The sequence below is a fragment of the Leiobunum rupestre genome, chromosome 5 (genome assembly GCF_980474605.1).
Source record: "Leiobunum rupestre chromosome 5, qqLeiRupe1.1.hap1, whole genome shotgun sequence".
NCBI lineage: Eukaryota > Metazoa > Arthropoda > Arachnida > Opiliones > Sclerosomatidae > Leiobunum > Leiobunum rupestre.
The window spans coordinates 50,715,685-50,777,880 of record NC_143388.1 but is presented as its reverse complement, the minus strand read 5'-3'; the positions used below and the strand labels follow the sequence as shown (position 1 = coordinate 50,777,880).

The 62,196-nt window shown below is 34.9% G+C and overlaps 2 protein-coding genes across 2 annotated transcripts in view; one reads left to right on the top strand and one right to left on the bottom strand.

The window, feature by feature from the left end:
• The first annotated feature begins 13,479 nt into the window (after positions 1 to 13,479).
• LOC149945233 (uncharacterized) lies at positions 13,480 to 48,017 on the top strand. The gene is made up of 10 exons (XM_090174682.1): positions 13,480 to 13,729; positions 28,951 to 29,036; positions 36,063 to 37,835; positions 40,177 to 40,360; positions 41,144 to 41,404; positions 42,964 to 43,131; positions 43,201 to 43,347; positions 44,664 to 44,788; positions 45,762 to 46,106; positions 46,659 to 48,017. Exons 3-10 carry the CDS (start codon positions 36,063 to 36,065, stop codon positions 47,889 to 47,891), a joined length of 4,236 nt encoding a protein of 1,411 aa, XP_090030808.1. The 5' UTR covers positions 13,480 to 13,729; positions 28,951 to 29,036; the 3' UTR covers positions 47,892 to 48,017.
• A 5,938-nt stretch (positions 48,018 to 53,955) lies between these two features.
• The window catches only part of Mccc2 (methylcrotonyl-CoA carboxylase subunit 2), a 24,501-nt gene continuing 16,260 nt past the window's right edge, over positions 53,956 to 62,196 (bottom strand). The window contains exons 11-16 of the mRNA XM_090175351.1: positions 61,635 to 61,707; positions 61,424 to 61,567; positions 59,434 to 59,590; positions 58,849 to 58,963; positions 58,091 to 58,176; positions 53,956 to 54,229 (exon numbers count right to left, since the gene is read on the bottom strand). Coding sequence (XP_090031477.1) covers positions 54,112 to 54,229; positions 58,091 to 58,176; positions 58,849 to 58,963; positions 59,434 to 59,590; positions 61,424 to 61,567; positions 61,635 to 61,707 — 693 coding nt within the window. The 3' untranslated portion in view covers positions 53,956 to 54,111. The remainder of the gene's footprint in view (positions 54,230 to 58,090; positions 58,177 to 58,848; positions 58,964 to 59,433; positions 59,591 to 61,423; positions 61,568 to 61,634; positions 61,708 to 62,196) is intronic.

Sequence of the window (62,196 nt, the reverse complement as noted above, 5' to 3'; positions counted from 1 at the left end):
GATTTCATTTCCATAGTAACCTTTTCAATAGCGCAAGGATTATAAGCATTTTTGCATTTTTGGGTCCGCTCAATGTATGTTCCGCGTGAAACGAGGTCTCATTGAATTTTTTTCAATGGAAATATTATACAAAGGCATACTTATGAGTAATTATGTTACATATGCTTTTATTAATAATGCGGTGTAAAAATTTAGTGTCATTTTTCACTAAACAAGATAGAATGGTGTCCAAATTTAAGGCCTTCAAAGCTTCTTCGTAACTAAAATTTTTAAAACAAGTGTTTAGACTTTTAAAAAGGTAGATAAATTTTTTTGTGTAGACTCTAACGTTGACAAATTAGACAAACTGTCACCATATAAAAATGTCGGAATAATTAAAGCTTTATACAAAGTTGGGAAACACAGTGGGGAATTCTATTGCCGAGAAATACGATAGGCGGCTCCAAGTAATTTTTTGGCTTTCGTTTTAGAGTGCTGTATGGTTTGTACAAAGTAGTTTTCTATCCATGTTCATACCTAGATCTTTCACATTTTGAGATCTAGTTAATATGATGCCGTTTATGTTGTAAGGGTAATATACAGGATTTGACTTACAAGTATAAGAAACTATTACGGTTTTGTCTTCGTTTATGGGTATTCTCGCTACACCAATTATTTAAAGGGAATATAACCCCAGGTATTTGGTGTGGAACACCAACGTTTGCAGCTCTGGCCGCTCTTGCCTTTGGCTTTAGAAATGTGTGGCGCCACTGTACGGAAATTTGAAAAATTTAAGGGGGTCTTCCATAAAGGTTGCTTTGCAGGTTATATTCCCTTTAAGTTTTAATTATATGGATTTTTGGATAAAAAATTAATTGCTCGTGCCCCCACATAAATGTTTTCCGATCGCCGCCGCTGGCCTAAGATCTACTCTCGTAAGAGATATATTAGTCTTAGTTTAGTAGTAAATAATTAATCAGAAAACATTTATGTGGGGGCACGAGCAATTAATTTTTTATCCAAAAATCCATATAATTAAAACTTAAAGGGAATATAACCTGCAAAGCAACCTTTATGGAAGACCCCCTTCAATTTTTCAAATTTCCCGTAGAAGTGGCGCCACACATTTCTAAAGCCAAAGGCAAGAGCGGCCAGAGCTGCAAACGTTGCTGTTCCACACCAAATACCTGAGGTTATTTTCCCTTTAATAAGGTCATTTTGTAAATACATGCAGTCGAAGAGATTATTTGCTTAAACATTAAATTGAGAGTTGCCATTACACGAAATTCAAAATTAATAATTAACATTTAATTAAAGAATTAGGTAAAAAACAAGAAAACAATTACGATAACTATACACATACTGAGCGCTACAGGTTACCATGGTAACCAAACTAAATAATACACTTTTATCAATATGACACTTCTGGAAGAATTCAATTTACATAACAACTGATGGCCGCAGCCATCCTCCTTAATTTAAAATACTTATTTTTACGGTCCATGTTGGCAGGGCCGGCTTATCGTGTTAATCTCGGGTGGGTAGTCAGAAGAAGGGGGGGGGGCGGATTTATTGGGTTATCCTACATAAAAAGATAGGCCTATATAATACTAATTAAGAGAAATGGATAGAGGTAAAAACTACAAAATTTTTGTATTATTCAAATTTATTATTACATAGTATTAATTGCGCAATGCAAAAACTGTACTGCGCTTTGCATTTTCGGAAATGCACTGATTCAACAATTTTTCCAAATATTTTGACGCGTGATTTCATCTAGCTATTAAAATTCATATGGCTACGTGTAACGATGTTTGAAGGATCTGAGTACTAATATTTAAACTCAATTATATAGAAAGGTAGAGACAACGTTATAAAACGTAGTACTGACAACTGTGGGTACTTTTACTACCCCAATTTGTGGTCGAAGACTTCGTTCCTTAAAATTAGGCACCGATTATTAAAATTACAATTATTTAAAAAATAAATGGAGACTTTATGGCTTTGGTGTCAAATAAGCAGTTTAGGGAGAATCAGTTATTTATTTTTTGAACACTTACATTAAAGCCCACTACTAACCAAATAATCAACTCAATATCATATATGTAATATACATTTAGTATCGTTTACCTTCTAAAATTTATAGTGTATGCATATGCACTTATAATTCCTACTTGACAACGGGAGGTAGCTAATAACTATTTTATATAAATGTTTGATACAAAGAGACTAATGACGACAAACATTAACGTTTAAATACACTTATGAAAATTATGCTTTTGTCATTTTATGTATTTTTAAATTTTGATTTTGATGATTTACTTTAATCTATTTCAATCGGGGCAGTGCCGCGTGCATAGTTTTCAACAGCACCGATATTTAAAGCATGAGATAAAGATAGTGTTGTATTTAACTTCCGCATCACTTCCCGATAGAAGTCAGTCTTTACCGTATTTTCAGAAATAGAAAGGGGATGGACGCGAAGGAAATGAAAAGACTTGTCAAAGGTCTATGCTTAAGTTGTGATTTGCCCTTTTGGGAAGACTGCATTTTACTATTCACGCTTGTCTCATTAGAATTAAAAACTAATATCAAAAGTGGATATAAAACAGAAAGTCTGGGAGGACCCGGTAGCCCTGTTCCATCAAAAATGAGGATCCCCCAAGCATGCCCCTAGTTAGTACCTACCCCCTTTGGCGGAGCATAACAAATGGCGCTTTACTCGCATGTACCTGCGTAAATCGGCTGATATATTATAGTTCTTCTTCAGTTCCTTATCCACCTGATTATATAGTCTTTGGGCTGGATTTGGTGCGGCTGCTCTTTGTGAAAATTCAAGTTTGGCAAGGCTTAGGTAGATAATTGATAAAAACGTTTTTGTTTTATTTAAATATGGTGTGCGGCTTAAAGTGTTTAACGAATTTAAAAACAATCGAACTTTAAAAGAACTACTAGAAGATGTGCTCTCAACGCGAGTTGTTACATTCGCATTACTCTGAAGAAAGAGGAAGATAGTGGCTTTCTGTACGCATGGAACAATTGGGTATACAATTTAGTACTTAATGTTGAAGGAATTGACCCAGTTATAATTTGTGACCCAATATATGCAAATGAACTCTCCAATGTAGTACATTGGATAGCTTGGCAAAAAAACCTCAATAAAATCCCTGTAGTTTTGAAGGCAATTAACAACGGGGGTTTATTTATGGCACATGAGACCCTATCTACTGGAATTTTAGTTAAGCGTTGGTTTAAATCTTCACTGGTTTGTATAGTTCCAATTGAATACAAATCTTTTATAAATAAATTACACTGACTAAGGCTACGTTCAGTGAAGCTTAACGGTCTTATACCGTTTTAAGTTTGCGTTGATTCCGTTGAGACTTTTTATCCTGCCCTGTTGAACGCTATTTTACGATTGTTGTAATTTTTATAAAATATCGTCTGCTGTGGCGTCCGCAACTAGCTTTCCCGCGTGCTGTGACGTCACGATTCCGTTTAACAACGAAGAAACCGGCTGGAAGAGCAGGTTCAAATGTTTCAGCAACGGTTCAGCAACCCTACGTCACACCGGAAATGGAAAAAAGCGTACAGTAGAAAACCGGTTCCGAAATCCTGCAACGTTTAATTTGTTGCAAGCTACTGAACGTAGCCTAAATTTACTTTTCGGCTTTAAAGCTAACTCTTCTGGTGTATGTTTCTTACGAGCTTGAGCCACAGTGAGTCAGTGACTCTTGAACTTAACAGAGGCAAATTTTTGAAAAAGGAATAAATTAACCAACGAGACAACGTTTTCGGGAGATTTACCAAGGATGATATGCTTCTTGGTTTTACCGCTAGGTTAGCTAGCATCGCCCATCTGAACTATTTCCTCTGACCGTGACGTCATGAGACATAGGCCAAACGTAACAGAGTCGTTCCTGATTGGCTCAATCATTGTATAGGGGAAACAGCTCCTCATTTTTGAAGGAAACCACTGGGAAGGCTAACGAACCCTTTTCCTCCCAGACTTTCTGTTTTATATCCACTTTTGCTAATATTTAATAACCTATTTTACAAATTTACTTCTGCAGTTTTTATACTGAATGAATTAACTTAATCAAGGAGGGGATAGGAAAAATACGTAGTCCCTGGAAAATTGTGGAAACCTAGCTATTCTGTGACAATGGCCGTGGCTCTATCTCCATAGTACCGACTTTGATGACATCAATTCCGGGTGGGTAAAATACCCACCCGGAATTTCCCGGGTAGGTACTTCTACCCACCATACCCACATTATCCACATGATGTTGGTCGGAGTCCTTAACCGCACCATTGCTGTTGATGATCACGCGCACATACGCGGTAGCTTCCCCGTAATTGGGAACCACTAATCGAAGCTTTATTTTGTCATTGCTGACCGGGAACTTCTCTAGTTACGCGAGACCGTAACGGTACCCGCACCTCACAGATTCCCGCCACCGCAACTTCGCATGTTTAAAGGCTGATCCCGGGACAACTTAGAGTGTGTCTTCGACCTTATGGAATAAAGGTTAGACCCAAGCCAGTTCTGACCAAAAGGGCGCGAACACCCTGGTTTTGTTGGTGGCTTTAAAGTCACTCCAATCAGAGGAGCCGGACCTTAAGTCCTGGCCGGGCCCAACCAATCGCCAGAAAAGCGTTATCACGCTACTTTTAATTTTTCTGTTCCCACGAGCGGGACACCTCAAAGGGTCAGCCGTAGCGTCCCCAATAAATCAAGGTTTGCAATTATGTCAAGCCTGGCGCCGTCGAGACGCCAGGCATGTATCACACTTCACTTAAAACTCTTTTTAAAAATATAACACAAAAAGGAGAAATATTCCGAATAAGATAATTGGCAACCCTCAATTCGGACTTGTTGGAAAAGAAACTGCAGGGAAAAAGAGAAAGGGTTTTAGGGGGTTCGCGGTGAATTGTTCGTATAATAGGGGCACTCGCTAATCCCGAAGATGGATGTACGGAGAGAGATAAAATAACGAAGGGGGAATTTAGGCTACCTCTGGCCACAAGGTCACCTTTTACAACCCCCACAAATAGTGACCGTCTGAAGCGCGGCGCGGTCGCTTCAATGAGAACAGTCAAGGCTAAGAATAACTTCTCACGGGTCCCTCTGGTGGTGACGACCAGCATCCCCATCAGGTGGCCCAAAATTACCCCAGCCCGTAAACTTTCCAGGAAACGGCAAGGTCAAATTCTGACTAACGTGGGAAAGAAAACATTATTACAGAATAAAATTAAATCGGGTTTCTAAATTAACTAACATTAATACCTTACTAGAATTGGTCGCTACAATATGTATATATAAATATTTTTTTTATCTCGATTGTTGGATATCAGGCTCTGATTTCAGTTTTAAGTATCGCTTAATAGTACCTATTTTAACCCAATCAACTAAATTTTATAATATTAAAGGGGCACACCGGCGTTTGAATTTAGCCAGTTTCAAGCGCTTGTTTCCAGAATATGATTGGTCGTATCTGCTACCACGTGGTAAATCCGGGCCGAAATTTTTCAAACGCCAGTGTGACCCTTTAAATGTTACTGTGTTTTATCTGTGATGGCAATTTTTTGCCGCGTAACTTCCATACTCACAAGCAGGGTTGTTGATTTTTTTGATTTTTTTAAAAAAAATCAAAAACTTCGATTTTTTTGATTTTAATCGATTTTTTTATTTTTTATTAATTTTTAGGTTTTTGTCACTTATTAAAAGCAATATATAAGCTTATTGATATAATTATTATTTTGTATAAATAATATTCAATAGTTTTAGACAGTTTTATCATGTCAAAAAATATTTATTCCAAGAAATAAGTATATTTGTATCACAGGAGTAACCTTGAAGTAAAACTAAACAGTGTGAGAAATAAGGCACTATCACAGGCCAATCGCCAGTTTAAAAATTAAATGCCTGGGGTGTTAGTGGCCCTGGTGAAAACTTAATTCATTCAAAGTTTTTCCCTTCAACCTTTATAGTTCTTTATTTAACACTCCAAAATTTTTAAATACCCATAATAACTAACCTATTAAGCCTATACCCTAGCACATATTGTCAAGAGTAGATAATTTGACCATAAATTATGAGAGCCTGATTTTGAAGGTTAAAAATGGTAAGTGGCCAGTGGCCAGTTTTTTAATTAAACTACCTAGGCTCTACTGGCCACAGGTCCAGTTCAAAACAATTCCTTATTTCTCAGCCTCCGAGAGTCCATTATTTTCAAAACACCAAAAATGAGGTGGGGAAGGGATCGTGGTAGTGATAGGTTATAGTGTAATATAATGACAAAACAGGTCTAAAATATAATAATTCAATAGTAAATCTCTCATTTATGGAAAGTTAATACCTTTTAAACAATGTTTTATAGGAACAGATTTAAATCAACGATTTTTAAAAAAAAATCATTTGATTAAAATCGCGATTTAAATCGCTGATTTAAATCAACTTGATTTTAATCAAACAACCCTGCTCACAAGTCGCACCATGGACTAATTAACACCGGGACACCCCGTTCCCGAATATTTGCTTCGGGCGATTGTTAAATGTGCGCTCTGGCGGTATAGTTAAGGCCTAACGGAAAACTAGGGTCAAACCGGGATGAGTAAATGGGGCAGTGGATGAACATAATTAGTTAATTAGTTAATTAGTCATAATAGTCCATGCTGCAGCCATTCAAGCCATGATTTTGATCGCTGTGCGAGTAGTGGTTTTAGGCAATCGAGTCGGTTATCGAGTACCAAATATTTTTTCATCAAGTATTCGAGTCGAGTGATATTGAAGTCGAGTCGAGTAATAAAGTACTTGATTAAAGGGAAACTTTCTCTTATTCGAGTCGAGTAACTAAAAAAACCTCGAGTATTGATTTTAACGAGTCGGGTTATCGAGTACTTGATTAGGAGCTGGTTTTTTCAAGTTATTATGAAATTAAATTTAAAAGGAGTATAAAGTAGATTACAATGCTAAAAAATAATGAACTACAGTTTCCACAACTTTGTAGGTACCGTTTATTGTCCCCCAAAAAGTTATGATAACCCATCTTTGAACTTTGAAGCAACGAGGATATAGAAACAAGATGTACGACGGTCAGAATACACACAATCCTTCTAATGTGTTAAGTTTGTTTGAGCTATTCACAGCAACCTGCAACGCCGGTATCACAACCAAAATATATCCACGGTCACACACACTTATTTGTTACTTCTAGTCATACTTTGAAAGCATCGAAGATTCCTTCGATCAGTGTCACTCTTATTTTTTACTTCTGATAAATTTTATTTGTTACTACTAGTCAGCCGTTGAGTGTCACACTTATATCTTCTGGTTATACGACAAAGACTAGTTCGATCAGTTTCATACTTATTTGTTACTTCTGATCTCACTTATTTGTTACTTCTGATCTCACTTATTTGTTACTTCTGATCACACTTATTTGTTACTTCTGGTCACACTTATTTGTTACTTCTGATCACACTTATTTGTTACTTCTGGTCACACTTATTTGTTACTTCTGGTCACACTTTTTTTGTTACGTTGGTCATACGCCGAAGACTAGGTAGATCAGTGTCATACTTAATTGTTACTTCTGGTCATACGTTGAAAGCGCGGACCACTCTGAACGGCCTTGAAATTGCGGGGGTCCGTATACGCTGCCCAAAAAACCTTACTTAGAATTAATTTAAGGAACGTTTTTACAATTCTAGGTTATATGTAAACCACAGCTATTCAAAAATAAAACTTTCATGAAAATCTGACTTAAATTAAGGAACTGTATGCAGATTTTTAGGCGAAAATATAAAAACACGAAAATTGGGGTCCCGTAAATTACAATGAAAACTATACTTAAATTTAATATTTACTGATAAAACCGAAGTTGTAGGTCCACTGAATCCTAACCTATCTAATAATTTTTTTAACGTTATCGGACTTAATATTAATGAAAATATCTACCACATAAAGCGAAATCACCGAAAATAGTAAATAGGGCAAATGCCCAACTTCTTGGACTCCGATTTGAAAACTTTATGAAAGGCTATCAGTGGCAATGTATGTACATTCGAACGAGATATCATTGACTCTTCTAGTTATAACCATTGAAGAGGTATGCGCGACACGGCGCCATCGGCATCGGCGGCAATGGCTACACTGTTCGTGAGACTAATACACACAAATCCTTAGGATTGTGTGTAAAAACTAATACTCGACGAGTTTAGAGAGCAGCTATTTCGAGTAATCGGGTACCCGAATATGCAATTTTTTGGTACTCGGTAATCGACGAGTATTCTCCAATTACTTATTACTTACACCGCCCCCCCCCCCTAGCTACGCCACTGCATTTATCAACCCGAGCGTGGCTGCTCTACGAAGTAAGAGATTATTTTAGATGTAGAAATTTTTAAAACGAAGATGTCGCTACTGCCCCACAGAAATAAAATTGAGGAAAATAGCAATCAGGGAAAATTTATAATCTCACTGCCTTTATCTGGGTCCGAATTCAGTCTTTTTACAAAAGTTATTTTGAGATTGCAGATGCGAGTATAGCATTAAGATGATATAACCATAAAATTGATTTCGATAGATTCGCCCACGCAAAAAATCGCCCGTAGTGTACCCTCTTTTACCTAAAATACCTTCGCAATGTATTTGGCCAAGAAAGGCTCAATTATCTATCCATGTAGCATGTACACAAATATTTTTCTAAAGATATCGATTATCAATGTATTCATTCACGGATGAGATATTAGAAAGAACACTTTTAAAAAAATATATATAGCAACCTCATCTTGTTTTATAATTATATCAAGCGGAGACGATAGAGTTTGTCACGTAGATAGCGTGGGTATTTTTTTTTGGCGCAAATGATAATTTAATTTTTAATTTTAATTTAAAATTTTTAACTTTTTATGTAATTTTTAGGTTTTTATTGTTATTATTTGGTCGTGTGATAGACCTTGTCACGTAGATAGCGTGGGTATTTTTTATTTTGCCCGCAAATGATTATTTAATTTTTTATTTTAATTTGTTTTGTAAGGTTTTTTGGTATTATTTTCGTCGTGTGTTCGCCGACACCACGTGTTTTTGCCCTAATAATTTACACGTGGTATTCTGGTAGTTTGTAAAAAAATACTTTCCACGTGGTATTCCGGTTACATAAATTACAAGTTTTCTAAATTTTGGGAATTATCTAGCTGTGCTGCCTTTTTTTGGCCGCAACCGCTTTTTTATTTAATTTTCTTATTTTCCCTTATTAGGGCCCTTTCATGATTTTTGTTATTATTTTCGTCGTGTGTTCGCCGACACTTGCAGTTTCGGTAGCCGTGTTGTTCACTACAAATAATTTCCACGTGGTATTGCGCTACGTTCTGTTTGTTATTTGCGTTGTTGATTCGCATCATCTCAACGTGACATTCCGCGAGTTGCTAAGAACCTATTATGTCTTCAGGCGACAGTGAATCGAGCGATGAACCAACAGACTGTACTGAAGAAACGTCGGACGGAATTGACGAAGGATAATTATACCCAGCTGACTCGGCGCCGACGCTACACTCTACCGAAAAAGAAAGTGCAGTGCAACACGCAATTGTCCGTTCGGAAAGATTCGTGGTTTGAGGATTCTCCATTGCTGCTCAGAGATCTTTTGCTGACAATTTACTTTTTCATTTTTAATATTCCACAAACCTTTGCTGCTCAAGAGCTACACGTTTCCAAATTGTCCATTTCTCGGTGGTATCAAGCCTGCAGGGCGGTGGCATTTGATGCCGCCGTTCTCACCAGCGAGAGGATTGGGGGGCCAGGGGTTGTCGTCGAGATCGACGAATCAAAATTTGGGAGACGGAAGTTCAATCGTGGCCGTCGAGTTGAAGGACAGTGGGTGTTTGGAGGTGTGGATCGAGCTAGCAAAGCGTTTTTTATGGTGCCTGTCGCTAAGAGAGATGCCGCTACGCTTATCCCTCTCATCGACGCGTGGATTGTGCCAGGTTCAAGCATAAATTCAGATTGCTGGAAAAGTTATGACGCGTCAGATTGTAATCCCAATTTCAGGCACTTTAAAGTTAACCATTCGTTACACTTTAAAGATCCTGAAACTGGGACACATACTAACCGTATAGAGGGCCTTTGGGCACATGCCAAACGGGCTTTGCCACCTTCCGGTAGGAGGAAACGATTTATCCCCGGGTATCTAGCCACCGTCATGTTTAGGAGCAGGGCTAAACAGCAAGGGAAACACGCCTTTTTGGAGTTTTTGAAAGCTGCGGCTTCGCTCCATTCCCCCAACCTTTGAAAATTTTGTTCATTTTTTGGCACATTAAAGTCTTTTTTAAATATTTGAGTTCAGTTTAATCCAACAATTGCTATAATTATTCCAACAATTGCTATAATTATTCCATTCGCGTACCCCACTTTGCCCTTAGCCGTGCGATATACGGGCAAATTTTGCACATGCCCGACAATACTTGGAAGGGTATGCCTAGGTACTGTCCTCTAGGTTGCGTTATAGAAGGCCCATCGCTTATTTTAGTTAGGCGCCAATACTTCAACTATCACGAAAAACGGTTCTTTAGACATTTTTTAAAACAACCTGGGGCTGAAAAACACGTGGTGTCGGCGAACACACGACGAAAATATTTCCAAAAACCTTAAAATTTCGAAATTTTTAAATTAAAATAAACAACTTAATAATCATTTGCGGACAAAAGAAAAATACGTGACAAGGTCTATCGCACGACAAACTACAACAAAAAACCTAAAAACTACATAAAAAGTTAAAAATTTTAAATTAAAATTAAATTATCATTTGCGCAAAAAAATACCCACGCTATCTACGTGCCAAACTCTATCGTATCCGCCTAAAAAATTATAAAACAAGATGAGGTTGCTGTAGTTAACTTTTGCCCAAATTTTGAGCTGTACATTTTGTTGCTTAAAGGGAATATAACCCCAGGTATTTGGTGTGGAACACCAACGTTTGCAGCTCTGGCCGCTCTTGCCTTTGGCTTTAGAAATGTGTGGCGCCACTGTACGGGAAATTTGAAAAATTGAAGGGGGTCTTCCATAAAGGTTGCTTTGCAGGTTATATTCCCTTTAAGTTTTAATTATATGGATTTTTGGATAAAAAATTAATTGCTCGTGCCCCCACATAAATGTTTTATGATCGCCGCCGCTGACCTTAGATCTACTCTCGTAAGAGATATATTAGTCTTAGTTTAGTAGTAAATAATTAATAATGCAAAGACTATCTACTCCAACTTGTCATATTTTCTTCTTTGTTCTATTTGGTGTTTCTTCGTTTTCGCCCGTTTTTTTAGCCAGAGTTCGTCGTTGCATGATTGTTTGAGGGAGTTCTACCATTTCAAAAACGCGCCTAACGAAAAACTAGCTAGAAATATAAGTATAAAATTTATATTTTAAAACTTTTTTTTAGCTCCCTCCCGGCAGCGTTTCGTAACCCACCGACCCCGCCCAGGCCCGGACTAGCCCGGGTGGCTAAACTGACAATCGCCGGCCAGATATGGGCCAACTAAAATTGGGGGCCAAAGAGGAAGAATTTGCCATTTAATGGGAAATGCTGCCAACACGATTGCATAGCCGGTGGGGCCAACTACTAGCCAGTCCGGCCCTGACCCCGCCCCATTTTTGATACGGCCTCTACTCGGGAGCAGCGTTGCAAGACGCGCAATAACTATCGTACACGTCGATAATTCTTAGCCAATTTTTGGGCCGTACGATACTTTCGATGGTTTTCAGTATAGTGTCCAACTTTCGATAATTCATGGATAGTAGATTTTAGAGGATCGGTAAAAAGCCTGGTTTTTAGCCCCCGTAAACCAATCACACTAAGGGAGTCGGCCAAGGTTATTTGAAAAAAAAAAACAAGTATCGCTAAAAGTGGATGATACTGTTGGAAAAAAGAAAAAAGATAAACACTGAGTACATTTTTATGCCAAAAGGTATTTTTTCACGTTTTTATAGATTAATTATTATATACTAAATATCAGTTATTAAAAATTACTAAAATATAAAGCGCAAAAAATTACCTAACAATATCAACCGCATTAGATTGCCATTTTGAAATTTTAAGATCACGTGGTACAAACGACTTTGCAATACTCCCTCGGAGTCTCTCGAGCTGATTGATACGCGGGGAGAAATAAAATGCACTGTGGAAGGGTATCGAAAACCTGCCCTCTTAATTTAGTGTCCATGGATAATTCAAAGTAGCGTAATTTTAGAAGTTGTATTACGACACTATAACTTTCAGGGGGGTTTAGGGGAGTCGTATCAGTAAGGAGGGAAGATTCAAAAAGTTCCAATTGAAACCTTGAGAATCTGACCCACACACTAAACTCGAGGGAAATTTAAATACTTATTTCCCCGTGCCGTATGTATCGAATTTATTTGTTCGGGATCCGTAGAGTCGTTATTGTTACGGAGTAGGTAAATGAAACCAATAGTAGTTATGCCAAAAATAGTAACTCTTTAATTTGTACTTGGTAGCAGCGTATGTGATATTGTAAAGGCACTTAAAGGATATGGCTGTCGCTATAAGGCCTGATGGGTCGGTAACAGATTGAAATTAAACAGTTCTGGATAGTTGAGTTTCCGGATATTTACAAGATAATTTAATTTTGGGCTGGACGACTTGGTTTATTTTATACGGATGAATCAGTTAACGTTCAAAATAATAATTTAAAAGTACTTATCAATTTTCTATATACAAAGTCTTCTTCACAAAACACAACACCATTATGATGGTCACCGGGCATTCGCCAACACACACACCGTCCGACACACGGTACCAAGATTACCTTAGTAACCCGAATCAAACACCATAATTTAAACATCAAACTATAACTCAATAAATAGCAACACTAAACGTTAATGAAAATTATAACAAGGTATTATAAGTAAATTAAACTGTAATCAGACAAACGGTATAACTATCATAATCTCAAAAATAAATCTCTATAATAAATTCTTGAATAATCTGTTTAATACTAATCTTTATAAATATCTTTCTAATCCCCCACAGTTAAGCTGACTTGGCTTTATATACTTCAATAAAAAACAAAAACCTTTATCTTCTCAGGGTTCGAAAAACCAAAATACGGGGCTGCCAGTATAGATGAGATTCAGTATACAAAATAGTATTATTAGCCGGCCCCTAGAAAGTTAACGGGTCATGATAGTTGGCAGAAAACGGTTTAACAATGTTAAACTTTTCATATTATTATTTTGGTTTAGTCAAGATTTTTCAATAGACTGAACTTGACTTATTTGTTTTTTTTTTAAATTGTGATTTATTATTTTAAATATAACTTCGACAATATTCCGACAATATCCGTGAGAAGTAAGATAACTATTTTGGAAACTTTAATTTATTTTTGAAATCGATAATTTTCCGCCCTTCGTATGATAATTGGATGATTAGGGCCTGGCAGCGCTACTCGGGAGTCGGTCATTGTGCCAGTAGGTGGGGCGACGGGGTGGGGACTCCGGGAAGAGAAAACGCGTCTTCCTGATTTCCCTCAATTTCTCGTTCGAGACTCACGAGAGAGGCTGTCTGTTGACGGGACGCGCAGCTCACGCCGTAGTTTTAAATGTATTTTTCGGTTTTAAATAAAAGGCGGTTTTAAACACGATACGTAATAACTTGGTGCTAAACAGGCAACATAACGAAACGGTTAATTTAAGGCCATAACGGGAAACGAATGGATGATGAACACTGAGTTTAAGCAAGTAAGCGATGTCTATTAATCTTATGATTGAAGTAGGATCTGTAGGAAGTAGCCGTAAATCAATTTCATTTATTATTGGAATTTTGCTTCTGGTTACGCATTGTAGTTATTATTAATTTTCTAGTGTCTATTTTGACCCAAGCAATTTTGTAATTACCGGAATCTCTTAAGGTAGCTGCCGTTACGTACTCGGAAGTTGTGGTTGTGGTTTCATTTTCACTTAGCGCTTGAATATAAAAGTGGGCGTTTGCTCTCCACAAATCGTTACCCTGGTTTTAAATCCAAGTAAGTTCACTTGGCGTTTTTCTGAGAACCATATACAAAAAATATTCATTGCGTAAATCTATTTTTAAATAGGCTTATATTATCGAATTAAATTTTTAGCATTGCTTTTTGAACTAATGTATGGTTTTCATTAGGTCAAAAACGTCGCTACGGCTCAAATAAGTGTTAGGCCTAACAGGAATTTTCCCGATGAATGTTTTTGGCCTAGTAAAGTGTAACGCGGAACGTTTTTTATTGTGGGAACACTGTCGTAATGTAATCTAAATAGAACTTCCTTGTTAAATGGTTTTCCGCGTCACTAGCGAAAGTTAAGTAGTTTTGGCCGTAGCTATTAAAGATTGAAAAAAGGTAATTCCGGATTTATCCATATCGTGACCGACGCTCATGATTTATCCATATCGTAATATCATAAGTAACGTAATAACAATAAGTATGACAATAGTGCTAGCAGTTGATGCGTTTTTATAAGTTAGTGACGTCACAGCCGTAGCTTCCGTAGTGGTTGTCATGGAAACTCGCGTTTTTTCTCAATAGACGTTTAACATTGGTGACGTGGCCGGGTTTCAAGCTGCTGGCACTATACTAACGAGATTAACAACCAATCTGATTTTCATAGTTATTGCGTAATCAAGATGTTTTCTCAGCAGAGAGCCCTCTAGTGTGTAAAATATGCGATACTTCCGCTAAGCCGAAATATCTGGTTTCCGATAGATATACGTTTCGGGCGCCAAACTGGAAGGAAAGGAATATGAGAAATAAAATAGAATATACACAAATATATAGGTTATTATAACCCTTACTTTTGGTTCGAGTCAGAAGATGATTAATTATTAATTAATCTATCGTTGTTATATGGGCTGTTCCACTCCGACCAAAGCAAGATTACATAAAGGGAAAGGGAAGGTTCGGGTATTCAGACGGAAAAACCCATGATCTCAGTTAATATTCCTTTAATTACGCCATAAACACAAAAGTACATAATACAATAAACCGTTACAAATAACCTAAAACAACTCTGGGGAAAATACCGAACACTTACTCTTAGCTTTCTAATTTCGCTCTGCCTTGGCGCTTGGGGGACTCAGGTACGAAATGAAATTAATATTTCTCTATCGGGGGCTTCATCGCGGAGCGTACCTTCCGCCTGCTATCCCTTTTTTCGGTTCTCCCCTTCCTCCGGGTCCTGAGCCTTTTTATCCCCTTGGTATTGTCTATCATTTCTTAATGATCGCGTTTGACTTGGTCATTGGGTCCCTGGGTCATATGGGGGTGGCTTCTGCCTTCTACAGGGGTTTCTGGGTTATCGGAATGACTTGACAAATTTGAAGTCGGTGGAGAGCTGGTGGTCCTTTTCGCCTATCTCGTCTTTGGTGACCTTGGCCTTATTGCCGAGGACCCAATGCACTATTTATGCTACGGCTATTTTTAGAAACTTTATGACACTTTCAAGGTTTTTTCGTTGGGAATTGACAAACTCTTGGGTTTGAATTTACTGGTGAGGTAATAAATGGGGCCTAGGCTTAACTTTTACGATTTACATTATTTGGCATTTTAACTTCAAACATATTACTTACACTAAATATTAACTGATCTAAACTATTAGGGGGCTTCCTCTAAATGACTCTACGTGAACTTTTCATAACGATACTTGTTTAATTGTGTATTCTGACCAACCTTCGTTGGTTTAAAGTGGTATTTATTATATTTACCATTTCTTAAGTGAAGTTAGGGGAACATTAAATCATGTTACCATGGGACTTGCGTTATTATACATTGCATTTGATAGTTTTTTAATGACGGGACTAGTTTATAATGTGAGATTATGTAGACATAGTCAGCTTAACCTGCGACACACTTTTTGGAGCAATCAAGGGGACGTTACCTTCAGACTTACTTCTTCCACCAGAGGCGCAATAGATAAAGATATATAGAGAGAGCGGGATACTTCAAGTAGGGGTTTGACATAAAGGTTGGAAACAAATGAGCCAGCAAAAAAAAACAACAGTCTATGGCGGTTACATTATGAACTTTTAAAATATAGGTAATGAACTATACTAAAATATACTAAAATAAAGTATGGAATTTACAAATTGTCGTTGAGGAGTCCGTAAAAATACCAATGTCTTTTGAGGGGGGAGAACCCCCTTTGAATAATACCAGCGGCGCGCCACTGCACTGACGTGGTTGTATACAGGACACTCATACCTATCGAATGGCACCCTAGCCAAATTCCTATCAGGTGTAGTTGAAGAGCATTTGAGATTTCGAAGAAGCCGTTACGCGTTTGTGATTTTCCTACTTACGCGAAAAAATTTCTTATTCTATCTTATCTTATACAGGGTGTCCACTAAAAAACGATCCAGGGCCAATATCTCAGAAACCGTTTTCTCTAGGAATTTAATTTTTTTTATGTTACGTAGCACGTGCAGGGGGCAAAGAAGAATGATAACCTCGATGACCTTGAACCATGTCTTCAAGGTCATCCAAAAACTATCTCGAGAACCGTAAGTGCTAGAAAGTTGGTTCCAATTAGAAACGTGTTCCCCGTCACGGTTTATGCCTACTTGATGAACATGATCGGATTCGACCAATAGTAAGTCGATAAAATTGTTACCAAAATCACAAATGTCGTAAAAGGGAAAATTGCAAGACAGCGCTAATAACTCCAAAACAAGTCGTGCTACATTATCGAAATTTGCTAGGCAATCGCATCATGGTAGGATATTTTAATATTTGGAAAATTGTATGACCTTGAACCGTTGTCTTCAAGGTCATACTAAAATTATCTCGAGAACCATTACGTTTAGAGCAAAAATTCCAATTAGAAAGTTGTTCTTCGTCACATTTTATGTATTAATAACTTTAATTATAATTTCTAATTGGAATTTTTGATCTAAACCTAATGGTTCTCGAGATAATTTTAGTATGACCTTGAAGACATGGTTCAAGGTCGTACAATTTTCCAAATATTAAAATATCCTACCATGATGCGATTGTCTAGAGAAAACGGTTTCTGAGATATTGGCCCTGGATCGTTTTTTGGTGGACACCCTGTATATATACTAGCCTTGGTACCCGGCTTCGCCCGTTAGTTCTTTAAAATATGTGATGTAAAACATATGTTATAACTTGAACTTAATTGAGTAATGATCATGGATCTTGAGCGTATTCGTGCTTATTTCGTGGACCTCCATTAAATGACGAAGGCGGGATTACTAATTTACCGTGATTTTCGGCGATTTTATCGTCGGCAATTGCATCTTTCAGATGAATGTATTCTTCAACTCGAAGCTTCGTCTGGTTCAGGCGAATAAACGGTAATCGCTCTGATTCTATCTTTGCATACATATCCACCAAATACTGATGTTGTCGGTAATTTAGTACGCGATTCTCCCATGGTTGCACCATTCGACGATAGGAGTAAAACGACATCGCTGATACCATTTTATTAGTTGAATATGTAGTTCCTGGTTGTACTTGATTTATATGGATAGAATATCCGTGTCCTCCGCGTGGGAAAATCAGCGGATACGCGTTTTAACTCGTTACTCCGCATAGTTAAAACAATATATCTTTTTTCAAATTCATTACCCGCTATGACAATGGTCCTCTGAAGCAAGAATGACGACACAACGACGCTGAGTTTCGACGTCTTCATCCCCAAGAAAGTAAAAGGCTACGTTCAGCAGCAGTCAACGGAAAAAAAACCCGATGGATTTGATATTTTCCACCGATGAGCTTTTTCGTCATAATGACGTCGTAAGTTGCTGAACGCTTTTATTCAGTCATCGGTGTTTTTTAAAATGCCGTAGCTTTTATAGTAGTTTTACGTCAGAAATGACGTCAGTCATCGGAAAAACCGACTCTTCCAGCCGATGACTTCGGTGAGTAACCGGTGAGTAACCGATGACTATCGTGTCGTCAAATAGCCCCGACGCGTTCATACCAAAAGAGCCCTGAAAATAATACTGCCAAAAGAGCCCTGAAAATAATACTACCAAAAGAGCCCTGAAAATAATACTACCAAAAGAGCCCTGAAAATAATACTACCAAAAGAGCCCTGAAAATAATACTACCAAAAGAGCCCTGAAAATAATACTACCAAAAGAGCCCTGAAAATAATACTACCAAAAGAGCCCGGAAAATAATACTACCAAAAGAGCCCGGAAAATAATACTACCAAAAGAGCCCGGAAAATAATACTACCAAAAGAGCCCGGAAAATAATACTACCAAAAGAGCCCGGAAAATAATACTACCAAAAGAGCCCGGAAAATAATACTACCAAAAGAGCCCGGAAAATAATACTACCAAAAGAGCCCGGAAAATAATACTACCAAAAGAGCCCGGAAAATAATACTACCAAAAGAGCCCGGAAAATAATACTACCAAAAGAGCCCGGAAAATAATACTACCAAAAGAGCCCGGAAAATAATACTACCAAAAGAGCCCGGAAAATAATACTACCAAAAGAGCCCGGAAAATAATACTACCAAAAGAGCCCGGAAAATAATACTACCAAAAGAGCCCGGAAAATAATACTACCAAAAGAGCCCGGAAAATAATACTACCAAAAGGGCCCGGAAAATAATACTACCAAAAGAGCCCGGAAAATAATACTACCAAAAGAGCCCGGAAAATAATACTACCAAAAGAGCCCGGAAAATAATACTACCAAAAGAGCCCGGAAAATAATACTACCAAAAGAGCCCGGAAAATAATACTACCAAAAGAGCCCGGAAAATAATACTACCAAAAGAGCCCGGAAAATAATACTACCAAAAGAGCCCGGAAAATAATACTACCAAAAGAGCCCGGAAAATAATACTACCAAAAGAGCCCGGAAAATAATACTACCAAAAGAGCCCGGAAAATAATACTACCAAAAGAGCCCGGAAAATAATACTACCAAAAGAGCCCGGAAAATAATACTACCAAAAGAGCCCGGAAAATAATACTACCAAAAGAGCCCGGAAAATAATACTACCAAAAGAGCCCGGAAAATAATACTACCAAAAGAGCCCGGAAAATAATACTACCAAAAGAGCCCGGAAAATAATACTACCAAAAGAGCCCGGAAAATAATACTACCAAAAGAGCCCGGAAAATAATACTACCAAAAGAGCCCGGAAAATAATACTACCAAAAGAGCCCGGAAAATAATACTACCAAAAGAGCCCGGAAAATAATACTACCAAAAGAGCCCGGAAAATAATACTACCAAAAGAGCCCGGAAAATAATACTACCAAAAGAGCCCGGAAAATAATACTACCAAAAGAGCCCGGAAAATAATACTACCAAAAGAGCCCGGAAAATAATACTTCCAAAAGAGCCCGGAAAATAATACTACCAAAAGAGCCCGGAAAATAATACTACCAAAAGAGCCCGGAAAATAATACTACCAAAAGAGCCCGGAAAATAATACTACCAAAAGAGCCCGGAAAATAATACTACCAAAAGAGCCCGGAAAATAATACTACCAAAAGAGCCCGGAAAATAATACTACCAAAAGAGCCCGGAAAATAATACTACCAAAAGAGCCCGGAAAATAATACTACCAAAAGAGCCCGGAAAATAATACTACCAAAAGAGCCCGGAAAATAATACTACCAAAAGAGCCCGGAAAATAATACTACCAAAAGAGCCCGGAAAATAATACTACCAAAAGAGCCCGGAAAATAATACTACCAAAAGAGCCCGGAAAATAATACTACCAAAAGAGCCCGGAAAATAATACTACCAAAAGAGCCCGGAAAATAATACTACCAAAAGAGCCCGGAAAATAATACTACCAAAAGAGCCCGGAAAATAATACTTCCAAAAGAGCCCGGAAAATAATACTTCCAAAAGAGCCCGGAAAATAATACTTCCAAAAGAGCCCGGAAAATAATACTTCCAAAAGAGCCCGGAAAATAATACTACCAAAAGAGCCCGGAAAATAATACTACCAAAAGAGCCCGGAAAATAATACTACCAAAAGAGCCCGGAAAATAATACTACCAAAAGAGCCCGGAAAATAATACTACCAAAAGAGCCCGGAAAATAATACTACCAAAAGAGCCCGGAAAATAATACTACCAAAAGAGCCCGGAAAATAATACTACCAAAAGAGCCCGGAAAATAATACTACCAAAAGAGCCCGGAAAATAATACTACCAAAAGAGCCCGGAAAATAATACTACCAAAAGAGCCCGGAAAATAATACTACCAAAAGAGCCCGGAAAATAATACTACCAAAAGAGCCCGGAAAATAATACTACCAAAAGAGCCCGGAAAATAATACTACCAAAAGAGCCCGGAAAATAATACTTCCAAAAGAGCCCGGAAAATAATACTTCCAAAAGAGCCCGGAAAATAATACTTCCAAAAGAGCCCGGAAAATAATACTTCCAAAAGAGCCCGGAAAATAATACTTCCAAAAGAGCCCGGAAAATAATACTTCCAAAAGAGCCCGGAAAATAATACTACCAAAAGAGCCCGGAAAATAATACTACCAAAAGAGCCCGGAAAATAATACTACCAAAAGAGCCCGGAAAATAATACTACCAAAAGAGCCCGGAAAATAATACTACCAAAAGACCTCGGAAAATAATACTACCAAAAGACCTCGGAAAATAATACTACCAAAAGACCTCGGAAAATAATACTACCAAAAGAGCCCTTAACTTATAATACTACCAAAAGAGCCCTTAACTTATAATACTACCAAAAGAGCCCTTAACTTATAATACTACCAAAAGAGCCCTTAACTTATAATACTACCAAAAGAGCCCTTAACTTATAATACTACCAAAAGAGCCCTTAACTTATAATACTACCAAAAGAGCCCTTAACTTATAATACTACCAAAAGAGCCCTTAACTTATAATACTACCAAAAGAGCCCTTAACTTATAATACTACCAAAAGAGCCCTTAACTTATAATACTACCAAAAGAGCCCTTAACTTATAATACTATAATAATACTTTCGGAAAACTTACCAAAGGAAAGGGAGTTTGTAGCGGGACGTGACCTGTAGCCGGCAATTTCGGAAAAGGAGACTTTTGGAAGCCGGGGGAGGAAGAAATTTTGGACCGGCGACGTAACCTTCAGCCGGCGGACTGGGGACAGGGGGGGGGGGGGGGTAAGCGGACCTTCAGCCGGCGGGCGGGGAGAGAGGCGAGAAAATAAAGCTCGACAAACAGACAAACAAACTTCTGGAAATCTATAGTATAGATATAAATAAAATCTGATGTTTGTGTGTGTATAGATATATTAGGGTGGTTCAAAAAAATGCAAATATCGAAATGTTTTGGTGCACATGGATTTTCTTGTTCATTTTGATGAGAACATGACCCACGAAAAATTTTAGGTTATTTCATTAATATTTAGGACTGCCTCAACGAGGTTACGTTTTACCACTATGAACTAACCCATTTATAAGCAAAAATCAGTTATGTCACTTAAATACTTTACTTGAACCAAAAATTTAATATTTATTACTTATATAGTTTTTATAAGGTTTATTATAGAAATAAGTACCGGTACACAATAAAATATTTAGCAGAAAGCCCCACTAAACCAGGTTATAACTGCTGAAAATCTCAAGTTAGGACCTGGTTTTGTGGCGATTTCTGCCAATTATTTTATTGTGTACCGGTACTTATTACTATAATAAACCCTGTGTAAATTTAAGTAAGTAATAAATATTAAATATTTCGTTCAGTTAAAGTATTTGAGTGACATAATTATTTTTTGCTTATAAATGGGTTTGTTTATAATGGTAAAACTTTAGCTCGTTGAGGCAGTCCTAAAAATTAATGAATTTACGTAAAATTTCTCCTGTGTCATTTTCCGACCAAAATGAACGAGAAAATCAATGTGCACCAAAACATTTCGATATTTGCATTTTTTTTAAACACCCTAATATATATATATATATATATATATATATATATATATATATATATATATATATATATATATATATATATATATATATATATATATATATATATATATATATATATATATATATATATATATATATATATATATATATATATATATATATATATATATATATATATATATATATATATATATATATATATATATATATATATATATATATATATATATATATATATATATATATATATATATATATATATATATATATATATATATATATATATATATATATATATATATATATATATATACAAACATCAGATTTTATTTATATCTATACTATAGATTTCCAGAAGTTTATCTATAACTATAAGTCTTAAAGTTTGTCCTTTTATTTGTTTATTTGTTTGTATGTTATCTTCCTAAAACTCGAGAACGGTCAGCTCTAGAGCTTTGAAATTTTAACTCAATGTTCAGGGCCTGATTTCCAACTAAACGCGCCTAATTCCAAATACCTGACATGGGTAATCTAATTCAATTTTCAGTTGTATTTTACTGGACTTTGGACTTTCACCTCCCAGCTGGAGGTTTTGACAGGAAGGGCTTATCTTAGTCGCCCATAGGGGAACGTCCATAAATTACATGAGTCGTTTAGGGCAGGGAGGGGTCGAGCTGAATCTCACCCAATCTCACGTGGAGGAGATGGGGGGGTTTCGGCAAATATCACGTTTTTTTTTTTCCGCAAACGTATTTACACTAAAAATACGAATTTTGAAAAATCTCACGTGATATTAGGGGGGATGTTGAAAAATGTCGCGCATTTAGTGGAAATTTTACTACTTTATTGTTTAGTCTTTATTTAGTACAATTAAAAATCTCACGTGATATTAGGGGGGATGTTGAAAAATGTCGCGCATTTAGTGGAAATTTTACTACTTTATTGTTTAGTCTTTATTTAGTACAATTGATTCGCAAATATAACGCTGTCAAAATTATATTGTTAAAAAGTAAAAGATTTGTAAAAATATGTATAATTTAAAATTAGTAAAAGCAATTAAAATGATTTTTCAGTAGGTCATTTGAATTTAAAGTCGGAATAGCTCTCCCAATTAACGTAGTGTCTAATGCAATTCCGACATCTACTATCCCAGTTGAAGACGCTACAGGGGAGGGAGGGGGACGAGCCAAATCTCACGACATCTCACTAAGCGGGGAGGGGGATCGAAAAATCGCCACAATCGCCTCACGTAATTAATGGGCGCTCCCTAGGCTGTACATTGACGGACCGGTAGAAGGGGTGGAATTTGGGGGCTCTTCAACGGCCTCAACACAAGTCATTTGGAAATTAAAACTCGAGAATTGTTAGCTCTCCCAAAAGTTATTAGGAAGAATCATCAGAAGGAAATAAAAATACGAATTTTTCTGAAGACGGTTTTGTTATGGTACCGTACTTTTATTACGTACAAATCAAAAAGACCCCGAGCGAAGCCGGGTATTAAAGCTAGTATATATATATATATATATATATATATATATATATATATTGGTTTGTTACCTTCTATGCACGCCCAAGATAATTGTCCGATTCGCACGAAATTTGGCCTGTGGCATTGTGGCCCCTGCCGTCAGGTTCTAGGGGCGTCTTGAGATTGCTAACCTTCGTAGTTTTTGACCACGGGACCAATAAACGGTGACCGCAAGACCGAAACCCCTGACCTCACGCCGTCAAGAGACGCGGGTATTAAGAGACCCGGGAGTTTCTCTCTGGCTCTTAGCTGCTGCATGGCACGACCTTCGACCCTTTTCGCTCGCGTTCGTTCTCTTTTCTCAGCCCCCCCTCCCTCTCCACTCTATCTGTGTCACGCAGACACCTTTGCCCGGGCCGTATTCATTCCACGCATACCCATAATACCAACCGATATGCCATTTGATTTTAAACGCCTGCAATTTCCAAACAATCTTAGCTTCGCAATGACAATTAATAAAGCGCAAGGACAGTCACTTTAAACTGCGGGAAACCGATGCTTTATGTGGCGTGCTTAAGAGTTGGAGCTGCAAATAACCTGTACATACTGACTCCCAACGGAGAAACTAAAATATTGTGTACAAAAACGCTTTATCATAATTACATCTTAAACTAATCAAAGAAATACAATATATGTTAATATTACAAGATATAATATTCTGCACTATTAAACGTTTGCAATTTAAAAATGCCTATTTACTATTTAAAAATAATTTAATTTGCATATTTAAAGTAAAGAGCATTTTGTTCCCGTTTTCTAAACCCGGGCTTCTCAGCTAGTACTTTATACTAGTAAATACTATACTTAATACTTGTAAATTCTATACTTAATACTTGTAAATTCTATACTTAATACTTGTAAATTCTATACTTTACATTTGTAAATTCTATACTTTACATTTGTAAATTCTATACTTTACATTTGTAAATTCTATACTTTACATTTGTAAATTCTATACTTTACATTTGTAAATTCTATACTTTACATTTGTAAATTCTATACTTTACATTTGTAAATTCTTTACTTTACATTTGTAAATTCTTTACTTTACATTTGTAAATTCTATACTTTACATTTGTAAATTCTATACTTTACATTTGTAAATTCTATACTTTACATTTGTAAATTCTATACTTTACATTTGTAAATTCTATACTTTACATTTGTAAATTCTTTACTTTACATTTGTAAATTCTTTACTTTACATTTGTAAATTCTATACTTTACATTTGTAAATTCTATACTTTACATTTGTAAATTCTATACTTTACATTTGTAAATTCTATACTTTACATTTGTAAATTCTATACTTTACATTTGTAAATTCTATACTTTACATTTGTAAATTCTATACTTTACATTTGTAAATTCTATACTTTACATTTGTAAATTCTATACTTTACATTTGTAAATTCTATACTTTACATTTGTAAATTCTATACTTTACATTTGTAAATTCTATACTTTACATTTGTAAATTCTATACTTTACATTTGTAAATTCTATACTTTACATTTGTAAATTCTATACTTTACATTTGTAAATTCTATACTTTACATTTGTAAATTCTATACTTTACATTTGTAAATTCTATACTTTACATTTGTAAATTCTATACTTTACATTTGTAAATTCTATACTTTACATTTGTAAATTCTATACTTTACATTTGTAAATTCTTTACTTTACATTTGTAAATTCTTTACTTTACATTTGTAAATTCTATACTTTACATTTGTAAATTCTATACTTTACATTTGTAAATTCTATACTTTACATTTGTAAATTCTATACTTTACATTTGTAAATTCTATACTTTACATTTGTAAATTCTATACTTTACATTTGTAAATTCTATACTTTACATTTGTAAATTCTATACTTTACATTTGTAAATTCTATACTTTACATTTGTAAATTCTATACTTTACATTTGTAAATTCTATACTTTACATTTGTAAATTCTATACTTTACATTTGTAAATTCTATACTTTACATTTGTAAATTCTATACTTTACATTTGTAAATTCTATACTTTACATTTGTAAATTCTATACTTTACATTTGTAAATTCTATACTTTACATTTGTAAATTCTATACTTTACATTTGTAAATTCTATACTTTACATTTGTAAATTCTATACTTTACATTTGTAAATTCTATACTTTACATTTGTAAATTCTATACTTTACATTTGTAAATTCTATACTTTACATTTGTAAATTCTATACTTTACATTTGTAAATTCTATACTTTACATTTGTAAATTCTATACTTTACATTTGTAAATTCTATACTTTACATTTGTAAATTCTATACTTTACATTTGTAAATTCTATACTTTACATTTGTAAATTCTATACTTTACATTTGTAAATTCTATACTTTACATTTGTAAATTCTATACTTTACATTTGTAAATTCTATACTTTACATTTGTAAATTCTATACTTTACATTTGTAAATTCTATACTTTACATTTGTAAATTCTATACTTTACATTTGTAAATTCTATACTTTACATTTGTAAATTCTATACTTTACATTTGTAAATTCTATACTTTACATTTGTAAATTCTATACTTTACATTTGTAAATTCTATACTTTACATTTGTAAATTCTATACTTTACATTTGTAAATTCTATACTTTACATTTGTAAATTCTATACTTTACATTTGTAAATTCTATACTTTACATTTGTAAATTCTATACTTTACATTTGTAAATTCTATACTTTACATTTGTAAATTCTATACTTTACATTTGTAAATTCTATACTTTACATTTGTAAATTCTATACTTTACATTTGTAAATTCTATACTTTACATTTGTAAATTCTATACTTTACATTTGTAAATTCTATACTTTACATTTGTAAATTCTATACTTTACATTTGTAAATTCTATACTTTACATTTGTAAATTCTATACTTTACATTTGTAAATTCTATACTTTACATTTGTAAATTCTATACTTTACATTTGTAAATTCTATACTTTACATTTGTAAATTCTATACTTTACATTTGTAAATTCTATACTTTACATTTGTAAATTCTATACTTTACATTTGTAAATTCTATACTTTACATTTGTAAATTCTATACTTTACATTTGTAAATTCTATACTTTACATTTGTAAATTCTATACTTTACATTTGTAAATTCTATACTTTACATTTGTAAATTCTATACTTTACATTTGTAAATTCTATACTTTACATTTGTAAATTCTATACTTTACATTTGTAAATTCTATACTTTACATTTGTAAATTCTATACTTTACATTTGTAAATTCTATACTTTACATTTGTAAATTCTATACTTTACATTTGTAAATTCTATACTTTACATTTGTAAATTCTATACTTTACATTTGTAAATTCTATACTTTACATTTGTAAATTCTATACTTTACATTTGTAAATTCTATACTTTACATTTGTAAATTCTATACTTTACATTTGTAAATTCTATACTTTACATTTGTAAATTCTATACTTTACATTTGTAAATTCTATACTTTACATTTGTAAATTCTATACTTTACATTTGTAAATTCTATACTTTACATTTGTAAATTCTATACTTTACATTTGTAAATTCTATACTTTACATTTGTAAATTCTATACTTTACATTTGTAAATTCTATACTTTACATTTGTAAATTCTATACTTTACATTTGTAAATTCTATACTTTACATTTGTAAATTCTATACTTTACATTTGTAAATTCTATACTTTACATTTGTAAATTCTATACTTTACATTTGTAAATTCTATACTTTACATTTGTAAATTCTATACTTTACATTTGTAAATTCTATACTTTACATTTGTAAATTCTATACTTTACATTTGTAAATTCTATACTTTACATTTGTAAATTCTATACTTTACATTTGTAAATTCTATACTTTACATTTGTAAATTCTATACTTTACATTTGTAAATTCTATACTTTACATTTGTAAATTCTATACTTTACATTTGTAAATTCTATACTTTACATTTGTAAATTCTATACTTTACATTTGTAAATTCTATACTTTACATTTGTAAATTCTATACTTTACATTTGTAAATTCTATACTTTACATTTGTAAATTCTATACTTTACATTTGTAAATTCTATACTTTACATTTGTAAATTCTATACTTTACATTTGTAAATTCTATACTTTACATTTGTAAATTCTATACTTTACATTTGTAAATTCTATACTTTACATTTGTAAATTCTATACTTTACATTTGTAAATTCTATACTTTACATTTGTAAATTCTATACTTTACATTTGTAAATTCTATACTTTACATTTGTAAATTCTATACTTTACATTTGTAAATTCTATACTTTACATTTGTAAATTCTATACTTTACATTTGTAAATTCTATACTTTACATTTGTAAATTCTATACTTTACATTTGTAAATTCTATACTTTACATTTGTAAATTCTATACTTTACATTTGTAAATTCTATACTTTACATTTGTAAATTCTATACTTTACATTTGTAAATTCTATACTTTACATTTGTAAATTCTATACTTTACATTTGTAAATTCTATACTTTACATTTGTAAATTCTATACTTTACATTTGTAAATTCTATACTTTACATTTGTAAATTCTATACTTTACATTTGTAAATTCTATACTTTACATTTGTAAATTCTATACTTTACATTTGTAAATTCTATACTTTACATTTGTAAATTCTATACTTTACATTTGTAAATTCTATACTTTACATTTGTAAATTCTATACTTTACATTTGTAAATTCTATACTTTACATTTGTAAATTCTATACTTTACATTTGTAAATTCTATACTTTACATTTGTAAATTCTATACTTTACATTTGTAAATTCTATACTTTACATTTGTAAATTCTATACTTTACATTTGTAAATTCTATACTTTACATTTGTAAATTCTATACTTTACATTTGTTCGCGACTTCAGAACGTGCTCTCCGATATTAGGCTTAAATGTTTATCAAAAAGTAGCGAAGAAGAGAGTATCAGTGCCGAAAAAAGGTTCAGTTAGAAAAGTACCGTTAAAGCAATAGGAAGTGTCATACTTATTTTTATTACGTTACTTATGGTAATGTTTCAAAAATCGCATATCTCGACTACTTTGACTTTTACTCTCAGGGAGCGGGGTTTGGATAGGAAACTCAAACAGGTGGCAAATCCCGAAAAGGGTACGGCTGCCGCAGATCAGATGGTAGATAGAACCTTGGATTAATAATGTACATATAAATCCAAGATAGAACTCGTAGACAGTAACAGCTGGGCAGGATTGGGTTTATTTAAAAGGACGATGTGGGGAAAGTAATAATTCGTTTTTTGTTTTTATTGATGGTTTATATTTATGCCAAAATTTAATGATTTTTTTCTAGATAATCAAATTACAATAGTTTTTTATTACTATGTCTGGCGATAACTTGGTTTTTAAACATTGTGACACTATGATGGTATTGTTTTCATTTCAGACCGGATATATCATACACTCTGTGTTAAACATTCGGAAGGAGATCACGACGAATTCATAGTTGATGTTCAATATAAGATTAAGCTAGTGAGTAATATTTATCTTGTTTTGGTTTAGGATGATTGGTTGCGACACCAAACCAAGATTAATCAACTTAGATTACGTTATCAAACCTAACTAGTAGGTTAGACTTGCCTTCCCTAAATTTCAGCTGCTTTCCGTTATTTCACGGAAGCGCCACCTAGGTGACTTATTTATTAACTTATTATTATTATTATATTATATTATTTATAAAAGCAGAACTAAATGAACCAAAGTTATACAAATAGCGCTCAGAATCGGAGGTTGTTTTCCTGATGAAAATTATGAGATAATCGAGTCGTATAAAAGCTAATTTCCATCCCCGTCTTTTGACGCGATAAATTGCACTTGGGAATTATGGGTATTGCTTTTTCTATGCATACAAAATGGTTTAATTAAAAAAAAATTTCGGCCTAGGAGCGCGCAAAATTTCAAATTCGAGGTCCAATTGTAACTTTATAAGTAAAACGCCTCCAACATGGGGAGTATAGCAGTTTGATAACTTCGGTTCATTTACTTTTGTTAAAATAAATAGTTTATATTAAGTTTATAATTAATCGACCCCACTATTTTCATTATTTTTCACCAATCTTCAAATCTCGAAATCAGCACTAAAATAGAATCCTAAAATATCGAAATCACCATAAAAAACTAATAAATAGGCACAAAAAAAACCAATCTTAAATAACTTCCTTTTTCGAAAATCCGTACGCAAAATTTCTTAGTGTTCGACCCCTCGTATTCTTCGCGAATACAATAAAAAAGTATTTCCCAATAGATCGAAAACTTTCCATCGCCCGAAGCCCGCTCGAGGGGTCCTAAAAGCATGGATATCATTGAAAACTTCTCGAATTCTTAGAATAATTCGGGTCCGCGCTCTTGCTAAATATTTCCCCGAGTATAGAGTAGTATCGCTCTGTAGCTTTGGGCTATGGCCGCCATTTTTAGGGCAGCTTTTTATCTATAGGAAAAAGCATGGGTGACGTCGACATAAGTCACGCCGATATTTCCCCAAAATAAACTTTTTCTTTGAGGAAATACGTCAAAAGTTTAAATTATTACAACTTGCATATAAAATTAACCAGTAAGAAAATAAATTTAATAATAGTTCTCTATTTTCGACACTATCGAATACGTGGGATTTAACCCCAACTCAGTATAGCCACCTTTACACGTACCCTCGGAAACGTTTGGCCTCGTTTCGCTCTCGCTGCGGTTCCTAGCGTTTGGAAATCTGTTTGTTCACACAGAATCGCACGTTAGATTTCGTGAGTTTTGAAGAAAATTGGGCACGCGTAGTATAGGCACGTAATTAGGAGTTCGTTTGCTCACGCAGTTGAGTCACGTTTTAATACCATCTAATTAACAAGTAGGCAAGCCAAAATATACCTATCCTCGGAATAGTTTTTAATTTTCAGTGAAGCGTAACTGTATCCGTGGTTCTGCGGTAGAACGCTCACCTGTCGTGCAAGAGGGCTCGGGTTCGAATCCCGGCCGATTTAAAAATTATACTACACCCAATGACAAAAAGAGGGCGCTTTTGGAAAAACCTTTACCCTGATTCTAAGAAACTGGGTACGCAGTGATTACGCTTTGCCCCGAAAATGCGAACGCGTTCGCAGGCCTGACAGACAGACCCACAGACAGCAAGGTGGTTGTATAACCCCTCCTAGGGTACAAAGTCCCCTCGGAGAGGTAAAAGCGAATATACAAAAAGCTGGATGATAATTTTCTTGTAAAATATTCATAAACATTTTATTAATAAATAACATGGTCCACCATAAACCGACTCTATGACGTCACGAATCGCTGCCAAACTGGTCGACGAAGCGGTTCAGCCGAAGCGATCGGAAACTCTGGGACGCGGAACGGTAATTATTATGGATTTAATCGGGGCCCGTGCAGCTAAGGACATCCGGAATTATTGATTTAAACGGGGCCCGTGCAGCCAAGGACCTCCGGAATTATTGATTTAAACGGGGCCCGTGCAGCCAAGGACCTCCGGAATTATTGATTTAAACGGGGCCCGTGCAGCCAAGGACCTCCGGAATTATTGATTTAAACGGGGCCCGTGCAGCCAAGGACCTCCGGAATTATTGATTTAAACGGGGCCCGTGCAGCCAAGGACCTCCGGAATTATTGATTTAAACGGGGCCCGTGCAGCCAAGGACCTCCGGAATTATTGATTTAAACGGGGCCCGTGCAGCCAAGGACCTCCGGAATTATTGATTTAAACGGGGCCCGTGCAGCCAAGGACCTCCGGAATTATTGATTTAAACGGGGCCCGTGCAGCCAAGGACCTCCGGAATTATTGATTTAAACGGGGCCCGTGCAGCCAAGGGGGGCCGCAGAATTCACAAGTTATTTACAAACGCTGTAACTCAACACTCCTTAGCTGAGATTGAGAGAGCCCGAAACAACGGCAATTTTGAAACTAAACTTAAAAAGACAGCACAGCCACTATAGTAACCTCTTCCTCCTAGCACTCTTGTTTTTATCCATTTGATTAATGGGGCTCCAAAGTTCGGTGGCAAAATGTGTGTAAAGTCGGTAAAGTGCGAAATTTACGGTTGACTCTGCCCGCCTCTGCCAAGGCCGAGTGAGGGGTTGGGGGGAATGAAAAGCATGCTCAATTTTCTTTTTTTTTGCCACCGAACTTTGGAGCCCTTTTAAAAACCGCGGCTCAGCACTGGCATAGTTAGATAGAGAGAACTAATATCAGCAAAAGTGACATAAGACCCAAAAGTGTTTCAACTCTACCTTTGCGCCCGTTAAAATATTTACTGAGAGCTAGTCTCACAATAGACTACATAACCTACCAGTTGGAATAGTACTAGCAACTATTTAGTCTATGGTCTACCGCGATTTTATCTCTTCGATTTATTATCCCGTAGACGTACGTTCTATAACGCCTCACTTTTCGGCGCTGAAGTGGAGGAAATTTCAAATTTTGATGACGTATTTTCAACACCCTCTTCCACTCCCTCTTCTTACTTCGCGACAAGCTCTCATTAAACGTTATACCGTACTGACACACTATGTCGCTTTTGATATCAATCGAATGACGCCTGAATTAAATTTATATCAAGTGCCGTTGAAGAGCATTCGTCGTTTCGCGGGGTCCTATGGGGAGTTATAGCCTGTACTGTATCCTAGCTTACACTGTATTATTCACCTTCACCCCACCGCCTACATCAGCAACGAAAGTAACAGCCTCTTTCCTCTATATACTAGAGGAAGAGGCTAAAAAAGCGACTCAAGTCGGGGTCAAGCGAGAACTACGTCAGCGGCATCAGCCGAAGGTCATTCGGAGGATTCTATTGTCGCCCACGAAAAAAGGGAGAAGGAACCTATTTTATAGATTTAGGATTTTAGCGAGGTGCGTCGGCGCGAAAATTTAAAATTACTAAGAAAACTTAACCCCGAAAAATGGAAAACCCCGACAGTCGGGGTCGGGGATGGGCACTTGTTTTTCCTATCTATCTTTTTACCTCTCAAAATCATTAAGATGGCGCCACTATCACTATCACGATCAATTTTTTTTAAAACCCCACTATATTTAAATATCAATTTAAAATCAAAGATGAGTAACTTATCTTTATCAATTTTCTCTCCTCTCAAAATTTTCATATAGTGCCGCTATCAGTATTACGATCAATTTTTCTATCAATATCCCAAAAAGTGTAAATATCAAATGAAAATCAAAAATGAGTACTTTCTATCAAATAGATTTTTACCTTTCAAAAATTTTTATTAAACACCACTATCAAATTCCTATCAATTTTTATCTAATGGTTAAGTCTATATATCAAATCAAAATCAAATGAGTACTTTCTACCAGATCAATTTTGTTCCTTTCAAAAATCTTTACAAGGTACCTCTATTAAATTCCAATAAATTTTTCACTATTAAAGTCACTTAAGTTTATATATCAAATCAAAATCAAATAGGCACTTTTTTTCTCCGAATACCTTAAATAGAAATTTACAACGCTAATCCCTAATCCACCGGAATAATCTGAACTATGGTTTTGGTTTTGGTTTTAGTTTTACTTTGCCCACGGCCAACTTCGATGGAGCGGTTAAGCCCGAACAGCGCGTCATCAAAGTTGGCCGTGCTTTACCCATGCCGAAAATAATTCATTGCACTCGAAATCACGTGACTCGTCAAAAGACATGTTTTAGAGGAAGCATGGATGAACTGCCGTATAAAAAAACAACGGTTTACCCCTCCCCCCTTTTACGTAAGCAGGAAAATGAAAAAGACTGTTAGCAATCAACTTTTTGCCGAGAGCCGAAGATTATATTAAATTCAAATCAATATTTTAACCTAGTTTTTCGAAACTATCAAAAATTAAGTTTCACCTAACCTACAAAAATCAATCTCCTTTCCATTTGTTTCGGTAGATGGCGACCTCTATCACTTTCAAATCAAATTTAACTTGACCTGTAAAAATGAATATCATTTCAATTGTTTTTTCAATTTTTTCGTAACGATAAATATGCGGAATCACAAATCAATCAATTTTTTTACGGTATTCTGAAATCTTTCAAAATAAATTTTTCTTTGAATAGAATTTTTTGTGTTAAAAATCATATCAAAATTGATAGAATTTTAAAGAAAATTTCTCAAATTGATCAAAAAAGTATCAGATTCGAAAAAGATATGATAGTGCCCATCTTTGCTCCCCGTACGAACACTAACTCTAGATCGCTCCAATCATCATTTTATGTTCCATTAGCGTGCTCGGATCTGCTCCGATCAAGTTTCGCGTGTTCTATTTCACGCTCTCGGGTGCTCCGAGATCACCCAAAACCGATCTGCCGATTTCGACAGATCAACGGATCGAGATCGAGATCGGAGCAAATTTTCGCGTGTTCCTTCTAGATTTTTTGGCAAAATGGCAGACCAAGACGCGAAAATTCAAATTACAAGCAGACGAAAAACAACAAAGCACGGGAATATGTTCATGGAATGTTCCATTTGCTTTTTTACTCTAGTCGATTGGGGCGAGATCTATGACGTCAGAGACAGATTCGGAGCGAATCTTGAGCAATCAAATGGAAAACGCTATTAGTTTCACGTAGAGTGTCCGCCGGTGTACAAAGACACTCATACGTCAATCAATTGCAAATATCACGTCCTGTCCTCGTCGGCATTGCTAACATTTGTGAGATCGGGGCCCCGGAAGTGGCGCATTTGCCCATTTTAGTAATTGCTGACGATTTAATTTCTGGCGATTTTCAGAACTTTTTTATATTAAGACCGACTTTGTTGTTAATTATATTTTTAGTTTAGTATTATTTGTGAACTAAATTTTTGGTTGCATTAACCAATTTTAATTTTAAGTGAGATTTCTGGCCAATTCGCGAGACCCAACCGACCCGTGTACGCGCTACTGTGATATTTGAATTTCGTACCAATTGATAGAGGCGCCACCTAGCTCCAAAAACATTCGTTCGCGTGTCGCTACCTTAGTTCCAAAACCAGGTTCCTCGATAAATTCGGTTTGCCTAAAATATAATTTAAATTAACGTATTCGCGTTTCGCTACCTTAATTTCAAAACCAGGTAACTCTAAAAATCCGATTTGTCTAAAAATTAATCGAAATTGAAGTGTTGGTATTTCGCTACTTTTTTCCAAAACCAGGTATCTCGAAAAATTCGGTTTGTCTAAAACTTAATTTAAAGTGTTTGCGTTTCGCTACTTAATTATGGTTAATTATCAATGCGTTTGTAAGTCTATAATATTGTACCATAAGTTTGGCACTTAGGGGAATATTTTACTGAGAGGTAACAGAGTGATGTCATAAAAAGAAAATAACCCCTAGCGAGGCGCGTTAGCAAGCGGACGCAAAACGGTGACGAAGCCCGTAATGCAGTTTCGTGAATAGCTCTCAGTAAAACTTTTGCATGTGAAGAATAGGAAGTGTCACACTTACGTAACAATATTATACACTTATGTTGCGTCTAAATAAACCCTCTACGGGGCCCATGGCGACATAAGGCATCGAGGTATTGCACTACCGATTCCAACTAGCTCCCCATTGACTGACTGCAGTCAAGTGGGTAAGCCCCACACGCGAGTTTTGGGCTACGTTCAGTGAAGCTTAACGGTATTATACCGTTTTACGTTTGCGTTTGATTCCGTTGAGACTTTTTATCCTGTCCTGTTGAACGCTTTTTTACGATTGTTGTAATTTTTATAAAATATCGTCTGTTGTGTCGTCCGCAGCTAGCCTTCCCGCGTGCTGTGACGTCACGATTCCGTTTAACATCGAAGAAACCGGCTGGAAAAGCAGGTTCAAATGTTTCAGCAACAGTTCAGCAACGCTACGTGACACCGGAAATGGTAAAAAGCGTGCAATAGAAAACCGGTTCCGAAATCCTGCAACGTGTAATTTTGTTGCAAGCTACTGAACGTAGCCTTGGTTTGAGCTTGGATAAATAATAGTTCGTATATACTATTCTCCACCACTCTCCCCCTTTTCGCAACGCGTTTTAAAAATTTTAATTTTTAGGCTTAGTTTCTCTTTTCGATATAACAGTCGCCAGCCAGATTTCCCGCACGGTACTGATGAGTTCCAAATAGAACGAAACCGTTCTACCGTTGGTATTTCTCGCTATTTTATTTAGTTTTTATAGTTTTTTACTCAAGATATATTTCATCCGAGATTCGCGTCTTTTTGTTTGCTCGAAGACCTATTGGTACGAGTTATTTGTAGGTTTTTTAATTTCTTCAAATTTGTTTAATGTTTAGCTATTTTATCCCTTTTCATTATGGACTACTCTACTTATTCGCGTAAATAATAGTAGCTCCTACTATTATTAATCCAAGGTTTAATAAGTGTATTTTAAAATCTTTCTCACTCAAGCCGAATTTAACTCGCTACAAGCGTTCCTAGAAACAAGTCATCTATTGACTTTTAACACCTTTTTTTATTGATATACCAGGGCCCGATCTGAACTATAGTGTTTATTGCTCTACAATTTCTATAATTGTGAAAAGTGACAATTCGAAAATATCTTCCAGATGGAGGTGCAATTTGTGCTAGTGCTACATGAGGCGGCGTCGCAGGCAGGCGGCGACGCCAGTGTCCGACGTGTCTTGGAGAAGATTCTTTGGAAGAGCGAATTCCAGGCACTCAGAGACAAATCGACTACGTGGAAGGAACCTTACCATAAAGTACAAGTGCGAGGGACGTACCAGGTCGAAAACACGGGCTTCGAGTTGCTCCCGCATCAGATGTATCATTCCTTCTTGAAGGTTTGGAGCTCCTATTTGAGAGCCATCAAGCAACTGCTCGAAGAGGGCTCGAAATTCGAAGAATTGGATAGTTTGTCAGTCCAAAATCTGCCTTGGCTGACCATTCAGTCAGAAAAGGCTTTTTCGCGAACTACCTCTCCGTGTCACGAGAGGGTTCCGTTAAATTCGGTCCAATTCGGAACTTTGCCGAGCTCATCCAACTTTTCGTCACACTCCGTCCTTCAAAGTCTTCGAGAGAACTCGACTGACTCCTATTATTGCCAAAATTTGCTCGTATCGTTTTACCACGACACCAAACAGGTCGAATTGGTGTTGGACAGTGAACACGTGGCCCGTTTTAAGTATTTCAGTATTCGTCAAATTTTAATCGAGTTAAAAGAGGACTGTACCACTTTGTATTTTATGCTGGTGAATCCGCCGTCTGTGATGGAATGCCAGGAGAACGCGCCGGTGAAGGTCAAGGTTGGTCCCATTACCGGTACCGTTCATCCACCCCTGTATTACGGCAGTAGTGTGATCACTATTCCAGGTGTCCCCGAGGACGTCTTAGGTCGGAGCAACGTCATCGCGATGGACATACCGGCCAAATACCATCATACGAACGATGTTATTTCGAGGTTATTTTTCCGTACCGGGAAACGACCTTTGGGTTACGTGGTCATGGACAATCGCCACGTGCAAATACCCAAAGGATTTCCGAACTTGGACTTGGGACATTTCCCCTGCACCTATCTCTTAACGGCCCTATTCCGGAGAAGTTTCGTCATGCAGCTGGAGAACGGAGGACAAGGATTGGCTAAATTTGTTACCCAACTGAGGCAAATGACCCATAAGAACCCAGACTGCTTGTACAAGGTTTTGGAAGAGGCATTGCAGTTAATGGACGAAGGCGTCATCACGAACTACAGCGAAAGAATTGCGGACGTATTTACCCGATATGACCGAGAGAAAGTCTGCGACAGCGACGACTCGAGCGTCTCTAGATGCACCAAGAAGGTGTGGCGCGTGGTGATAACCCCGACCAGGCTGTTGCTCTATCCGGCTGAGGAAATCTTCGGCAACAGAGTCATCAGACAGTTCAGCTGCGAGCACGCTCTGCGGGTGTCCTTCAGAGACGACAACTTCCAGCGTCTGAGCCGCGTGTCGCTCAGATGCAGCGAGGAATACATTGACGCCATTATTAAGCACCCCATGGAAGGCGGTCTTCGCATCGGCCCCCGGAAGTTCGAGTTTCTCGGATGGTCCAACTCGCAATTGCGCGACCACGGTTGCTACATGTACGCGCCGGACGGCGACGGCAACACGGCGGACACGATCAGAAAGTGGATGGGAGATTTCACGGACATCAGGAACGTTCCAAAATTCATGGCTAGAATGGGTCAATGCTTCTCGCACACGGAACCCACGGTCTCCGTGCCTTTGAACTCGTCTCGGGTCAAGACCGATCCTGACGTGGAAGGCGGACGCAATCCAGAGACTGGGAAACCATTCTGTTTTTCGGATGGCGTCGGACGCATTTCGGAGAACCTCATGATCCAAGTAAGTTCAGCGACTAAATGTAGCAACAGTGGCGGATACATATGGGGGGCCCCGCCGTGACGCTTAAGCTTTGCATGTGACTTGATGATTTGTTATTACACCCATAGCTCAAGATGTGTGTTATAGCGCCCCCCCCCTTAAGTTTTTTTATATCCGCCACTGTGTAGCAACAGTTCTCAATTTTTTGGCTCCGGATTACGTCATCTCATTTCTTTTCCGTGTTCTATGAAAATCGCGAATTCGTAGCTAGGGTTAGGTTTTGGCTAAGGATGTAGTGTTCGTACGGGTCAAAATAAAGTCTTGAGTAGTTAGTAGTTATTTATATATAAAAATACCACGGCACTCTGCAGCCGAGACAACAATTCTAAAATTTCTAAAACTAAAAAAGGGATAACCACGTCAGCGACCGTGAGCGACACATTTCGAAGGTCATACAACTAATTTCTTTATTACCCACGAAAAAAGGGAGAGAAGGAACCTATCTTTTATTTTAAAGTAGGGTGGAACTGTTTAAAATTACCAAAATCTTAACCCAAAAAAATGGCCAACCCTGACTGTTGGGGTGCCCGTTGAAGTTTAGGCTTAGGCTTAGGGTAAGGTTATGTTTAGGTTGAATGACCTTGAGGACATGGTTCAAGGTCATGGAGTTTTTGATTCATCTAATGACCCCCTACCAAATGAATAATTTTTCGTGGACACCCTTTATCTATCTGTAAACTTGGTTTTGACACTGCAAATGAGTGACGAAAAAATGCCAATTTTGGAATCAGCTAGGCTAATACCCAAGACACCTTTTTAGGCCCAAGTCATCTAGCGACTTTTATTTCCTTTAATTCTGCAAGAATATTTGAAATCTGGCCAAAAACCTTAAGGTTAACTAGCAAGGTCCTCCGCGTTGAAACATAAATGTGTCATCTGTTCAATCACTATCTCTCAAGGTTTCAACCCATGAACGCCGTGAAATCAAATTATGGGCAAGGTCTTAAAGGGCAACGCAAGCCCGTGATGCAGGGGAGGTTGAATGTATAATATCTAGATAGAAACAGTATCTGCACATGTGACTCTGGTGGGAGGACTGAGGGCAAGAAAACGTCTGGAGTAACGCTCATCAAAAACCACGACGAGTAATCGATGCCAACATTTTGTTACTGTACGATTTTTCGCGTTTTTGATTTGACATTACGTGGGTCATCGTGTCGGTGTTTACAGATTAGCTGGCGGAGGACTTTAAGTACCTTAGGAATACTTAAGTATCGTAAATATACACAACAAAATGGTCAAGACCAGTTCATTTCTATACCTCGAGGGCTTATATTGGTCAAGAGTGCGGGGGGGGGGGGGAATGTAATATCAAAAGTAAATAACATCAAACAATACAACAAAAATTTAGGCAAACGGGGGAATGTGAACCTGAAGGGTTACATTGTTTAGATAATGTTGAATTTTGTCAATTTGAAACTTCGATCACTTCTGTTGGAACAAGTTCTGTACGTATTGAAAGGTTTTTTAAACTTTGAATCCATGTGGTCAAAACTGGACTAGATACCACCATCCCAACCCTGTCCAGTCCCCATATAGCTGGGATACGTTAGCTGCTGACATCTCAGTCTTTTTTTCAATTGCGTTTATTGGTTTTTGAATCACTTTCTTGTTCACTGATTGACTTTTTCAAAATTCTATAGTTGTTTATTTTGCCAAACTTAATTTATTTGATAACTATTTGATAACTATTTAATAGTTATTATTATTATTTAAATATTTATCAAATTCTTAATTTGGGTAGATAATTTGGGAAGCACGCAGAATATGCTTTGCCTCAGTGTAGGTGTTAGCCAAGCTTGTTATTCTTTGCACAATAATGGCCACCGAATGAAAATCACTATGTCCCCCTTTCTGTAAAAATAGCTTCATAATAATAATTCAACCTTTCTTAGCACATGTGCATAAAATAGTTTTAAACGTGGTTTGGTAAAATTATACAAAATTATGTGTACTTAGATCAACGGTTTTATTTTCCTAAACCGACAATGTAAGTGGGATTTATGCATTCTTTCCTTTAATCTTCCCGCTGCATTTAAAATAATATTATTGCTATCAATGAAGACTCAGATAATACGATTTTGTAATATATATTAAAAACTTGACAGGGAAAAGATTCAAGAAATTTGTAAATGATTTATATTTTGAACCCAATTTTAGGAATCCTGAGCCACTTATTAACAAATTATCATGCGCCGCTTTTACGCCATGTCATGGAAAATAAAATGAAATTACAGATAAAAACTAAAAAATTGTTTTAATTACTAATTATTTTTTAAATTTGCTCATTGATTTACGCCAGGTGACTGAAAAAATGGGCTTTGATTACGTACCAAGTGCAGTGCAGTTTCGTTATGCCGGATATAAAGGAATGCTTACACTGGACCTAAATTTGACTGAACAAGATATTATATTTCGAGAGAGTCAGCGAAAGTTTCCTTGCCACGGATGTGAGAAACTAGAGATTGTCAGTAAAAGTACTGCCAGTAAGTTGCTAATTTTTTACTTGCAGCTTTTTCATGAGATTAGGGCAGGCTAGTACGGAAATGGGGATAAATAAGTTTGATTATGGCAATTCTATTTGCAAAAATGTTAAAACCAGCGTGATTTAAATAGTCTTGGCAATTAATTAAAAATCAACCTTAACTGATTTTGATACATCGGTATTGGTTGAATCTCAATCAGTAGCAGACAAACCCATCCAACTAACCCTCCAGTATTCCCTCATCAACTGACCCTCCTCCTCAAAGTATCACTCATGGCTTGCCTATATTCATCATCATAACAGCTAACGCTAAGCAGTCGCCTGCTTTTCTGTACTTATCAGCATAACAGCGAAAGCTCCACAGTTTTATCTTTTTCTATATTTATCAGCACAAAGCACAGTTTCCTGCTATATAGTGACACAAGGTTAAACATATCATGGAAATGTTAAACTACACCGAATTGTTTTAACTAGATGACCGCTTTTTCCCTTTTTGTCAGTGACACATTGCAATTTGAGCAGATTTTGATACTTCCTTTTCCTTTCATCGCTTTTGATTTAATGTAAGGATAATAATTAATACTTAGCAGCGTATTGACTAGGACTAAGGCCAGCTTGGTATAGTATTTAATCGTGTGACCTATTTTATTAGCTTTAGAACTGACTAGTAAACATGTCACTTCTTTCAACTTGCACTCTGATCAGACCTATTCACTTAATTTTATTAAAATGTTTTGTTTCACTTGTTATTAATTACAACAATTTTCAACAAATTTCTTTTCAGCTGCCCTTCAGCTAAATAAACAACTAATAACGATATTAGACCAAAAAGGGGTTCCAACAGCTGTGTTTTTGGAGATTCAAAGAAACATGTTGCGTGACCTCACAGCTATGCTTTTCAACAATGAAAAAGCTGCTGAATATCTCTCAACTCATAGTGCGTTGCCAAAAGTCAATTTCAAGAGCTTGGCCAAAGCTGGCATTGGTTTAAATTCTGAACCATTTTTCAGAAACATGCTGTTGGCTCAACACAAAGTTGCTCTAGGTTTGTATTTTCCTTCAATTTAATTTATTAATTATTATTACGGCCTGTACTTTACAAAAGTGTTCATAAGTTAAAGGACTGTTTATTCAAACCTTTAAAAGATGGAAAAATTGGAATGACTTTTTTGTAAATCTTAAGTTGAGAAAAATTGCGGTAATGACCATAGTATCTATCAGATGCTAAATTCGAATGGGCCATTTCACTTAAAGCTCTTGCGAATGATAAATTGCCAAACCAAACGAAAGGCCCTAAAGTGACAAATGTCAAAAATTAGCAAAAACCACCCTTGGGTCTTTCAAAATAAAGATTAAGATTTTAATTAAATCTTTTAAAGGTTTATAAGGTAGGAGAAGGTAATAAATGATCTTTCACAGCCTTGACTTCAGAGAGTAGCAAATTATAGGGCTGGCTTTGGGTGGTAACCAATTCAATTATGATAAAATGCTACAGAATTATTTTAACTATTACTAGGTGTATAAGGTGGGGTGGCGGAGTGGTTAGCACTTTCGCCTCGCAGCAAGAGGAGCCAGGTTTGATCCTAGCTAGTGGCACTGGGTGAAAATCCGGAACCACTCCTTCTGCATAGAATTTGTAAGTTCCCTCCCCACTGGTTTAAGGAGTTTCCCCCCGAGATCTTCGGTTTCCTCTTCCCATAAAAACTTGCTGAGGTTAACAGTAATAATAAGTGTAGGGAGCTGACGGTTGGCTCGCGTGGCATGAAGGACTTGCGACCACTCTCCTACGCATTGTAACCCGGCCACCTGTTACTTGATCACGCACAAGCAACATTGCTTATGTGGTCGAAGGTGGTGCCTTGGGTACTAGCTCTATTTTATATAAAAAAAAAATTCAGACAGTTTTAAGCCACTAAATTTTGACTTGCACTTTTGATCCAGAGCTTGAAAACCAGATTTCGATTTCATAAATGTTATTATTAGATATAACAGGAAACTATGTACTCAAATGTGATGTTAGCGCCCTTACCAAAAAATAAGTTGGCTAAAAACCACTTAGGACAACTTGTATTTCAACTTGGTTTTCAGTTTGTATTTGGGACAAATGCCTACTTAAAAATAACTTAAATCCTCTTTATTAATCAACTTATTTCCAACTAAACCAGAATCAACATTTACATTTAACTAATTAAAAGCAAATTAAATCCTACTAGGGAAACATCTAAAAACCAACTTAAATACTACTTAAAACCTACTTAAAATATTATGTAATTTCCTGACTACTAAAAACCCACTAATTATATAAACTTAGCAAAAGCAGTATTTTCCTACCAACTGAATAACAACTTATTACCCCTTTAATAGTAACTTGAAATATGCTGACAACTTGAGCCTACTTAATACCAACTCAATATCAACTAATAATGTGTATACAAACTAAATACAAACTGAAATCCAACTTATTTTTTGGTAAGGGAGTGCTATAAGTTGAGGGGGAGTAACGCAAAAAATGGTCTCAACATAGTTATCATTCTCCTTAAGTATATACTTTCTTGCTGATAGTGAAAATTTCATACAACATAATTTCTTTTCGTTGTTTAACAGAGGGAATAAAGGAGAAGGCGAGACTTGATATTCCAATTGACAAGGGACGAAACATGTTAGGAGTAATGGATGAAACTGGCAGCCTGGAATACGGCCAGGTTTTCATTCAATACACCACATATATTGGGGAAGGCTCTGATAGTCGGAGACTTACAACTATTTATACAGGTATATGTTGTAAGCTTTGCTTTGTACAGTGGCAGTGTTTTTGAATAAATGTTTCTTTGAATCTTACAGGAAAAGTCATGGTGACAAAAAATCCATGCTTAAACCTTGGTGATGTGAGGATTTTTGAAGCAGTGTACATTTCAGATTTAGAACATATTGTTGACTGTATTGTGTTTCCATCTAAAGGGCCGAGGCCACATCCCAATGAGATGTCAGGTAAGTTCTTAATTAGTCTAAATACAGAACATTAAACACTTGAAATAACACATTCGTCCATACCCTTACCAAAAAATAAATTCTAAGAACTACTTAAACTTGTTTTAAGTTGGTATTTGGAACAAATGCCAACAAAATACTAACTAAAAACCTATTTAAAAACCACTTAATACCAACTAGAAGTAGACTTAAAACCCACTCTGATTTCGCTTAATGGAGGCAACTTAAAGCCAACTTAAAACCAATTCTGATTTTGCTTAATGGAGACAACTTAAAGCCAACTTAGAGGCCACTTGAAACCAACTTAAAAATATGTAATTTTCTAACTACTAAAAACCAACTAATTACCAACTTAAAAAAAGTATTTTCCAACCAACTTAAAACCAACTAATTACCCCTTTAACTAGTTTCTTGAAATATGCTGGCAACTTGAGCCTACTTGAAACCAACTTAGTATCAACTTAAATGTGTAAACCAACTTAATATCAACTAAAAACCAACTTATGTTTTGGTAAGGGTAGTTGATCAGTTTTTACCTACAAGTAAATTTGAATGCTTTCTTTAAAAATTTACTTCAATTGTTTTGTACATTTTCCTATGAAGAACCATACTTTAGACTTAATTGTATGACCATTCAGTGTTTTTGTGATGCCCAATCTAACACATTGAATCCTTTTCCCTAAAATTTTCTGATATATATATATCAGAAAATTTTAGGGAATATATTCTTTTATAAACAACTACATTCGTCTAGCCGTATATGAGCTTTTCATTAGTTTTGTTAAATGTCTTAGAAGAAACGTTTTGAAAATGTACCAAAGCAGAACAAAGAAAACCAAGAATGTATATTTAGGAAAGTGACTATGTTGAGATGATTTTTAGCTTTGCTCCCAATCTACCTCATGTTTGTTTTAAAGGTTATATAACATCAGGTATTTGGTGTGAAACACCAACGTTTACAGCTCTGGCTGCTTTTGCCTTTGGTTTTAAAAATGTTTGACTCCACGTACTGTACAGGAAAATTAGAAAAATTGAAGGAGTCTTCCATGAAGATTGCTTTGCAGGTTATATTCCCTTTAAGTCATAATAAATAAATACAATAATGAAAGAACCATTTTGGAGCTCATCAGTACCGGGTGGGAATTTTAGCTCAGCTTGTACCAGAAGTATATATTATCTCTACCAGATTAATTGTTTGAAGTATAAGGTGATGAATGGTTGAGTTGTATTAATGTTTCTATAAAAGATATAGTTTCTGAAGAAAATATTGTACTAATTATATTCAAATTGTTATCAACATTCTTTTCTTTAACAAGGTTCTGATCTTGATGGTGACGAATATGCTGTCATATGGTACGAAAAACTCTTTTTTGCGGGTGATAATGATGAAGCTAGCATCTTTCCAACACCATTTCTAGAAATCCACAAAGGCGAGATCACGGTAACCAACTGCTTTTATTCTTCCGTTATAATTATGGCCTCAAGGCAGTTAAATGACACTACATGTTAGCAAAACATTTGGTCTCTAGTCTTCACTGGAAGATCTAATCTCTGGCTCCAGTTAGTGTTGTGACCAGTCGCTACATTTGTTTGTAAGCCAGTTTAAACTATTTGTAATAGGCTTGGTGACCAAGGCTAGTATATTAATGCATAATGGACCTGGGCAAGGGACTGGAGAGGGCATACTGAGACAAAGCTTTATTGAGTACAGTTAAGGGAGTCTTAACTCCCTGGTCAAGCTGCATTCTTGGTCCTCATTGGGATCCTTTCAGTATGTCTCTAATTATTAGTTTTAACATTGAGGTATAATTGCTACTTTTCACTAGTTTTGACACCTCAACTTTGATCCCAGCTTGTGGCATTATGGGACAACTCGAACATCTCCTGCGTTGAGTTAGCAAGTTTTATCCCCACTGGTTAAAGGGGTTTCAAAGAGTTGTTCGGTTTTGCCTTTGCATAAACACTTGTTGAGGTTAAGGGTAGCGAACTGTAGGTTTGTGTGGCATGAAGGGCTTTCTACCCTCCTATGAAATGAAAACTAGCCAAATTAATTAATGGCACCTAAGGTGGTGCCTTAGGTATTAGCCTAGCTGATTATTTTAAGGGGGAAGGCAGTCTGTGAAAAATCTTGTTTTTCTCTATTGTCAACCTTTTTTTATCCTTGAAAATTAAATTTCATTTTATATTCGGTTTTGGGAAAAAATTTAAACGGTTTTTAAAGAAGTGTAACGCTCAAGATTAAATACTCGGGTTATTATAGTTTAATTAAATAATTTTTTTTTAAATCCCAAGTCTACCTACCACATGTCATTAATTAGAACATACTAAAACATTCGATCATTCTACTATCTCCCATTCTTATGGAAATGTTCATAGTAACAATTTTTATAAGTTCTTTTCTCCATTCTAAATAGGTTAATGACATGTTGGAATTTCTAACAAAATATATTATAAATGATCACCTAGGAGTGATAGCAAATGCTCACTTGGCCCATGCCGATGATCCAGACATTGGTTTGAGACATCCAATTTGCAAAAGTATTGCTCGCAAATTCAGTATTGCAGTGGATTTTGCCAAAAATGGTCAAAAAGTTCAACTATCACGGGAAGAAAGACCAGAAAAGTATCCAGATTTCATGGACAAGGGTTCTCACGCTAACACGTACAAATCGAAACATGCTCTGGGGAAGCTTTACCGAATTTGTAAAGAGTATGAAGAAGAGAACAAAATTTCTTCAGAAATAGGTTTGAAAATTGAGGTAAATAAATCCTCTTTTAGTAATATTAATAATTGTAAAGTAAATTTAAATGCTAGCTCACATTAATTTCAAATCCATTAAGTTTACTCTTTTAAATATTTCCTTTGTTTATCAACCATACCCAGTGGTTTTAAATAGTGAATTTAATCATGAATTCCTAATCATACAAACCAAACACCCTAGTATTTAACAGGTTTATTATCATAATGTAGATATCAGGAACCGACAATATAATTTTTGTATTAAGCAAAACATTTAGTTATAACAGAAGTATGTGTCCATGTTACTATATTGCTATTATTTTTTCACTTGAGAACTCAACAGATTTTCACAGGCTCCTTATTTTTCAAAATGTTTCTTAACAAAATATAGTAATGATGAATGATTTATTTTAATCTGGATTGATGTCCCATTTGAAATTTATAAATGCAGCAATACACTTGGCAAATTGGAACTTATAGTTTAGATGGATACTTCTGTTGTAAGAGTCACAATATGCTTCTGGTCATTCGTTTTTAAGAACAAACAAAACAAACATTTTTATATTTGTAGGCTGACAGGGATTTAATATATCCTGGATGGCAAAAGTTTGAAGAATCTGCTACTGCATCATGCAAGAAGTACAAACGAACTCTTGGCACTTTACTAACACATTATGGTGTTCAATCAGATTACGAAGCTTGTGGAAAAGCACTAACCAAAATACACAGTCGTCTTGAGCGTCAAGAGCGACTTGATATTGAAGAAGTGCTCACAAGATCCATCCATGAAATTTGGAAATCATTCCAAGAAGAATTTTACAGAGAATTTGAAAGTTCTGATATTTCTGACTCATCAAACCAAAATAATGATATTACTCCAGATGTATTGAAGAAGGCATCAGCTTGGTACCTCGTAGCGTATTCGGATCCTCAATCCTATTATCTTAGTTTTGCGTGGATTTGCTGGAAAAACCTTGTTACTATCAAGAAGATGAACATCAAAGTTATTGTGAAAAATCCTTACATTGATCATATTGAATGTAAGATGCAGCACATTTTAAGGAATACTACTTTCAAGCCATTAAGTAATTGTTTGATCTCATTATGCAACAAACAAATTAAAGAAAATGGTCTTGAAGGAGCTCAGCTAAAACTTGCATTGCAGATATTATTGAAATGGGGCTATTCTCATAATGTAATTGAAAATGAAAACACTCTAGAAAATAGACATTTAGGTGTCAGTAAGAAATTGTTGCTCAATGATTCCAAAAAAGTTCCCCCGAAATACTTTGCTAAAATGTTTTTTCAAAGCTTATCTAATAAGCGCAATTCCAAAGTTACTGAACTTATTTTGGACTTCTTTGGCCTGTGTCTCACTTTAAGATTTATCACAAATAGTGACAACGATTTAAGAAAGAACTTGGCCAAGAAGCACATACATCTTGGCAAGAAAGCCATGTTTACGTATCACAGTTTGGCTGTTGGAGCTAATTTTGCCTGTTTAGGATTTTCAAGTGATGAGCGTATATCAAATGTCATTGATATTTCTGAAATGGATCCGATAAGAATAAAAGCTCAAACTGTTGGGAAATATGATAAAGATAACTATAATTCCCTAAAACTTGAACTAAAAAGGGAATCTGGTGCTGTAGAGGTGAATGTCAGGAGAATCAAACAGTACCTTCTAGTCAGTGCTTCTGGAACTAAAATTTCCCATTATATCCTTAAAAAGGTCATATTTAAATTAATTAGGAACCAAGAAAACCAGGTACAAAAAAATCAGTCACAAAATAAGATGAAGTGACATTTTTAGATGAAACTTTTAAAATTTTTAATGAAATACATCTATATTTAGTCATTTCAAAACAAAAGCTCAGTGTCATTCTTATATTTGTATTTTTTAACATTTCTTAACGCAAGTATTCATGATGCGTTGTTACTGCCACATGTTATTTTCATAAAAGATACTTATATTTGAATATATAAAGTTATTTTTATATTATTAATTGTATGAAAATTAATAACCTTGTAGTAAAAATATATCAATTTTAAAAACTTTATTTGCAGTTCTTCCCCTCCAGAAGTTATCTGCTTGTGAGGAAAAAACCATTATCTTTATTATGCTTTGTGAAATTAGGAAATGATGTATATTTACCAAATCTCCAGAATAACTTAAAACACCATCAGCTTAAAGTATTTTTACGTAATAGTTAAATTAGCATATGCACAAAATAATACAGACCTCATTCTATCCTAATTTTGAAATTGGTGATAGCACTGTGCTGGTTTTTTTAGCATTGCTAGTTTTAAATAAGACAACTCTGATAGTTCAAAACCAATAGTCCATGAGCCAGATCGACTTGTTTCTAAGACTGGTAAGTCTATACCCTTACCAAAAAATAAGTTGGCTAAAAACGACTTAGGACAACTTGTATATCAACTTGGTTTTCAGTTTGTATTTGGGACAAATGCCTACTTAAAAATAACTTAAATCCTCTTTATTTTAATCAACTTATTTCCAACTAAACCAGAATCAACATTTACATTTAACTACTTAAAAGCAACTTAAATCCTACTAGGGAAACATTTAAAATCCAACTTAAAAATATTATGTAATTTCCTGACTACTAAAAACCAACTATTATAAACTTAGCAAAAGCAGTATTTTCCTACCAACTGAATAACAACTTATTACCCCTTTAATAGTAACTTGAAATATGCTGACAACTTGAGCCTACTTAATACCAACTTAATGTGTATACAAACTAAATACAAACCGAAATCCAACTTATTTTTTGGTAAGGGTAAACTTTAAGGATTAATACTTGATGAAACCAAAAAGACTATGTATAATAAATGTGGTTAGAATTATTAGCCGTTGCTGCTACTTCAAATCAGTATGAAAGCTAGAGAGTGAACACTGGATTGGTTGATATTTTAGCATACCCAGATGTTACTTCATATTTGGCAAGTTGAAATTAAACGACTATAATACGATTTATCTAATTTATTTAGTTAATTAATTAGTAAATAAACATCCAATTTTCACTAACTTACGTGAACAGAATCAGATCATGATTAAAGAGAAACAGGTGCAATAACCAACCACACTCTTGGAAGAGTTCACAAAACAGGTTTGCCAGATTATAAGTTAAAAAATTATCACATCTTTTTCAAAGTAACACCAACTATATTCTAACAGCAGAGACTTCGTCTGTTGGCACAAAACCAATAACTTTGGCAGACTTAAATCATTATCCTTAATGGAGCATGTGCTGCCATCAAATGACTGCATAGGCTTAGAGTTCCATGAACCTAAGCGCTCCTAATAAATTAAGAGATGGGGCACACCCTCTATAATATCAGGGGTAGTGTTGAGCCCCTCCAAAAATTTTAGACTTACTAAATATAAAACCCAGTTTTAAGTGGTATTGAATGCCATCAACCTGGGTCACAATTAGCATTACCTTATATTATGTTGATTAGTTAAAAGCATATGTGCACTATTTAAGCCTAACATTTTCCGACTATATTCTACAACTTACTCTTTGTGAATTTGATTAATCCAATATTAATGATTTTTAAAATGAGAAGCATTTGGAGTATTCCATTCCAACCTTAGTTGCAGCAATTTATGATCAAGTTTGGTTTATCGCTGTTCTCGTGGGAAAAGGTCAAGAAGAAAGGGATTGTCAAATCAACTTTATGAAGCAAACCGAAAAGATCTGTAATTGGTGACAAGTAGCAAAACCATTATCAATAGACAAGAAACCACCCAATTTTTACAAATTCCATGAAAATAATTAAAGAAAATTGACAAGAAATAATTAATTTGCATTCGTTGGTAGTATAAATATTAAAAATTCTGCTAAAAAGTTATGAAATTACTTTTCTTAAAATGTCCACTTAGGACCCAAAAATAAATAAAAATTAACATATTTTCTGGAATCCCTCTGTGCAATCTATGATAAAATGCCTATTTCTTACAAATTGAAGTAGTACCTTTTTGCTCATGGCTGCAGCCCATAGACAAAAAGGTACAACTTCAGCCTTGTGCAAGGCGCTATGACTAAAAGACTGGTCAAGCTTTGGCTTGAGACGGATGGTCAGAGGAAGGCCAAGGAATTTATCCATGCCCTTACCAAAAAATAAGTGGTCTTGTAACTTTTTAAGTTGGTTTTAAGTTGGTATTTGGAACAAATGCCAACTAAATACCTACTTAAAAACCACTTTACACCAACTAAAAGCTTTCTTAATAAAGACCACTTAAAACCAACTTAAAACTTACTTAAAAAGACCTCTTAATAAAGCCACCTTATAACCTACTTAAAAATTATAAGTAATTATCTGACCACTAAAAACCAACTTCAAAAAATGAGTATTTTCCAGCCAACTTAAAAACAACTTATTACCTCTTTAAATAGTTTATTAAAATATGCTGGCAACTTGAACCTACTTAAAACCAACTTAAATGTGAAACCTACTAAAAACCAACTTAAATGTGAAAACCAACTAAATACCAACTAAAAACCAACTTATTTTTTGGTAAGGGTGGGCTCTCTAAGACTAGGGTTGCCACGGTTTGGTTCGGTTCCAGTTCTTGAAGGAACCGACCCTTACCAAAAAATAAGTTGGTTTTTAGTTGGTATTCACATTTAAGTTGATTTTAAGTAGTCAGCATATTTCAGTAAACTAGTTGTTGGTAATAAGTTGGTGGGAAAATGCCTTTTTCTTTAAGTTGGTTTTAAGTGGTTTTTATTAAGTAACATTTTAAGTAAGTTTTAAGTGGTCTTTATTAAATAACATTTAAGTAAGTTTTTAGTTGGTTTTAAGTTGGTGTTAAGTTGTTTAAGTAGGTTTTTAGTTGGTATTTGTCTCAAATACCAACTTAAAACCAACTTAAATAGTTCTTAGACCACTTATTTTTTGGTAAGGGGACCAAGTGGAACCGGAACCGAACTGATCAAGACAAATTAGAACTGGCACTGAACCAAAAAATAGTAGGAACCAAACCAAGAACCAAAATTATAGGAACTCATTTTCGGACCCTGGCCGAGCAGAATGTCAAAAACTAAAAGTAAAACTAGCTCGTGCAGGCGGCGAAGCTATTTTCGCTTATTTCACTGGGTGAAAACTCTGAACAGCTCCTGCGTTGAGTTTTCAAGTTCTCTCCCCGCTGGTTTAAGGGGTTTTCCCCCGAGCTCTTCAGTTTCCCCTTCCATAAAAACTTGTTGAGGTTAATGGTAATAGTTAGTGTACGGAGCTGTTGGCTCGATCGCGTGGCATGTAGGGCTTGCCACCACCATTCTACGAATTGTAAACCAACCACCTGAATTAATGGCCTAAGGTGGTGCCTTGGGTATTAGCCTAGCTAATTATTATTAATTACATAGAACACGCGACGAAATAAAAACCAATAGTTTGGACAAAACAAAATTAAGTGATTTCTAAATACAACGGTTTTTCCTTCCAATTGAGACAATAGACATCCTTATGTCACTTGTCACTGTTGTCAGTGGCTTATTTATTCTTTTTCGCAGCTTTTTCAAAAATAATAGAATTCGAAAAGTGTTCGGTTCTTTTGGTTCGGTTCCGGTTTTAAATGGCAACCCTATCAAAGACCAGTATCAGGTTGGTTACAGGCCTACTCTTAGGTTATTTGCCAGCTAAATAGGCATCTGTATCTCATTGGCATCGGTGAGATTACAGTTGCATATAAATGAAATATACATGTTACAGTTGAGTGTTTGGGTCGGAATCCTGATTGTTTTTCATATAATGCTCCTGTTTCTACTAAATGGTTTCCTATGTCTTTATTGACAACCCTTTCACAAGTTATAGATAAATTTACCAATACTGTGAGTGGTCTATAACTGTTTTTATCACCTTGTTTGTATGCTGGTATTATTTTTAGATTTTCCATTTGTCTAGAAAAATACCTAGCCAAAAGGACTGATTTATGATTTTTGCTACATGAGCTGAAATAACTGATGCAAGATTCTTTATTATTATAGCTGGTATTTCATCATAACCTGGAGATTTATTAGTTTAAATTCTTTTCAGCATATTAAAGATTTCTTCTTCCGTAACTTGATGGAATTCAGTTAATTTGGTAGCAATGACATTTTGTGGTTTATTTACATTGTAGGTTACTTTATTTGAAGTGTTTTTTTTTATTTTAGCAAGGATTCTTTCTGCTCTACCTTGGAAGTGTTTATTTAGAGAATTAACTATGTCCTGTGGGTTGTCTTGAATTCTACCACCATAAACAACTTTCTGTATTTTTTCAGTCTTTTTTACGTTCAGATAAGGTTTTAATGTCTTCCACATTTGAGTCGTACATTTATCTTTAGATAATTTATTTTAAAAGAATTTATTTTTGGCAATTTTAATCAGTTTGGTTACTTCATTTCGCTGTTTTTTAAATCTCTCTTCAACCTCTGCTCGAGGTGTTTTGCATTTAATTTAGTTTTAAATTTGTCACGCAAGTGCATCTCGTGTCTTATTTGAGATGTCATCCACAGTGCATTATTAACTACTATGTATGTCCTCTGGTAGGGGGCATGTATATTTAATTGGTTAGTGATTAATTCTTGTAAGATATCCAGACCCTAATTAGGGTCAGTAAATAATTTGGTTTGCTTCCTTAACTCTGTATAATTCCTACCAGAGTATTCACTTCCATTTTTCTATAATTAATAACTAGTTATATTTTTTAATTTTTAGGGTTAGTTTTTTCCTGGTTATGCAAATCATATTGTGATCTGAATTTCCTACAGAGTAAACATAATTTTCTATTATACGACCAGGGAAATTAACAAATGCATGATCTATTATTGTCTGTTTTCATTGTAACTCTAGTTGGAACATCAATTATTTGTGTAAATTCACTCATTGTCTTTATCAAGAGTTTTGTTTTAGCTGATTTCCTTATCGGTAACGCGTCACAATTTGTATCCCCTAATAAAATCATTTCCATATGTGGTTTAACAATTACCTCATCTATTTGATACTTTAATTCGGCCATATAGTACTGACCAAAATCCATTGGAGGTATTTATATAAAGCCTATTATTAGTTCACTGGAGTTTTAACAGTCCAAACAGTATCCATATCAAGTTGTTTAGTATTTTTATTATTAATATTTTTAAGATTAAGATCTAATTCTTCTTTATAACATAATCAGACCCCTTCGTTGTTGGTCTAGTCTATCTTCTCTACTATGAGAGAAACCCCGTATTCTAATGATTATATATCTGGTATTACCAGTTTTAGCCATGTTTCAGACACACCTAAAATGTCTATACAATGGTGTTTCAATGGGAAATCTACATCAGTTACCTTGAATTTTAGACTAATATTTATATGCTCTATTTTTAACCCAATCAATTTTGGTTGAGGACTCTTCTTTTGCATATTACTATTGTTTTTATCCTATAGGTGGTTATGTCTCTGGTAAAAATCATATTTGAACAAATGAGAAATTCTCTCTATTGGTTTAGAGAGGCAAAGTAACTCTGAACAGAGATAAAAATTACTGTTATATATGGAGTTCTGATTCTATTTTTATTTGTTATTGCAAAGAATTTGCTGAACTCCTTGGCCATTTCGGGTGAATACAAACATATACAGTTAGGTTGTGATCTGAAATTGCCAATGTAACGTTACTAATTAATATTATATTTGTTTACTAGAAATGTTAAGACCTACATTAAAATAACTATTTAAAAAATTCCCCAACCAACCAAAATCATTCAGTATGCTACATTTTATTTAATCATTTTTGGTTAAATAGATTGATTGTCTCCCTTGTTGGCAATACTTCTTAACAAAACCAACTTCCATGACAAGAAAAATTCTAATACTTATCAATCACTTTAGTTAGTATAAGATAACGTTTTAATAAAAAATATTGATATTCCAATTCAAACTCATAAACCAGTATAAAAATAATTCATGTTATATTAACAATTGTATAAGTATAATAGTATAACAATTTTGTACTGCTTAATTCTAAGAGCTTCCTACATCCTGAAAACTCCAAAGTTTGTATCTGCAATGTCCGCATTCAATGTAGCACTTAAACTCAGCCCAAGAACTTTTCTGGTGTCCCTAGGGTCAATTACACCATCATCCCAAAGTCTGAAAAAAAAAGCAGGTATTAGATTTGATTGGGATTTTCTTTGAAGGTGCAAGTCCATTTTGTATTTAGTTAGGTGTATGACTGTTTATAAAATCTGCGCGCACCAAAACCTATGTTTCCCATGGCACAGGGTGTTTAATGCATCAGAAGATTTATAATTTTTGGGTTACTAATGAGATACAGGGCTGAAATTAATAACTCAAGGAGAGGCGAAGTGTGAAAATAGCTAAAAATCCAAATCATGTCTCTTAAGTATAAATAAACCAAGTGGTTGATGGTCTAGTTTTTTTTTTTGCATCGCTTATACCTAATACTTGTTAAGTCTCTTTTTGCAAGGGGGCATGTGGTGTCGCTTTAAAATTTGTCTAATTTTTAGGACATTTCTAATTTCATGAAAGAGGCTTTATTATATTACATATTTTTGATGGAACAAAAATAAGTATGTACTTCATGTTTAGCAACCAAAATTTTATAAGATATATAGTGTGATACAAAGTCATTTAAGGGGTATCAAAAGAAGTTGCTACTTGATTTAAAACTTATTGTAAAAACAAAATGTTCATTTTAACTGTATCAAAAACATGGAATCAAACATTGAAAAGGTGGCAAACAAAGTCATTATTTAAGGCTAGGGAGAGTAACAATGCAATCCCATAAATATTTATAAACAAGCAACTCTTCTTCCCTTACCAAAAAATAAGTGGTCTTGTAACTTTTTACGTTGGTTTTAAGTTGGTATTTGGAACAAATGCCAACTAAATACCAACTAAAAACCTACTTAAAAACCACTTTACACCAACTAAAAGCTTTCTTAATAAAGACCACTTAAAACCAACTTAAAACTTACTTAAAAAGACCTCTTAATACAGACCACTTAAATTATAAGTAATTATCTGACCACTAAAAACCAACTTCAAAAAATGAGTATTTTCCAGCCAACTTAAAAACAACTTATTACCTCTTTAAATAGTTTATTAAAATATGCTGGCAACTTGAACCTACTTAAAACCAACTTAAATGTGAAAACCAACTAAAAACCAACTTATTTTTTGGTAAGGGTTTCTACATTACAAAATGTAAAAATTAGTAATGAAAGTATATTTGAGAAAACTTCTGGGTAGTGAGTGTTTGTTACCACTAATGAAACTGTTAAAAAGGTTAGTTACAATTCTTGAAAAATTGTAATTTTTTTATAAATATTTGAGAAAATGCCCCAAAGTTGTAAATATTTCAAAAGAACAACCAGTAGAGTAATCCACATGGGAAGTCTTCAACATTTAAGAATTATGCAAGCTGTTACTATTTTTGTTATGTAATAACGCTTGTTTATAGATATTGTAAGGAAGTAATTTTTACGTAAGCATTAGCATCAAAACACCATATAAACAGAACCTTATTTATTAATATTTTACTGACAATGGTAATCGTGTTTGGTCTTGCGACACTTTTTAAAAACATAATAGCTATTTAAATTTGTAATGTTGAATTTAATTAAAATGATTAGGGGAAGATAAAGTTAAAAATCATATCGTTGTCTACGGGATGAATTTGAAATATAATTAATTAATAAGTGTCAGCATTAAAAGAAAAACAAATAGACGGAACTGACAATGGTAAATCATTTATTGGGCACTACTATAACCTTAACAGCAATACAATATTAAATCTAACAATACGTAAGCTAACTTACAACTAAAAATTAAACAAAACAATTAAAGCTACGCGGAGAGTATATAATATTTAAAGCGTTTGGCTGGTTCCCCATTTTAAAAATAAATTGTCTTACGGTACCACATTCACACAGATCCAACGCTGGCTTCGGCTTTACGATGTTTGGGCCGGACGGTGAGGACAACGGCAGCTACGGCACAGCGGCTGGTCAGTTGACCTAGTAGCGCGTATTGTTTTGTGACCCGCGACTGGATATTTCTCAGCTCGCGAAAAACTTCACCACGAAGGTGCACCACTATGAGCTTGATATTCTAAAGCGTTAGCATCTCTGGTTTCAGGCACTGTTCTTTTTTTGAACAAAGGGGAGCTACCCCTTTTTATAGGCTCGACAGAGGCGTCCCGTAAGTTCTTGGAAAACCAAAAAGTCGTCAGGGCCAAACCCGGAATGTTTCGGAAGATGCGCGTCGCAAATTTCCGAAAGTGATTTCCGGTGTTTTTGGGGAACCAGCGCTTAGGGGAAAACCAGCCATTGAATTTTCTTTTTCCCAACACGTTCGTTTTTATACAAAGGAATATATATAGAAAATTACGCCTAACACTGATGTATAACGATTTACCAAAATTTAAAATATTTAAAGGGGATTATTAAATTTATGAATTAATTAATTATTTGTTACAGTCTAAGGCGCTACTGATCGTGATGGAAGGATCTTTGGAAACAGCAGTCTTTAGCGTAGGCTCCAAAATCATCTAACTGTTGCCAATCGAACCTCACTACCACTAAGAACAAGCAGCCGCCACTAGCACCCGGTGGATCTTTTTGGCCTTTTGCCAATAATCAGTCTTACAATATTAGCTAAATTTGAAGTTGTCCGCTACAACATGCAATCTGCGCAAGAAATTAGTATTCTATAGCTAAGTGGTAACTCAACACTAGTTAAGGACCTAATATCAAGGGAAAATAGGGGAGAATGTGGCTCTTAACCTTTCCCTTTACTTGCTACCTTGTTTGAGGGGCTCAATCTTCTCGAACTCCCCCCCCCCCCCGAGCGAGGACCAATAAAGACGTAAGTAATGAAACCCAAATATCATTCTTCTCGGGAAAATAGTGCTGACCTACCTCTGGGATACGTTTCCTTACCAAAAAATAAGTTGGATTTCAGTTTGTATTTAGTTTGTATACACATTATTAGTTGATATTAACTTGGTATTAAGTAAGCTCAAGTTGTCAGCATATTTCAAGTTACTAGTTGAAGGGGTAATAAGTTGTTATTCAGTTGGTAGGAAAATACTTCTTTTGCTAAGTTTGTAATTAGTTGGTTTTTAGTAGTCAGGAAGTTACATATTATTTTTAAGTTGCTTTTAAGTAGTTAAATGTAAAAGTTGATTCTGGTTTAGTTGGAAATAAGTTGATTAATAAAGATGATTTAAGTTATTTTTTAGTAGGCATTTGTCCCAAATACAAACTGAAAACCAAGTTGAAATACAAGTTGTCGTAAGTGGTTTTTAGCCAACTTATTTTTTGGTAAGGGTTTAGCTCTCCTTTTGTACGCAAAGTGCGCTAAAATGTCAAATTTAACCCTTTGTTTCTTGACTTTTAATTTTTACTTAGGTGATAACTTCCATTTTAAGAGAGGTAGTTTTATAAATATAATTTTTTGTAATAAGTTTGTTTTACTGTGATTATGGGAAATTTTCTTAAGCTTCAGGATATGCCCCTACACAAAGTGAAAGGCTGCCACCAAATTATTCCAAATTTAAAACCAAAAATCTCCAGATACACTCAGGCCATTAAGGCTATAAATATTGCAGTATTACGCTCCTATAAATTCCACTAACTCAAAGATATCATCCTCAAAATGACTGGGTTTATTATGGTTCCTTGAGTTGCCATTTTGACTTGACATAAACCGTACACCTCCAGGCAGGCAGACTACCAAAAAAGCTTAGCAATCACGTGTTGAAATATCCCTTTGATCTAAATTTTGTAATTTTTAACACGCCTATGGTTTATAAAAATAATATATACACTCCCCCCTGTTTTCTCTTGCTAATATTAAGAGTTCGTCATGTGAAAGATGCTAATTGAAGCTAAATTCGCCAAAACAATGGAATTTGCCAGAAAAAGTATTGTGGAAATGTTTACGCACACCATTAATAAATAAAAACCAATATATTTATACACGTACCTGGCACTGGAATAGTATGGGTTGCCTTCCATTTCAAATCTTTCAATTATCGGTTCCTTCAGCTCTTTCTCTTCTTCAATTGTCCACTAACATAAAGAGTTAATAGAGATGTAAATATTCTGAGTTATGATTGGTTGGGGAGAAGCTAGCTAAAATATGGGCTGTAATGTTCTAGCCTTTTTTGGATAATACCAGACATAGTCTGCCTAGACAAAATCCCCCCTTATTCAGAAATTCGTCAAGGGGGGGGGTCGAAGTATGTGAATGTTAAGAGAAGGGGGTGAAAATTTAGAACAGTCAACGGTAGACCCAAGGGGGGGTTTGTACATGGAAACCCCCCCCCCTTGTCTACGCCACTGGTTACGCTAATACTTCATGAGCAGAATATATATATATATACACATATATATTTGTAATACCAGGATATTTCATGAAATTTTAAAACCTTTTAATTATAATTTATATCTTAGTTACTACTGATTCAAATTGGTAAATTAATGTGTTTTGGAATTATTTCATAAAATCAACTAATATTATAAAACAAGTTGAGAATAGCAATTTTGTCAGCCTTTGCATTAAAAAAAAGTTAACTGATTCACCTTGAAGTCATATTACGGAAAAAATTAACTCTTCATATACCCCAACGCAAGAATGACATTTTTATCTTTTGGTACTACATTAATTAAACAAATTAAAAGATCAACCAAAATTTTAAGGATTTACCTACCAAAATGGAATTAGATAAAAATATTGACTACCGTTTTTCCTTGTTTAATCCTTTGATCTTTTGTGATTTGAGCGAGAACACTAGCAGCCTGCTCTCCACCCATAACAGAAATTCTAGCATTTGGCCACATATACAAAAATCTTGGTCTGGAATTAAATATTTTTTATTTATTTACTTTATAGTTTTTTGAATTTTTTAATGTGAACTGCGCAAAACACTAAGATAGCTCATTTTTTAATTATGTTAATATTTTAGGCGAAAACTCGTCAAATGCATCCAGAATTTCAACAACCAAGCCAATTCCATTTTCCCTTAAGTTTTGTAGGAAGACATCACTTGTCTTAACAGATTATAAGTTAAAGTTAGGAAAGTTTGACCCCATAAAGGTTTAGTCATTTAATATAAATTGTAGTCCAATACCTAAGGCATTTTTCAGTCTGAATAGAGAAGACCCACAATATTCTTTATAAAGCGTAACTCATTCATTTTAATGCTCTCAACAGCTAGTTTTTATGAATTTAAATTTAGTTTTGGACAATTACATCCACTCCATTATTGTTAAACTTTTGAACTTCAATGTGAATGGTAGGATTAAATAACGACTGGTGCTACTTACGAATATGCTCTTCCACACATTCCATAGTTTCCAGCACCATAAGAACCACCAATTATAACTGTAAATTTTGGAACCCTAGCACAAGAAACAGCAGTAACCATTTTAGCACCATGTTTGGCAATTCCGCCAGCTTCAAAGTCTTTACCAACCATGAAACCTAAATAAAGTATAAATCAAGTTTGAGTAGAAGTCATTAAACAATTTCACAGTTTCATATTATTATTGGTATTTTCGACAATATTAATTCACTAGCTTATAACCAAAGTGTGCCTGCTCCTATACTTTCCAATGCTAAAGATTCACTGAATGTTGCTATCAAGATACAGCACATAGAACGTTGGACTAGGATGGACCATGCACGCACTTTCTGGTTTTGTATTAAAATATAGATATATGGCAGTAGCATTTCCGTCAAGTGGGCAAAAATTAATAAGCCTACTAACATACCTGATGCTCACTTCATTCCCTCCCCAAATGTATACCATCCCTCCTCCCGTATCAAATTTTTTCTTTGCGTGCAACAATATGGCTTTCATAACTTTACCACAAATTGAAGACTTTATAAGTGGCATAAAAAGATATAAATAACACCCTAAGTAGCTTAATAGTTACTAGGAAGAAGTCTTCAATTTTTCCCAAACGAACTTTGTAAATGATAAGACTTTCACAAATGGTAATAAATGTCCCACAAATCTCCACCACCAGGCTTTTTTAGAAGCAGCCAAGGTATATTGAAGATAATAACACTTTCAATAGTAAAAATAATGTTTACTTTGGCAAAACCATGACAAATTATAAAATCAGAACCTAAAATTGACTGCTATAAACACTCGCTTGGTATCTATAGATATTTATTTAATATTAGACCTAAATTCATTTTAACCGTTATTTATCTCCATTACTCTGACCTAGCAGTGTCATAAATATGTTTATAATGTTACTTATTTGTAGGTGTGTGCGAGTATCAATTTTTGACTACCGAGTTAGAGTTTGAGTTTGCCCTTACCAAAAAATAAGTTGGTTTTTAGTTGGTATTTAGTTGGTTTTCACATTTAAGTTGGTTTTAAGTTGGTTTTTAGTAGGTTTTCACATTTAAGTTGGTTTTAAGTAGGTTCAAGTTGCCAGCATATTTTAATAAACTATTTAAAGAGGTAATAAGTTGTTTTTAAGTTGGCTGGAAAATACTCATTTTTTTAAGTTGGTTTTTAGTGGTCAGATAATTACTTATAATTTTTAAGTAGGTTATAAGGTGGCTTTATTAAGAGGTCTTTTTAAGTAAGTTTTAAGTTGGTTTTAAGTGGTCTTTATTAAGAAAGCTTTTAGTTGGTTTTAAGTTGGTGTAAAGTGGTTTTTAAGTAGGTTTTTAGTTGGTATTTAGTTGGCATTTGTTCCAAATACCAACTTAAAACCAACTTAAAAAGTTACAAGACCACTTATTTTTTGGTAAGGGTGAGTTTGAAAAATCTAGCGAGTTTACAAGTTTTAAAATAACCCCTTTTCTAAACTTCGAGCCCTTAATGAATTTTAAAATTCTTTACGAGTTTTAGGCTTTAACGAATTTCCATTAAATTAGGTTAAATCACTTCATCACTTTCATCCATGATTGAAATACTAAAGTATGAAGCTGAATGTTTTTTGTGAGCCCTGAAGTAACATTTTTGAAACTCGATAAGAAGAACAAACGCTCGGCCAGTTTTTCCATTTTTGATCCGAGTACTCATTCGATTCGAGTAATCGGTTTACACGAGTGCTTGTATAGCCCTGAAACTTGGTAATACAAAAACTGTTTAACGAGTTTTAAATTTTAAACTCGAAAGTTTGTTGAGTATCTAGACAAGGCTTAGAGTTTAGAGCCGAGTACTAGAACTCGAATAGTCTCGATTTAAGCAAGTGCTCGCACACCCCTACTTATGTCTATTCTACACTTGTTATAAATTTTTACATCACAAACAAATGACATGCAAGTTTTAGTTGATTACAGAACACTTACCAGTTATGTTTTGTAGAAACAACAAAGGAATTTTCCTTTTGCAACATAGCTCGATAAAGTGAGTTCCTTTCAATGCTGACTCGGAAAAAAGTACTCCATTGTTGGCTATTATCCCAATTGGATACCCGTAGATTCTTGCAAATCCTTTAAATAAGGTTTTCAAATGTTAAATCTTTAAAAAAGTGCATCTAAGTTTTTAATAATTACTAACCTGTGACTAAGGTTTCTCCATAGAGGGCTTTAAATTCATCAAATCTACTGCCATCAACTATACGAGCAATTACCTATAATAACAATTTACTAGGAATGGAATTTATAGACAACAAGGTCCAGAACTTCAAATTTAATATTTCTCCAAGCATCAATCAACACACCATCACAAATAACACAAGGTAATTGTTGAACAGATTGACCCACTTTATCCACTCTATTGCCCCTCTCCCTTTGATTTTTTTAAAAACTATGATTCTTTCAACCATAGAAACAAATTTCTAGTTTTCAAAATGATCTATAGAGCTGTTGTTGAGATACGACAAAGGTGATTTTACAAAAAATTTGCCTTAACTCCTATTTTCATTCCCGATGTATCTCTTAAAGTCTTTGATATAAAGACATGCGGCTGACATTTTGTAGATGATGAGAGCTGATAATTTACAATAATTGTTAAGGGTTTCAAATGTTTGATCTTTGACTTTTAAAATAGCTATAATTTTAATAGCATTTTTATAGATTCTTGTACCAATATTTACCCAATTAAAATAAGTTTTGCTTAA

Bases quoted from the DNA above. Each gene is read 5' to 3' on its own strand.
- LOC149945233 (XM_090174682.1), top strand. From the start codon at position 36,063: ATGGAGGTGCAATTTGTGCTAGTGCTACATGAGGCGGCGTCGCAGGCA. The intron at 43,348-44,663 runs GTAAGTTCTTAA...TTCTTTAACAAG, and splicing joins ACATCCCAATGAGATGTCAG to GTTCTGATCTTGATGGTGAC. The intron at 46,107-46,658 runs GTAAATAAATCC...TTATATTTGTAG, and splicing joins AAATAGGTTTGAAAATTGAG to GCTGACAGGGATTTAATATA.